This window comes from Ipomoea nil, unplaced genomic scaffold (genome assembly GCF_001879475.1).
Source record: "Ipomoea nil cultivar Tokyo-kokei standard unplaced genomic scaffold, Asagao_1.1 scaffold1447, whole genome shotgun sequence".
Lineage (NCBI taxonomy): Eukaryota > Viridiplantae > Streptophyta > Magnoliopsida > Solanales > Convolvulaceae > Ipomoea > Ipomoea nil.
In genome coordinates, this window is record NW_017617875.1 from 334,032 (window position 1) to 406,120 (window position 72,089).

General features: G+C 40.7%; 2 protein-coding genes, 1 long non-coding RNA gene and 2 other non-coding genes across 5 annotated transcripts; 3 read left to right on the forward strand and 2 right to left on the reverse strand.

Moving 5' to 3' along the window:
* Positions 1 to 13,431: 13,431 nt before the first annotated feature.
* Positions 13,432 to 17,327, reverse strand: LOC109188621 (RING-H2 finger protein ATL67-like). The gene is made up of 2 exons (XM_019339250.1): positions 16,924 to 17,327; positions 13,432 to 14,449 (listed from the first exon to the last, which is right to left on the reverse strand). Exons 1-2 carry the CDS (start codon positions 17,325 to 17,327, stop codon positions 13,732 to 13,734), a joined length of 1,122 nt encoding a protein of 373 aa, XP_019194795.1. The 3' UTR covers positions 13,432 to 13,731.
* Positions 17,328 to 25,067: 7,740 nt separating this feature from the next.
* On the forward strand, positions 25,068 to 46,845 carry LOC109188610. The gene is made up of 3 exons (XR_002055460.1): positions 25,068 to 25,080; positions 36,206 to 36,210; positions 46,734 to 46,845. It is a non-coding gene; the product is annotated as an uncharacterized LOC109188610 (long non-coding RNA).
* Positions 46,846 to 49,192: 2,347 nt separating this feature from the next.
* On the forward strand, positions 49,193 to 50,011 carry LOC109188622. Its single transcript, XM_019339251.1, has one exon. It carries the CDS (start codon positions 49,193 to 49,195, stop codon positions 50,009 to 50,011), a length of 819 nt encoding a protein of 272 aa, XP_019194796.1.
* A 20,599-nt stretch (positions 50,012 to 70,610) lies between these two features.
* On the forward strand, positions 70,611 to 70,682 carry TRNAD-GUC. The gene has a single exon. It is a non-coding gene; the product is annotated as a tRNA-Asp (tRNA).
* Positions 70,683 to 70,754: 72 nt separating this feature from the next.
* TRNAY-GUA lies at positions 70,755 to 70,844 on the reverse strand. Its single transcript is given in 2 exon segments — positions 70,755 to 70,790; positions 70,808 to 70,844. It is a non-coding gene; the product is annotated as a tRNA-Tyr (tRNA).
* Positions 70,845 to 72,089: the final 1,245 nt, after the last annotated feature.

Sequence of the window (72,089 nt, forward strand, 5' to 3'; positions counted from 1 at the left end):
GTGCATGGATGATTCTTTGTGCAAGATGGGAGTTCTCGACTTCTTTTAGAAATCCTTGAGGGTCAAAACTTCCTCCGGCCTTGATTCCAACTGCTAGCTTCGAGAGGTTGAGTTGTGTAGAGTGTTCTTCATTCGGTTGAGAGCTTGAATCTCCAATGGTAGCCATAATGTGCTTGGTATTTTTAGAGATTGAGGGATTGAAGATTTTGAAAGAGATGAAGATTGAGTGTTTCGGCTATGGAAGGTGAAAAGATTTTGAGAGTTTTGAGTGTAATGGTGGCTCTTCCAACCGGTTGGGTGGAAGGAAGGTGTCTTTACACAAATATCCTCACAACTTAAATGTTGACTTTTAATAAGTGAGGGGTATTTTTGATATTCCAATAGCTTCCAACCTTTGACCTAACTGATAGTTAGTTTAGGTTATATATTCTCCATCCAATTTGTCTGCTGATGTGGCGCCAAAAATTTAGATACTCGGACTAATTTTACCTGAAATAAAATTCATAGAGCACTAAATCTGTTCCGAAAATAATATGTGCATGTATATATATATATACACGTTTTTATGTAGTTGGAAGAAAGAAAAAGAATTGATTCTTTTTAGACAATTTATTATATACAACTACCATAAAAAGGTGTTCTCATTTAAGATAAAAACCATCATCATACTATCTTGTCACTCTTAAATGGTAAGATTGTGTAAATCTTAATAATTTTTATTTGTGTAAGAAGTAAATAGATAGATACATGGGTAGGCATGCATGCAATATATGCTTTTTCAACATTTAATGTAGACTTAAATATATAGGATGTGACAAATTTTCATGTGAGACGCATAGGCACGAAAGAGATTTAAATAAATCAGATAGTAATGAATTTTTCAGAAAAAAAAAATTGAGCTTTTAATTTAAATAGAGTTTAGAAACTTAGCTCAATTCAATCATGCCCATCTCGTGTCTTAATTTCGAAAATCTTGATTCACACAGAGGTTTTGTGAGAATATCAGCTATTTGATTCTCGGTCGGGATGTATTCAATTGATAATTCCTTCTTTTCGACATGATCTCGGATAAAATGATGTCTCACATCAATGTGTTTTGTTCTTGAATGTAACACAGGATTGTGTGTTATAGCTATGGCACTTGTATTGTCACACAATATGTTGACATTTTCACAATTCACGCCATAATCTTTCAGTTGCTGTTTCATCCAAAGAATTTGCTCGCAACAACTCCCAGCGGCAATATATTCAGCTTCGGCTGTACTCGTGGCTATGAAGTTTTGCTTTTTGCTAAACCATGATACCAATCTTCCCCCTAAGAACTGGCATGTCCCTGAGGTACATTTTCGATCGATTTTACATCCTGCAAAATCTGCATCTGAGAAACCAGTTAGTGTAAAATTACCTTCTTTGGGATACCATAATCCCACATTGACTGTTCCTTTTAGGTATCGGATGATTTTCTTGGTAGCAAGAAAATGACTTTCTTTTGGCTTTGACTGGAACCTGGCACATACTCCCACTGAATAAGATATATCTGGTCGGCTTGCAGTGAGGTATAGCAATGATCCAATCATTCCTCGATATTTTGTTTCGTCAACGTCCTTGCCTTCATCATCTTTATCCAATCTTAAAGATGTGCTCATCGGGATTTTGATTGAGGATTTTCCATCTTGACCGAATTTCTTTATAAGATCTTTCGTGTATTTGGCCTGATTGATGAATATTCCTTCATTGAGTTGCTTTACTTGTAAACCAAGAAAGTAGTTCAATTCTCCCATCATGCTCATCTCGAACTTATTCTGCATTAGCTTGGAAAATTTCTCACATAAAGTTTTATTAGTACTACCAAATATAATATCATCGACATAAATTTGTACCAATAAAATGTGATCATTTTCTTGAATTCTAAACAAGGTTTTATCAACAAGGCCTTTTGTAAAACCACAGTTAATTAGGAACGTTGATAGAGTGTTGTACCAAGCTCTCGGTGCTTGTTTTAACCCATATAACGCCTTCTTTAATCTGTAGACCTTATTAATATCACCTTTTACCTCGAAACCGGGAGGTTGCTCAACGTAGACTTCTTCTTCAAGTAAGCCGTTCAAAAATGCACTTTTCACGTCCATTTGATAGACAGTGAAATTCTTGTACGCGGCATATGCTAGAAATATTCTGATGGCTTCCAGTCTTGCAACGGGTGCAAACGTTTCATCGAAATCTATGCCTTCTTCTTGTGAATATCCTTTTGCCACTAAACGTGCTTTATTTCGTATGACAATTCCATCCTCATTTGCTTTATTCCGAAAGACCCATTTTGTTCCAATTACATTGTAATTTTCAGGTCTTGGAACTAATTCCCATACGTCACTTCTTTTACATTGATCGAGCTCTTCTTGCATTGCATTAATCCAATCTGGATCACTTAGAGCTTCTTCAATGCTTGTGGGCTCCACCTGAGAAAGAAAACAAGAAAATAAAGTATGTATATTTGAGGACCTTGTTTTTACTCCTTCTCGTGGATCTCTAATCACTAGCTCTGGAGGGTGATTTTTGAGCCATCTCAAGTCAGGTTGTAGGTTGCATGGGCTTTCCACGTTTCCTTGTTCAGTCGGTAAGTTGGAGGTAGACACATTTTGCTCATCAGATTGTTCTCCAACTTGCATTTCAACTTGAGAATTTTGACTTTCCACGTGGGGATCTTCATTGTCTTCCACGTGTCCTTCACAATCAATGTCCAATTGCTCCATACCCTGTATAATTTGATCTTTGAAAGATATGTCAGTATCATTAAATGATTTTTCAACTTGACAACTTTCCTGATCATTTTTGTTGCTCTGGGTTTTCTTCTTATGAGCTTCATCAAATGTAACATGAATTGATTCTTCTACCACCATTGATTTCTTGTTCAATACTCTGAATGCTTTGCTGGTAGATGAATATCCTAAAAATATTCCTTCATCTGCACGCTCATCAAAAGTCTTTAGATATGTTTTACCATTATTGAGAATAAAACATTTGGTGCCAAAAGTATGGAAATAATTAAGTTTAGGTTTTCTCCCTTTCCATAATTCGTACGGAGTCTTGTTGTAAGACTTGTGTATCAAGCTCCGATTTTGCGTATAGCAAGCGGTGTTGATTGCTTCAGCCCAATATCTTTTAGGTAGCTCGGCTGACGTAATCATCACTCGTGCGGCTTCTTTTAGCGTTCTATTTCTTCTTTCGGCTACACCATTTTGTTGCGGTGTACGTGCGGCAGATAATTGATGTAGAATTCCTTGAGAATTGCAGTAGGCTTTAATTACTTGATTCACGAACTCTGTTCCTCGATCAGTTCGGATTTTTGCAATTTTCAAGTCTTTCTCGTTTTGTAGCAGCTTGAGTAGTTCTGGCAGCTTTTGCTCGACTTTGTTTTTCTTTTTGAGAAATATCGTCCATGTGTACCTGGAAAAATCATCAACAACAACTAGTGTATATTTCTTACCACTTAGACTTATAGGGTCTACTGGACCGAATAGATCCATGTGTAGTAGACTCAGCGGTCTTTTTATAGATTCTTGAACTTTGGATTTGAAAGATAACTTGATTTGCTTTCCTCTTTGGCAAGCATCACATATTTGATCTTTCTTGTAGATAATATTGGGTAGACCTTCAACGAGTTTGTTTCTTGCTAGTTTGTTGATAGTCTTGAAGTTTAGATGATTCAACTTCTTGTGTCATTCCCAACTTGTTACGTGTGTGTTGTTTGCTAGTAGACACACTGATTCTTTTGTTGTCTCCCAATCCACAACATACATATTTTTCTTCCTTATTCATTCGAGCACAACTTCTCTCGAGGAATTATTCTTCACTTGGCACTTGTCTTTGAAGAACTCTACTAGATATCCTTTGTCACAAAATTGACTTGTACTCAACAAGTTGAATTTTAGACCTTCAACAAAGGATACATCTTCGATTTTCAAACCATTTCGAAAAATTGTACCAATTCCTTTTGTTATGCTGTATCGTTCATTTCCACCGAATACGACTTTTGGTCCTTCGATATTTTTAAGATTCACAAGACCAGATTTATTTCCAGTCATGTGTCTAGAACATCCACTATCGAAGTACCAAACTTCCTGCAAACAAATTAAACATTTTTAGGTACCCAACTTGATTTGGGTCATTGAGTGTTAGTCACTTTTGGTACCCAAATCCACCTTGTACTCACTGATCTAAGTTTAGGTGATTGGTAACCATTAAACATATTATAATCATATTTAATTCTTGAAAACATTTTTTGTGCCGGTTTTTGAAAATTTACTCGATTTTTTGGCACGTGGGAAGAAGATTGTTTGGGCCTAGGATAGGCATTAAATCTGGACTTAGTCCATGGTTTAATATAACCAACCCAATCTTATTTTGAGGGATAAAATTTCCCTGCCTCAATTCTTGGATTCCTTCCCATTTTCCTATGAGGGCTTTGTGCACTAGACTCATTGGTGTATTTCCATTTAGGAACAAACTTTTGCCTTTTTGTATACTGTTTAGGTGAAATAATATTTCTTTTGGGTTTTGGCCTAACAGTATTAATTTTGACATTCGTTTGATAACCAACTCCTTGTCTCACTGTGCTTTCTTGACCTTTTACAAATTTTACTACTTGGACTTTATTACTTAAAGTAGTAGTAGAATTGGCCAAGTTCTTGGAGGCTTGAGAACACGATGGATCATAACCAAGTCCGGTTTTATCTCTTGAGGGTTTTTGCATATTTACCATTTTATCCATTATTTTGGATGAATGTGTAAATGTTGCTATAACCTCTCTAAGGTTGTGTTCTCTCACTTCCCTTGATTTACACTCTTCTTGAAGACAAATAATTTTATCTTTCAAGTCTTTCACTTCAAGTAGAGCATTTTGCAATTTCTCATTTATTTGATCTTTTTCGAGAATCAAAAGACAATTGCGCTCTTTGAGTTGAGAGTGAGTGTCCATTACGGTTTGACATTCTTCCATTAAGTGAAAGAAGGACTCTCTAGAAAATGAAGAATTGACAGAATCATAAGAGTGAGATGTTACCTCATTTTCTTCATTTCCATTTGCCATAAGACACTTGTCCTCGTAGGGTGAGTTGTTGGAGATGCTCATGCAAACATTGCATTGTCATCCTTTGAGGTGTCACTTTCATCATTTGAAGATTCTTCTGACTCACTTATTTCAAGTGGGTCACTAATAAGTGCTTTTCTTCTCTCCTTTGTGAACCTTTTATCTTTGGGCTTGAATTCTTCCTGTTGAGAGTTAGAAACATTTGTATATTGATTTTTACTTACCTTGGGGTGTGGACAACTTGCTGCAAAGTGTCCAGGCTTTCTACAGTTGTAGCATAAATTCGAATCTTCTTCAACAATTTCTTTCTTCGAATTTTTTATTGCGTTCCACGATTTCCCTTGTGGATTTTTCTTGTAGTTGCTTCTCTTCATGAATTTCCTAAATTTTTTGACAAAGAGAGCAAATTGATCATTAGGCAATAATTCAACATTTTGTACTGACCTTGAGGTTGATGGTTGCTCGGCTATAAGTGCGTTGTTCTTTTCTTCATGATCTTCCTCTAATCTTGATTTCATCTCAAATTCATAAGCTTTTAGATCACTAAAGAGCTTATCGGTCGATAGGGTTTTTAGATCCCTATGATCTCTCATGGCCGTGACTTTCATGTCCCATGTAGATGGTAGACCATGTAGAATTTTGAGTGAAATTTCTTTTTGATTAATATCTTTTCCAAGATCATTAATCTCTCCTAAGATTTTGGCAAATCTTGTTTCCATGTCGGTAATATTTTCGCCGTTTAGCATTTTGAAATCCTCGAATTTCTTTAATGCTATAGTGAGCTTATTATCCTTTTCTTGCTCGTCTCCTTCACCAATTTGAATGAGCGTTTCCCAAACTTCCTTCGCGGATTGACACTTTCGAACTTTTGGAAATATCGTGTCATCGATAGATTTAAACAAAATATCCTTGGCAATATTGTCCAAGTTATTTCTTGTTCTATCTTCACGAGACCATTCCTCTTTTGGTTTTGGAATGTATTATGGAGTGTCACTTGTTTTTACGGATGAGGTGTTGACTTGCAAAATCTCAATAGGACCACTTGTAACCACTTCCCACATTTCATCATGTAATGCAGATAAATGTACATGCATGCGAATTTTCCAATCATCAAATTTCTCTAAGGAAAACAATAAGTTTTGGGCAAGAGTCATATCTCTTTTCATCATCTTGATTTTTCGAGATCTGTCTAGCAGTCAAAGTTGACTCAAATAGACAACCGCTCTGATACCAATTGTTGGTCCCGATAGGGTGGTAGAAAGTCGAGAGAGGGGGGGGGGGGTGAATAGACTTTCTAAACTTTTTCGCAATTTAAATAACTCTTTGGTAACTTCAACTCTAAGTAGCAAGTAAATAGAGTAAGTTTAAACTGCACAGCGGAAAAGGTAGTATGTAAAGAGTTAGGCCCAATTAATGAATTAAATACGCATGTAAGATAGAATAAAGTAACAGAGGTATCTTGAATATATAAAGGAGATGGTTCACTCAATATATAATAACAATATTCAAGATTGTAAATAAATATCGTATCACGTCGACCGTGTAACGAATGTTACATGCAACACGTCAAACTTGCTTAGAATAATTCAATATTTAAGCTCGAGAAGTTTGAGTCACATGCATACGTGAAAGCACACTAAACCCGAACGATTAAGATTGATTGTGAATAGTAAACGTGTTAGTCGGATAAGATAGATAGATAGAGCAAATTATGTAAGTGCGGTATGTAAATGGGAGAGGCAATTTATAGTGGTTCGGAAGTGGCGTAATCTTCCTAGTCCACTTTTCTCCTTTCGCGTCTAGGAGAAATTCACTATTTTTCCACACACAGTTACAATAGTGAATAAGCGCTACACAAGCACTTCTTCCAGATGTCTTGCACACAGCTACACCCAACTCCGAGTGTCTCGCACACAGTTACACTCAACTCCGAGTATTTCGCACACAGCTATACTCAACGCCAACTAAGTGTCTTGTACACAGCTACACTTAGCAACTACGAGTGTTTTGCACACAACTATACTCTTTTTACAATTACAAATACAAAGGTAATTGTATCTCTCTCCAACTAGATTTGAGACTATTCAGACTAAGTCTCTAAGAATGTTTGAGCACTTGCACTTTTTGAATTTTCGTGTGTATTGCTCTTCTATCTTGTGTCTATCTTGTACACCTCTGCTCCACACACATTTTGTCTTCAAGTCTTCATGGCTTTTTATAGGCAATCAAATATATCCATTGGAGTGGGATAATTTGATATTTGAAATTTGACCCTTCATAGCCTGATATTGTTGACAATAATAGGTCTTCAGTTTTGATTTGATTGTCAACTTGCCTGACAAAATAATATCCTATCTCCAATTGATTTGTTCAAAATATTGTCATATTGAATATCCAACGTATCTTTGAAATAAATTCATCTGATAGAATTTATTTCTAGGATAAGTTTTTATATTCATGTCTTCATAAATATTTTTCCGTTCTGATCAAATGTCTTTCAGGCAATTTTGGATTCTTGTGGCATGTGGGTAGACTTGGAATAAATTCCTTCGAATTGATTCAATTTCTGATCATCTTGCTTCTTTGCCACATTGTGCTCCTTTGACTTTGAGCATCGTGTTCCTTGACTTGAACATTGTGCTTTTCTGATTTGGTCACATTGTGCTCTTTTGGACACATCGTGCTTATTCACGTTGTGCTCCTGTAGAACATTGTGCTCCTTTAGATACATTGTGCTCCTTAGCACAGATTGTGCTTGTCAGCACACATCGTGCTCTTTTTAATACATTGTGCTCTTTTGATAGCATTGTGCTCCTTCGGTAGCATTGTGCTTGTCCGAAAATTTGACTTGTAAAAATAAGTTTTTGGTAGGGAATCGATCTCGGGTGTAATCATTTTGAGTAAAGACTTCTACCATTTCGCCATTAAGCTCATCCGGTTATTTTTTGCAACATCATTTCTTTATGCTTCTTTCTCAGATGAATACTCGTAGGACTAAAATTAATTTCCCAAATTAATTTTGTTCTTCATATGGTAGATTCCTTTTGATTCGTTATTCTGATTTATGATGCTTGTACTAAAAGACCTAAAGACTAAGGGGATCTAAAGTACATTTGGCTCATCAAAACTTACAAAAATATTCCTATCAGGTTGAAAGTGGGCAAAATGCCTCAGGTTGGAGCAGAGCAAGCGAGACAGCCTCGTCTCCCTCGAAGGCGCGCGGGCCATACCGCGGGTCCTAGGAGACCCACAGGCTGGCCTGCGTGCCCGGTGGCAGGGCAAGGCGGCAAGCCCTTGCGGCCTGCCACCTTCGCCCAAGCTGCATGGGTGGCGCGGTAGGTCTCATGAGACCCGCCGCCCAGCCCGCACGGCCATGGGCCCCTACGGCAATGTATACTGTCGCGAGTCCGGCCATTTGGGTTTCACGGTTTTTCATGACTCATGGGACTCGGGGGCTTGTTTTAAAATTTGTGTGTTATGTGCTACGTGAAATTGTGGTTACAACACCCCTTGGTATGAGCCTTTGCATATGTCACCGCATCGTTTTGACTAAACTTTATTCCTTAAATGCTTATCCTGTATCTCCAATTTTCCCCAACTACACTTACTATATATTCGTGGTGTGTCACTTGTGTGCTATATTGTGTGTGCTATTATGAGAGGAAAATCTTTATATCTTGGAGGTGGTGCTCGGTTTTCGGTTACTTGAAAAGTGCAAGAGGCATTAGCCAATCAAAGAGAGGAATTTCAAGCAACCATGCAAGAGATGAGGAATGAATTTAGTAGTATGAAGACTCCTATTTCTCAAGCTATACAATCAAGGCGGGAGGGTGACATATGTGCAGATGTCGAGCCACACTGTCATAGTGAAAAAGCTAGTTCTCCAGACCCTTTTTGCTGATTTACCGGTCGTAAGTTATCATTTATAGCTAATCTTATTATTATTTATTAAAAACATTTTAGATATTTTTAAATATGAATTCATGCTGTTAGGAGCACAATGCGAGTTGTATTTGGAAGATCCCGTTAGACGTAAAGTGGCAGGTGGGACAGTTTACAAGGCTGAAAGGGTTCACGAGATACAATTTAATGTAGATCAAGAGAAGGTCAGCATGGGTGAAATTATTGTTTCAAGTGCAAAGGTACCCTTCCCTACCGATGAGGTTCAGCTTATATACCCAAGCTGATGAGGTATATATTTTCTAAATTTTTGGATTTTAAAATAGTATTTAATTTACTTTTTAAAAATAGTAATTGTTACTTATATTGAACAGTGTAAAAGAAAGTCCAAAATGACTTATGAATCCGCTGTGCAACAACCTTATGTTGATTTGATGACTATAGCTGGTCCGACTTCTTTGAGTCCTCTATGTCTAAAGGCATATAAAATTGTTCGCAAACTTGATCAAAATCTTGTGATAAATATGTGTCGTGGTATTGTGGGCGATGTTGAATATAAGGTACATCTTGAACAGTTGGAGATTATGTGTTTCTTAAGAATGGAGACGTTAGGGGGCCATTTACTAACTGAAAATTTCCGAAAACTGGAAAATAGGAAACAGAAAACATGTTTACTAACACAGTTTTCCATTTTGAAAACTGAAAATAATTTCTAGAAATTTCTGGAAAATTGGAACACACTTAAAAACTGTTTTCAAAATGGAAAACATAATCATCTATCATCTATTTAGTTATATGTCACTATAACAACATTACTATGATTACATTCATTATCATCTTATTTTACTTATCACTGTCTTCTATCTTTTCTACTTACTTTACTTATTTAAACATAATTTATTTGCTTACACTTTAAAATTAGACATTATTTACATTATCAAAATTAAGAATTAAAATCTATATAATGTTTTAGATTTTGATTGAACTCAATCGATTAATAGTTCGAATATTTTTAATTATGTTACATCATAATACAAGTTCGGTCCAGATATCGGATATTGAAATCTCACATATATCTTAATTATAATAAAGTTATATAGTCTTGTGAAAATTAAATGTTGATATTAATGGTTAAATGTTGGTATTAACAACATTTAATTTTCACAAGACCATGTTGATATTAATGGTTAAATGTTGGTATTAACAACATTTAATTTTCACAAGACCATATGGCTTTAAGAAGCATGCATGCACACCACATGTGCAACCCCAAAGTCCATAAGTTTGAAATTAATATATAGCATACCTAGGCGGCCTAATATTTAAGATTGTTGATGTGCATATCGAGGACTACGGAGACAAAGATGCGTTATTCGTGGATTCATTGGATACTATCCAACAACACTCTCCAACTTAATTGACGTGAAGTAGGCTTAGTAACATTAAGGTTATATTCTCGAATTATTAGTTCTCATCTTTGATTGATTACACACTTAATTCGATAGTATTTGGAAGAAAAAATCAATGTTCGAACTAAGATTGTGATTGTTTGGTCTTTAAAGGTCAATTGTATGTTGCTACATCTAGAGTTAGAAATCTCAAAGGTCTAAAAATTTTGATCCGTGGTAACTCTAAAATTGTAATTCAATACTATTGTAGTTTACTAAGTTCTTAAAAATTTGTAATATTAAATATTATGTACTAAATTTTTAATATAGTTTAAGATTTGTAGTAATGACCCACCTTAAATATTATTTTAATTGTAAATATATTTATGTTCATAACTTTATCATAGGAATTCACACAATAATTATTAAATAACAAAAATTTTATATATGAATAAATCTCATATAGGGTATATTTTTATAACATATTTTCCGTGCATTACACGGGACAAATACTAGTTAGAATTCAAAGTAAAAGTTATATATTCATATACATGTCATTCAAATGAATATAGCCAAAAAAAATATTTTAAATATTAGCTCAAAAAATATTAATATTATCTAAACTAAATTTTAGGTGAAAACTGAAAAATTAGAAAATAGAAAACGGAAAACAATTTTTTGTTAATAAACAAGTTTTCTAAACAGAGAACGAAAAACAGAAAATAAAAACTAAAAAATTAGAAAAAAGAAAACAGAGAACAGTTTTCTGTTAGTAAACGGACCATAGATATTTCTTGTTTGCGGTTCTTTATAAGGTAATAATTAAGTTCTTTACTATTATTTGTTTATAGTATTTTTCATTTCATCTATTATATTACTAATATATATGATTGGTTGTATTTCTGAATAGGGGTCTTTATGAAAAATTTGAAATGACATCAAAGATGGCTTCTTAGATCCATATTGTATTCAACCAAAATGGAATACTATAGATGAACGGACAAGGTATATAAACGTCACCATGTAATATGGACAGAAACAATGCTATTTAGCCCCATATGTTTTAAAATATAAGTTTTAATTGTTTCAAATAAAATAACTTATATATAATATACTTCTATTATATATTATATTTACTTACAACTAATAAATTATTTATCTGTAGTGAGCATTGGATGTTGATGGCAATTTGTCCTCAAGTAAATGAAATCTATTGGTTTGATTCCATTGGAGGCGAACCACGTGATGACATTAAAGACAGTTGAAACGTATGTGAACTTATAAGTATTAATAATTATTATTAATAAAGTACGATGTCACAAAGTATTTATGTATACTTATCTCTTATAATTTTAGGTGTGTGAAATCAACAAGTTTGTTGAATGGAAAGAAATCAACTCGTCCACTAAATTGGATTAAAATTTTGGTAAGTACTTTATACATTTGTAGAACTACATATATTTTATTGTTTTTTATTAAATAAAATTTTAAATATAATTTAATTCAAATGTAGTGTGCCTAACAAGTTGGAAGTACGGAATGTGGATATTATGTGATGAAATATATGCTTGAAATTCTTTCCAAAGAAGCATGCGGGGGAATGAATAAGACAAGTAATTTAATAAAATACCTTTCTCATTCTAATTTTAAAAATGCTAGCTTACTAATTATTTATTAATTATCAACTTTGTAGATCGTTGAGAGAGTTGGTGGATCGAGCTACATTCAACAAGAGATTGATCAAGTTAGAGACGTATGGTCCGAGTTCTTAATTGATATATGGTTAAATATGTGAAGTAATATAATTGATCTTAGCTTGATAATTTTAAATTGTATTATTAATTAGTATCAAATTGTGAGATTTATTACTTTATTATTTGTGAGATTATAAATATTAGATTCTACGTGTTTTGTTGTGGTTGTGATGCCATATTTGAGGATGCGGTTGTGAGTAATTTGAGCGTGTTTTGGGTATAAATTGATAAATAAATGTCATATTAAAAAATAAACAAACAAACACATATAACGTCGGCTATTAACAAATAGCCAACGTTGTATGTATATTTAGAAAAAAATAAATACATTACAACGTTGGTTATTACGATATAACCGATGTTGTAATGTATCTAATTTTTTTTTTAATATACATACAACGTCGGCTATTTGTTAATAGCCGACGTTGTATGTTTTAATAATTAATATATATATATATATATATATATATATATATATATAGAGAGAGAGTTATTTATTTAGTCGACGTCATATCATTTCTATACAACGTCGCACAAATTAGCGGAATGAATTGGATATAAAATGTTTTAGAAAGTCACATCATTTTCCATTCACTTAGGCAGATGCGGAATGGATTGGATTGGGGTGAAATTGGCGAATTAGTTGGTGCATGCTCACCCTAATACTGTGCATATATTATCACTTTTGATTTTCAATTGACATGTCATGCTCTAATTAACTTAATATAGAATTAAATTAAAATATGTAATAAGAGTTTATCTGCACTTATTAGTTTTTATATTCAAATTCAAATGGAGAAAAAATAGGCAAGGGAAACCACAAAGTTGACCCCTAAAGGCCACGGTGATGGGTGAATCCCAAATGCCTACCTTTTGACCTTTTTTTTTTTTTTTTTTTTTTTTTTTTTTTTTTTTCTTCTTGATTGAAGTAAAAACAATTTAAGGGTCATAAAATGTAGACAAGATGAAAATGCCTCCAAATAGTTCCACACTTCCTAGTGCATAGATAAATTAGATTCAAAGAGACAAAAGTTAAAGCAAACAACAAAAGATGACTCAAAAAGACATGGGCTGTCCCAAGTTCCCACCTTTGAAGTTAGCTTTTTCTTCCTTCTCCAATTCATGACTCAAATGCAAATGTTTCATCCATAAACAAACAAGAAAGTCAGTTTATTAGTTAACACAAGTTCTGTATAGTAATAAAATCATACATGAACTCACCAACTAACCTCCTTAGCTTCATACTAAAAAGTTAGGGATAAGAAAAAATTAATGATGACCAAGATTCCAGCTTTTTGGCATTCTCAATGATAAACATAATAATTCATTCGTTTTAGAAGGAAAAATATAATATGCTAATTAACTTGATTCCAAGATTCCACTCTATGTAGATAGTTGAAAAAATTGACAAGAGATCTAAACCAACCAAAATCAAATTTTAACTGGTTGATTCAGTAAGCAGTATTTAGAAGGAGAAATCAATGTTCGAAATTCAGTTTCTCTAAACTAGACAGATCATTTGTGAGCATCTATATTTGGTTATGTCTGCTAAGCCACTGAGTTACCATGATTTACATTCTCGGTGTCAGGGGTGTCGGTTCAATTATAGCCTCCTCCGGCCATCGGAGTACTGAGAAATCGGGATGACTTCCGAGAGCGGAGTAGAAAGCGGCGTTGGCAGCGGGGAATTACGGCAGACTGGGCACGAGGCGTTGAGTTTCAGCCACGCATCAACACAACCTACGTGAAAGCAATGTTTACAATCCGGCAACATCCTTAATATCTCCGAATCCTTGTAGTCGCACAGGCATATGGAACACACCGCATCGTCTCCGGTGAAACGAGAGTTGTTCTCGGAGTACGCGAGCTTCGGGTAAGAGTTGATCACGGCCTGTTGGAGGCCAATAACGTTCTGAGCCGCCCCGGGATCGTCATCATCCTCGTCGGCCACGAAGATCATGCGGGGGAGATAGACACTGATCTCTCTGGCGGCGTGCGAGTTCCGGGCCGGAAACTGTTCCTCGCGGCGGCGGCGGCGGCGGGAGGCGATTGCCCTGCAGCAGCTACAGGAAGCGAGAAGGAGGGCGGAGAAGAGGAGAAGGAAGCCAAAGGCGATAGCAATGGCGTAGCCTAAGCCAATGGTGCCTAAGTTGTCGGGGAAAGAAGGATGGTATGGTGGAGGAGCGGCGGCGTAGACGACGGAGGAGGAGGAGTTGGTGGTGGACATTGGGAGGGAGAGGAATAGGAATAGGAATAGCCCATTTGATTGGGGAGAGCGAGCAGGAACTAACGTAGAAGTGCTTAGTTGTCTGCATTTAACACTGTAGTTTAGAAAACATAAAAAGCTCATTCAATGCCTGTGGGGATTGATGCCCAACTGCCCATATTTTTATCCTTATTTTCCTTCACTCAAATCTGCATAATTCACTCTTTTATGTCTCATTATTTAATTCTTACACTTTGCTTATCTATGCATTACTCTTATACTTTAAACTAGCATTTTGTACGCGCGATACGCGAAAACTTATGCCCAATATTAAAATATTATTAAATAATAAAATTTAAAAAATTAATTAAAATTATGTTTCACAATTCCTTAAAGTGATCCAAACAATATATATATATATATATATATATATATATATATATATATATATAATAATAATAATAATAATAATAATAATAATAATAATAATTTACAAATAATACTAAGCTAACACCCACATATATGATATATTGATATGTATACACAAATAATATATATACATATTATTTATAATTAAAATTTAATATTCATATAAATATTTAATTAAAATATAATTTATGATTAAATTAATTGTTATATGATAAACCAGGACTATGTGGTCTAATGGTATCCGGGTTGGACTTCCATTTAGAAGATTGTGATTTCGAGCCTCAGTGGAGGCGTAGGTTGAGAAAGTATATGAACAGATACTACATTGTAATAGAGCTAGTAGCATTCAAAAAAAAAAAATTGTTATTTGATAATTTTAATAAAATGATAACTAAAAATAAGAAAAAGATATGATAGATGTAGGTGTATGGTAAGATTGGTGGATATATTAAATACTAACGGTGTAAGGGTAATTTTGTCCAATACAAATCAAATGTACAACAATTAAAGCAAGGTGTATATATTTATTAGCATATAAAAAAAGGGACAAAAATCAATGACATAACTTGTATTGACACTTATTATGTTTTTAGACTAGTGTTTTCTATGCGCAAAACTATATGCCCAATATTTATATTTTTTAAAATAATTAACAAATTCATACTAATTAAAATTATAATAAATCAAATTTATTTATTACAATAATCCAATACATAATATCTACAAATATTATTATCATTCAAGAATATAAGAAAATATATGGAGGATGCATGTACATGGTAACAATAATGGAAAAGATAATGGAAATTATAACGGTAGGGGTATGTTTGTCCAAAAAATTACATAGTACAACTTTAAAAGCACAATGTATAAAATGATTAGCATTAAAAACATGGACATAAATGATGGATATACTAGGGTTCAATTTAAAAAATCAATGTTTCTACTACTAGGTTCGATTATGTGACCACCCATTTGGAATGGTAACAGATGTATCATCACATTACACAATAGTGGACATTATTATTATTATTATTATTATTATTATTATTATTATTATTATTATTATTATTATTATTATTATTATTATTATTATTATTATTATTATTATTACATAAGGTCATTTTAGTCTTTATTCACTTATTTCCTTTCACCAAACAATGTAATTTGAATTCCTTTTTAATCTCACCGTATTCTTTCTCACTGAATTATAATTCTTTTCCTCCCTATTCCCTCTTTTCAACCAAACACTATGTTATAGTAATTGATAACTTTGTTGATTTTTATGAGATACAATAACAATAATAAAATAAAAAATTAATACTATAATAATCATAATCATCATCATCATAACAATAATACATAAGTTATTAGTGAATATTAGATATTGATTTTTATAGATAAAAAATATAATATTGCCATTTTTAATGAATTTTAGTATACTTATTGTTATTTTATGAAGTATTTGATTAATATATATAGTATCATTTAATTACCAATTACCATGTAGTACCATTTTAAATGTTTGGATATTCGTTCGAAGTCATAACAGTTATTATGTAAAAAATCATAAGTATTTTTTTAAAAAATATCATTTAATTAGAATATAAAATTATAAACAGTATTTTTAAAATTTTTATCAATTCTTGACTTTTTGAGATGGGCTTGGTCAATTTATTTTTTTCTTACACGAAACGACAAAAATATTGTTTTCCACAAATATAAATATAAAAGAAAGGATACCTAATACTCAAGGATACAAATGTCAAATCTTACATTCAATTATTCAAATAATCACGAGTTCACAAAAATGTGTCCAAAACAAAATCCCAACTACACGCCACGTCTACACTGCTCAAAGCATTAAAATATCTTTCAACACTGTTCAATGTAATAAATTAACAATTAAACAAAGCCCGCAACTATTCTATCAATAGTCATATAATATTATTTAATTTACATATTTTAAATTTAGTACAGTATAAAAAATTTTAATGCGATAATAATGTTATTATTGTCATGTCAATTTATTTTGATGTGGATATATATTCAAATCAATATTTTTTTATTTGTTAACTTTATTTCTTTTAACGGTCTAAGGAATGATTTTTTTTTTTTTATTTGAATTGGAAGGGGGATCCAAATACTATTACATTTTACTAGTATTTAACAAGACACTCACGCCATCTGGGTATCCCAGAGGCATCATCTTCTAAAAGGCCTAATATTTCATCAGGTGGATCGGTATTAATATGTAGACCGGGGGGAAATCGTGTTGCTTGCTTCGCCAATGCATCCGCAACTTGGTTCTGGTCTCTAAAGATTGAAGAGACATGCCAAGTTTTCAAAGCTCTTAACTCCTTTTTGCAAGCTTCTAATATATTGTGAGCTGTGATTCTAGGCCTGTCTTCGCTGTTCATGAACCTTGTGATTTCTTCCGCGTCGCTCTCAAAAACTGCCTTTGTGATTCCCCTTGACACCGCCAGCTGAATTCCTTTGAGCAGTGCCCAGGCCTCGGCTTCAAGTGGAGAGCAATTGCCAATGCTATAAGTGAACCCATGCATCCATTCCCCGGAGTGGTTTCTGGCCACACCTCCGCAGCTTGCTCTGCCGGTAGCTGGATTAACTGATCCGTCAACATTTATCTTTACAAATTCCTGCGGTGGTTTAGTCCATGACAGCTGCCTCCAGGCTTATTGCTCCTGGGGTTGAGTCACAAATTTAGCTTTCTGGAGTGCCCTGTCAATGTCTCCCAGCTGCGAGTTTATCCAAGAGATTTTGACATTTAGGGGATTCTTCGTGTTATTAAAGACTGCTTCATTCCTCCACCTCCATAACCACCACGCCGTTACTGCAAATTGAGCGCTTGTGTCATGTGGACGTCTGTCGGTCCTCTTCCCCGTTATACCTTGATCCAACCAATTTTCAAAGGGGATCGACGCACAGTTCAACCGTGAGTTAGGCAGCAAGGCATTCCAAACCGATACTGCTTCAGGGCATGTCCTAAGAACATGCTCCACATCTTCCACTTTGTCGCCACAGTGCCAACATTTATCATCTAGTGTGATCTTCCTCTTCATTCTGACACTGTTAGTCATAATTCTGCCATGGGCAACGAGCCACATAAATGTTCTATCCCTATTTGGAACTTTAAGTTTCCAAATATTGTTCCATTTAGAGGGTTCAACCTGATCATCTTCACCCAAGGCTATTCTGTAAGCTGATCTGACCGAAAAATCTCTTGAAGCTTCCTTGCTCCAGCTAATTGCGTCTTGCGTCTCCTGATCTTCGCTTAGCATGAAAGCAGCTATCTTGTTCAGGATCTCTACTGGCAGTAAGTTATCAAACTGGTCCCACTGCCACCCTTCTTCAGAATTCCAGTAGCTAGCCACCTTTTTATTATGTTCGGCTTCCGGTACAGAGCTGGTCGCCATTTCGATTAGAGGTCTTTCATGCACCCATTTGTCGGTCCAAAAGAGTGTGTTCTTCTCATTTCCGACTTGTTTCCTCACACCCTTTTGGAGGATTGGTACAACTTTCAGTATCCCTTTCCAAGCATTGGACTGGTTTTGTTTGTGCTTCCATATTGAAGGATCAGAGTCTGTTATCTTATACTTGGTTCTCATGACTTTAACCCATAGGCTCTCTTCATCTTGTAACAGTCTCCAGCCAAGTTTAGCTAGGAATGCCAAGTTCATCTACTCTAGTTTGTGAATACCCAGCCCTCCACTTGCTTTGCTTCTGGTTAACACATCCCATTTGACAAGATGACACTTCCTTTCTCCTTCCTTGCTACCCCATATAAATCCCCTAATGAGCTTCTCAATGTGATCTGTTACTCTTACCGGCATAAGCATCGTTTGCATTGAATAATACGGGATTGCCGAAAGGACCGATTGGGCTAAGGTGATTCTTCCTGCTAGGGAGAGAGTTTTCGATTTCCAACCTGATAGTCACGCCTGTATTCTTTCCAAAACAGCAGCGAATGAATCGCTTTTGAGTCATCCATGTATAGAGGGAATCCCCAGGTAGTTGCCCAAGTCGGACACAGTTGGGAATCCTGCTATAGAGGCTACGTTTTGCTTTAGATTTCCATCCACGTTCCTGGAAAAAAAGGTGGTAGATTTCATCAAGTTGATTCTCTGTCCTGAGCATGCACAAAACTCGTCCAGGCACCTCTTCATCTCCGTAGCTTGCCGCTCCGTAGCTTCACCAAAGAGGACTAAATCATCTGCAAAGAAGAGGTGAGTAATGTCAGGACCATGTCTAGCTAATTTCATACCTTTCCAGCAGCCTCTGTTTAATGAAGCATGAATCATGTGGCTTAGTCTCTCTATACAAAGCACAAATATTAGGGGTGACATAGAATCTCCCTGGCGAATTCCCCTTCCCGGTTTGAACCATTCGGATTTGAGGCCATCCCATAGAATAGACATCCTTGTTGATGATATGCACTCCATAATACGCCTTGTCCATTTGTTGCTAAAGCCAATGTCTTGGAGGGTATCGTTGATGAAAGCCCATGAAAGTTTGTCATATGCTTTTTCCAAGTCAATTTTCATCATCATCCAACCTTTGCTCCCTTTCTTGTTCTTCATTGAGTTAAGAGCTTCTTGATAGACAAGTATATTGTCTGAAATTTGTCTTCCTGCTGGTATAAAACTGGTTTGGTGTGGGCCTATCAACTTACCTGAAACCGCTTTAAGCCTCGCAGATATGATTTTGGTAATGAGTTTATAAGACACATTGCAGAGGCTAATTGGACGGAACTGTTTAATATTGCTCGGGTTAGGGACTTTTGGTATAAGAGAAATCAGAGTGTCATTACAGTTTGGTGGCAGTATTCCATCGTCAAAGAACTTGCTCACATAATTGAACAAACTGTCTCCTACAATACCCCAGGTTTTCTGGTAAAAGCTGGCCGAAATTCCATCCGGACCGGGGGCTTTGCATGGTGCCATCTCAAATAAGTTTGCTTTGACTTCATCCTTGGAAAGGGGCAGGTCGATACCAGTCCATTCCACTTCACTTAATACCGGAAAACAGCCCAGTTGTATGGATTGAGCATTCCCCCATATTTCCTCCGAGAATAGCTCCACAAAGTAGCTGCGAACATGTTCTAGGATTTTACTCTGTTTCGTAAAGATCTGGCCATTCTCATAAGTTAAACTAGTTACCCTTGCATTATTTCTTTTGACAGACGTCGCAGTGTGATAGAATCGAGTATTTCTATCACCCGATGTTACCCATTCCTCTCTAGATCGTTGGAACCAAATCAACTCCTCTTGATAGAGTGTATTCTCCAATTCCTTCCCCAGCTTTCTATCTAGTCTAATTAAATCAGACCTTGCATTCAGCGAGATCTTCCGTTGGATACCCTCAATCCTTGCAAGCAATCTTTTTTTCCTTTGGAATACATCTCCGAATGTGTCCTTGTTCCATCTGGGCAACACCTCCGCCATTCTTCTTTTATTTTCATCTAGATCAGTAGCGCTGTTCCAGTTTGCTTTCACCACCGAGAGGAAAGAAGGGTGGGATGCCCATGCCAGGTTGAACCTAAAAGACCTTGGCTTATTGTTCACCTGACTTCCCGCAGTGTTAAGGAGAAGAGGGGAGTGATCTGAACCTACAATTGGCAGATGATGAACACTAGCATTTGGAAACCTTAGTCTCCAATAAATGTTACTTAGTGCCATATCCAATCTTGCTCCTTTGAAAAACTCCGAGTTGAAGCCTCTCATCCATGTATATCTTGGACCCGTGTAGCCTAGATCTATCAGACCCTCATTGAATATCCACTCATTAAAGTTAGAGCTTCTGGAGTGCATTGTTGAAGGTCTCCGTGCTGCTAACCTCTTCCCGACATGTAACCGCATTGAAATCCCCAATTATTGCCCAGGGCCACTGAGGATTCAGAACGCTGCCCGGGAGGTCTGAGAAGAGACGCCTTCTCAAGTACTGGTCGGGGCTTCCGTAAACTATGGAAAGGAACCAAAAATCAAAGTCTTGGTCCCTCACCTGTATTGATATGAATTGAGGGTGGGTACTAATTACCTCCACTCTTAACACCTTTTTCCATAGTAGCCATATACCACCAGAGTAGCCTACCGCTTCTACCCGGATCCAGTCATCAAACTCGAAACTTGAACAAACCTTATTAGCTTGGTTTCCCGATATCTTGGGCTCCAAAAGACAAATAACAGATGGGTTATATATACACAAGATCTGTTTCAGAGTGCGTCTAAATGAGTTAGACGCTGAACCCCGACAGTTCCAAACGAGAGCTATCATTAAGATAGTGGAGGGGCAATAGGCGCACCTTGGCGCTACCGGTTTACGGTGATGCAATCAGGCTGCTCAGAATCATCCAACATAGCGGCGTCTAGGGGGTCTCCTATTTCAAGGTTGCCCCGACCAGATACCGGGGGATTATGCACATGATCTTTTTCCACCCCAATCATGGGGTCAGGAGGATCATGTCTGTAGTCTTTTTCCAAAGGAGTCACAGGATTAGAGGAAACCTATCTTTGATGTTCATCCATTACGGTATGAGGCGAGAATCCCAGATGATCCTCGTTATGAAATACTACTTTGCTTGTAATATTCCTTCCTCCGTTTGTCCCACGAACGACGATGTTCTCTCTTTCCGCTGCGGCTCTATTGGGAGTTCCTCCCCTTCCACCTCGTCCACGGATTCCTCCACGGCCTATGTAAGGGTGATGTTGCTGCGCAGCACTCTGCTCAGCAGTCTCTTGGTTAGGCTGGGCTGTAATTGGTTCCTTCTGGGGTCGAGGTCTTCAATAGTTGGTTCGGATCTGTGGTAGTTCGACAGAGGGCTGTTGCAGTATTGGCAATTCCGATTGTGGAATCCGTCCCTGGGCGTTTGCCTCCTCCTCAAGTCCATCCAACGCACTGAACATGGTCTGCTCCACCACAATACCACCCGTATGACCTTCATTAAGAGAATTCGCTCTATGAGTTGTTCTGGGCGGAAGATTCGTCTGTTTATTTGACTATTCTGCATTGTTCCTTCTGTCTCTTCTTGTGACCAACATCCAAGCTCCATATCTCTCAGCTGGCATTAGATTGGTTTTGGCAGGTATTTTTGGTACTCCATTCTGCTTCTGCGTATTACTAGCTCCACATCCAGTACAATTCTCCTGTCGATGGCCATAAACACCGCATTTGAAGCACACCAAGTGGATGCCCTCATATTCAATAGGCCACTCGACATCATCAAGGACAAATCTCGATAAAAGAGGTTTCGTAATATCAAACTCAATGCACACCCTTGCGAACTTTCCCTTGGAGGCGGTGCTAGTCGTTGTGTTAGTCTTGATGGGGCGGCCAATTGTCTTCCCGATTTTCTTGAGGAATCGTTCATCGAAATATTCAATTGGGAGTGAAGGGAAGCGAATCCACGCGCTGATTGTGAAGGGAGTAGTTTCTCCATCTTGCTGATTCTTGTATCAAAATTGGGTCGCCATTGTTGAACGGTTAGATAGTGGTCGAACACCATCCAAGGTCCACCGAATTTAGTCGCTTCGTAGTCCCTAATCGATTCGAACTTAGCCAAATAGAAGTCGTTGTTCAGTGCTATTAACTCAAATGGAGCCTCTGTTCGCCACATGCGCTGAAGCCTTTGAAGCAGAAAGGAGTAACCTACAGTTCTGACCACTAAACGGATGATTAGAGAACGGTGCCAAGGCCGCCTCAGTCTTTCTTTTTCTTCCTTAGAGACATGGATGACCGGATAACCATTTATGGTTTCAATTTCTTCCATTTCATTGTCTTCCGAATCCTCCTCTTCTTACAGCGGTTGTTTGCCTTCGCGCCTATTCCAGGATTCACTTGGGGTTGCCGCCGGTGTTCTCCACTGGCCGAAATCCGGGGTACCAACACCCCCTGTGTTCTCAAAGGGTTCGTCAAGCCTTGGTGCCGAGGCCCCTTCTAGCATATCGCGTCCTCTTTTGGTCTTCTTGGTGCTTCTTTCAAGGAGATCTTGCTCCTCCGGCGACCTATTGGTTGCTGTCGGTGGCGGAATAAATGAGAGGGAGTCAGAAGCCATTTCACCTTTCTTATCTAACGAATGAATTTTTGTTTATAAATAAAACATTTTATAATATAAAATAAAAAAAATTACAACTTTGATCCTTCAATCACAATAAAATAGTTGGCACAATCTTTGTTTATTGCATCCTCACTTTTAGTTTTTAAGTTGTGAGAAGAGTGATGCTTTGGTCTCAACCTCTACTAATGAAGACATTAAATTCAACTAATAGGGGCCAAAATGAGTTAATTTGATCACTGTTAGTCGTTAACTATATATTGTTATATTGTTACATCTACTCATACTTTTTAAACTTTACCACAATACATCGTTAACTATATACTGTTATGATGTAGTTTGTGACAAAAGGTGTAATGACAGGTAACTTTGAGTAAAATATAATGGGGAGAACGAACTCTTGGAAATTTGACTATATATATAATTAAGAATTTTCCTAGATATATTTGCAGTATGCAATCTTGTGCTTTTCCTACACTAAAATCTCTAGATTAGAAACTGGGTAACATCAAGAACCCGGAAATGGAACTCTGAATATGGATGCAAATTAAAACGGCTACTTTTCTTAATGAAGAAGGGGTATAAACTGGGGCGTTTGGTTCACGGAATGTTAAATTACCTTAGGGAATGTTAAATTGCCGGGAATGTTAGATTACTGGGAATGTTAGATTCTTGTGTTTGGTTTAAAACTAAGATATGTAAATAAAACAACGGTAATAAGATAAATTGATTAAAACGTCCAAAGCCCAACACTAGTAATAAGACATTGGAATGTGAAATTACCTAAGAAATTGGAGGGTATCTCACATTCCCTTCCAATAGCTAAAAACTTAATGCGGAGGTTATCTGACATTCCCTGGAAAAGTTATATAACGTGAACCAAACATAAGAATCTTATATTACTAGGCAAATATAACCTTGATTATCTTACATAACCTGAAGTCCTGAACCAAACTCCCCCAAAGAATATATATATATATATATATATATATATATATATATATATATATATATAGGTGGCCACAGCCCACAGCCACAACAAATTTTATCATGGACTAGGTATATAAAAATATGGAGGAATGGTCGTTTTAATCCTTCAGTAGAATAGCTAACTAATTATAAATGCATGTCATTCCTCTCACTTGAGGCAAGTAGTGTGTATATGTAGGATACTCCCTTCTTTATAATAAAAAGATTTATACATGCATGTCATCTCATTTACTCCCAAATCATTTAATCTCTCATTTAATTTCAAATAGCTGTTAAAATTAACGGGTTATCGATACAAGATAAATATATAAATTCATCAATTTTAATTTCTTATAAAGAACATATCAAATAAGTTAAAAATATATTTTAAGTAAAAAACATATGACTCTATATTTTTGTTTTCTCAGTAAATTCATTAAAATTTTTAAAGATAGTAAATTCATTTAAATATTCATTAAAGAATAAAAATAATCATATAGCTAAAATGTTTTCAAAATAATTAAGAGAAATTAAGAAAATACTAGTAATAAAATGAAAAAAAAATACAGTACTTTTAAGTCAATCAAATTTTAATTCCCTTTAATTAATCGATAATTTTGAACCTAATTAATCGATAATATGCATTATGTAAAATCTATAATCATTAACTGATCAACTGAATTATATTGGTTAAAATTTTGTTAACCGAAGTTCTTCGATTTGGTCGGTTAATCGATTTTCTATTGAAGTTTGCACACACTTACACATTTGGTTGAAAGAAATCAAAATTTGTTTGACTTAAAAGTATTGCATTTTTTCACTTTATTACTAGTATTTTCTTAACTTACCTTAATTATTTAAAAACATTTAGCTATAAGAGTACTTTTGTTTGTTAAAAAGTATTTAAATGAAGGAAAAATCATTGTTTTGGTCATTCAAATTTTTTTTGCAGCATTCAATTTAGTCCTTAATTTTCAATTTGAACGATTTAACCCCTATAATTGTTTTCAATTTTGTCAAATATATCATTTAGGGTAACTAACGACTGAGTGACAAAATAGTGGTTAGGGGATTTAATTGACAAAATTTAAATCAATTGGAGGGTCAATTCGTTCGGATTGAAAATTATGGACTAAATTGATGGTTACAAAACAATTGAACGACTAAAAAAGTGATTTTTTCTTAAATGAATTTGCAAAGAAAACAAAGTTATTGTCTGATGCTTTTGACTTAAAATATGTTTTTCACTTTTTTTTGAATGTTACTGGCTCTATTACAATGTACTATCTGTTCATATACTTTTTTTTTTCACTTACATTGAGACTCAATGGAAGTCCAACCCGGGTACCATTAAACCACATAGTCTTGGTATGTTTTTCACTTATTTGATGTGTGGTTTAGGAGGAAACTGATGAATTTCATATTTACTCTTCCATCATTTTTAATTTTAACCGTTATATGAGATGAGGAACTAAAATGATCACTAAACAAACAATTTTGGGACTAAATATGATCACATGTATAATTAAGGGATTGAGTTGATTATTCTAGTATAAGTGAGTGACTAAAATAGTCATTTTTTTAAAAAATAATATTGTAAACTGTTCATAAAAATAATATTTTAGGTTCATACAAATGGCACAAATTTATCAAATTCACTTAAATATATTAATTTTTTTTTTATAAATAATCAAATTCCAACTAGCAGGGATTGAAAAAGGCTTGATTCAAGCCCGAGCTCGTGTGCGCTGGCACCTGGGGGCACGAATGTCCGAAAATTTGCCACTTGGTTCGGCCAGCACCTACTCTCGTGCTACAAGAGAGCACGAGAGGTTGTGGTGCACCGAGAGCACAACTCTCGTGCAACAGCCACCTACTCTCGTGTAGTGGTGCACCGAGAGCACAACTCTCGTGCAACAGAGTCCACGAGAGGTGCAAGGGCCGAAACTGGATGAGGTCGAAAGTTGAGACCGAACCCTGTACGCTAACGGTCAGGAACCCGAAAGTTCTGACTGTTGAGGGGATTGAATTCATCTGTTACGGAATTAATTGTCTATTAATTCCAATTTTGAATTCTGAATTCAATTCCCAGGTAGTGGCCTGCTGTTATAGCTGTTGGAAGGCAGCTTTAATGTCATTTTTAATTGCCATAATAAAGGCTATTGGCTTCTTCAACCCTATATAAGAGAGGGTAGAGGCAGTAGAGTTTTACACACAGAAACATAGAACACAAAAGTTCGTTTTTCAGCTTCAAAACCTCTCTGCTTCTACCCTTTCTTGGCCTACTGTGTTCATAGCCATTGTCTTGCTCGCCGGATTCCTTGTTTGAGTGCTCAAACATTGAATCATTAGCAAGTTTTATCCTAGGAACTTGATCATGATAACTAAATATTAAACTTATGATTGTTAAGCATATCAATCATTATTGTGTGGAAAATATTTTGTATACCATAAAATAATGTACATTCAGTACAAAAATAATGTATTTTTAGTATATTAAAAATGTATTTTCTTTTTTGGTTCATACAGCACTATGTGGACCATGATCCACATAATAATTTGCCTTAAGCATATCAATCGGGCCAGCTCATTCGATTTCGGCAAATTATGCTGTGGACTCAGGTCCACCTTGCAAAGAGGACTTGGATCCAAAAATACACGATTTATATACTGAATTTTCACAATGTACATACTGAATGTTCACAATTTTTATATACTGAATGTTTACAATTTACTTACTGCGTGTTCACAATTTACATGCTGAATGTTCACAATTTACTTACTAAATGTTCATAATTTACACACTGAATGTTCACAATTTGATTATTGTTCATGGCATAACTATTGTTCAGTTTCGCACTAGCCTTATCGGGTTGTCGAACGTAATAGATTTTCGGGTCGAGTTTAAAATGTTTGTCCCTAACCCTAACATCTTAGGTTGTCGAGCTTATTAAGCGGGCTCAATTAAAAGTTTTTAACATTTTTAAATTGACATTCTAATTAAACTTTTAATTTTTATAAACTAGCACATTTACACTAATAAATCTTTATCTTCTTTATATATAATAAAGCAAAATTCAAGGTCACCAAATTTTCCCTCCAAAACATTTTTATATTTTTTGTGAAGGTAAATCAAACATATTACTTTTACAATTATTATCTTTATCCTTGCTATCATATATATATATATATATATATATATATATATATATATATATATATATAACATTTAGATTAAATAAATATTTTTATTAATTACTTTATGTAACTCTTCGTTGTCCAATGTTTATTGGATTTGTAATTTTTTTTTTATAAATATTTTGGTATTTGAAAGGTTATATACATATCAGAATTTTTGTTTAATTAACCATTTAAGAGGATATATATTCTACCACTTCGTATGCTTAATCACTATTACAAATCATAAATACAAATGTGAATGCAAAGTGAACGAAAACTTCTGAAATTCTCAATATTAACATTATATTAAATATACACATACATAGCGCGATAAACCTGAACCCTATAAATAAGTCTTGTGGAGAAAAATGTTGGTGCTGCCGTGGAGCTGCATATGGCTTGTTGGGACCGCGACCGCATTCACGAGGGGGAAGAAGACAGTTGGTTGAAGATTAAGGTGCATGCGTTGTTGCACCATAAAAAATTATGTAAATCCAATTTCATATATAGTATGTGAGTTGTGAGTTCTGCAGTTGTATGTGAATGAAAAATGAAAATGTTGAAGAAATAAACCACCACGGGTATGAGAAAGAAGCCAAAGGTACCCTTAAATAATCTGGAGTATTTGTTTGTTTGTTTTTTTTTTTTTTTTTTTTTAAATGATTTTGAGCATGCTTCACATATGTGAATAACGTCAGACTCCAAAACAATGTCAATGTGAATAAAAATCTCAAAAGTGAAATACAAACAATTAAACGTTAGTATGTTCATAAACATTAAATATTAGTATTTCTTAAACATTAAATATTAGTATGTTCATAATAGACTAAGTAGTATAGAAATATTAGAGAATGTTTATTTTCCTCATTTTATAGAATGATTAATCTAATATTTAAGTTATATATTTCCCCTTAACAAATGTTTGAATTAATTATAGAAAAAATATTTTCTATAATTTTGTATTTTTTAAAAATTACTGTGCCCTTATTTTATACACACACACACACACACACACACACACACACACACACACATATATATATATATATATATATATATATATATATATATATATATATATATATATATATATATACACGGATTAATCAATATTTAAATCCAATATTTCCCTTTAACAAATGTTAGAATTAAATTTTGTAAAAAATATTCTGTAATTTTATATGAAAAAAAAATTCAACTGTGCCTTCATTATATATAGACGGACAGGACCGGGTTAATCAAATATTTTGAAAGTAATATATTCGAATATAATTTTGTATATGAAAAAAAATAAATCAACTGTGTTAATAAATCTGGAAATATATATTAAATGAGAAATTACCCTATAGCAAATTTTATATTTATATAAGTTATAATTCATGTAATTATTTCATCCATTTTTTTAGTTTTATGATTATAAATATTTAAAATTTCTTAGTTTTATATTTATACAAGTTCAAAATTTTTTAGTTTTAAGTTATAATTTCTTAAATTATTTCATTTGTTTGTTGGTCTTTTTTTTTTTTTTTTTTTTTTTAATTCTAAAAAAAAAAATCAGTATTTAAGCATGGTTAGTGATATATAATATTAATGGGTCTAGGGTTTGTTATTTAGGTTTTTTTTTTTTTTTTTTTTTTTTTTTTTTTTTTTTTTTTTTTTTTGCGCAAATTATGTCGTGCAACCGTGTGCATCATGCATGGTGCACACGGTTGCGAAAATGACGTCGTTTTGATTAAAAACACTCATCCGACTTTAAAAAAAAATTGTTTCGATTGCCATTAACGACATTATGTTGTGCATAATTTGAACTATATATCCAGAATGAGTGAACTATATATCCAGAATGAATGAACTATATATCTAGAATGAATGAAATATATATCCAGAATGAATGAACTATATATCCAGAATGAATGAACTATATAGTTTAAATTATGAACAACATAACGTCGTTAACGACAATCGAAACTAAAACTTTTTTTTTAAGGCGGACGTCAAAACGATGTCGTTTTTGCAACATGGTGCACATGGTTGCACAACATAACGCTCCGTTTTTTTTTTTTTTTTTTTTTTTTTTTTTTTTTTGGGGGGGGGGGGGGGGGTGATTTTTTGCAAGATGAATAAAGACTTTGATTTTAAGATATGTACTAACTTTTATCAATATATATATATATATATATATATATATATATATATATATATATATATACACGTACTAACTTTTTAATAATTTGTAATTTTGATTAGTATTTTAATAATTGTTTTTAATAATTTGTAAGTTGATTTGTAATTTTGATTAGTTTGATTTATTATTACTAATTTGACTTTTTTATAGTCAAAATAACGATTGATATGAAACCATAACATTTATACTTAAAATTTTCATACCGTGCATCACACGGGTAAACTACTAGTATAAAATTATACATCATTCAAAATCCAATCAATCTAAATCTCCATTTCCAAATTTCTACTAAAAGTAATTAATTAATATATTTACACTATAATATAATAATTATAATGGGTATTTTATTTTTCATTATTTATTTTCATAAACATATTTTATTTTGTAATAAATTAATTAATATATTTATTACAATTTTATTTACAAATTTAATAAAAAAAAACTAAATATTAGCTTACATATAAAATCTTTGTATATTTTGTTCCACAACACTAAAATAAAGAATATTCTTAAGTGACTAAGATTATCGGGCTAGCCCATTCAGGTCATTAGACTTATCGGTTTTGAGTTCATTGGTCTAAAATATTTTGACACTAACCCTAAATTTTTTTTGTCTTATTGGATTAATTTATCAGTTTCAGGTTAAGATTGACATTCCTAATGTTTGTCCTATAATTTAAAGACCAAAAACACAATTTTTCTTAGAGAAAATTGTTGGATAACCGTTGGTAAAAACGAATAATAATCCTACAAAATAAGGATTATTATTTTTTGTGGAAAAAAGGGGAAGGAAAGGATGAAGAGATAGACTCGTGTTTGGTGTAGGATTTTTAACACGAGTCGAGCGATCACTCTTTCAACGTACTACAGTTCAACGTTTGAGCACCCAAACAAGGCAGCCCTCTCTAGCTATCATTTGTTCACGATAGACGCCAACGCACACAAGCTTAGGCTTGAATCAAGCCCCCTTTTCAATCTCATTTTGGGATTTGATTTACACTCCCTACGCGCAAGAGAGAACCTCTATGCTATACAACTCAATAAGCCTTACACGAGCTCTTGTTTAAATAGCGGGGCAAATCCTCTTCCCAAACCAATGTGGGACAAAAACTTTTCTTTTCTTATTTTTCCAACTTAATGGGTCTACTTTGAGAATCAATATCACATTCACCTATTATCCGTTTTGAACGTACAATATATCAATCTCTTCGTCTCACTACCACAAAATAGCCACTTAACATGCTATTTTATGTCATTTTAAGCTATTTTTTCCAACAAAAATAACCCTTTTTTTGCAGGTTATAGCAAAAAAATAGAATTAAGCTCTCTATAATTAGCACCAACATTTTTAGTTCTTTACTTCTTTAGTTGTCAGCGATGCAATGTTGTTAAATTATTATTCAAAAATGAAATATTTCTATAAAGAATTATTAATGATTGGGAAAGTTGCACTTACTGAGTTACTTAGTTAGGCCTTTCATTTTCCCTTGATCCCCTCTGGGCTCATTTGCACCAGTTGGCCTGAATCATTACCCATTGCCCTAACCATACTAATTAGGCAAATTATATAATGCACCGTGTGTTTTTTTTTTTTTTAAATAAAAATAAACAGTGTTTGTTTTTCGCCGTTTCGCACCCTTTTGCAAAAAGTAACCCTGTTTTTCAGTGTCATTTTGTATACACTGCAGTGTCAGTTCAACACAATTACAGTTTCATTCGATATTTATAGATTCAAATATGTAAAAATGTTATTTAATTTTATTTTATATACACTATAGTTTAATTAAAACACAACTACATGATCATTTTGATATAATTACAGCTTCATTGTAGAATATACACTCAAATATGTGAAATGTTATTCAGTTTCATTTTATATACACTGCAGTTTCATTTCACTATAACTACAGTATCATTTTGATATAACTGCAGTGTCGGTTTAGATATACTATAGTGTCAGTTGGTGTTTAATACACCAAACAAGCGGACTCCGTTAACTATAACGGCGGGCCGTTTTTTTACTTAAAGAAACGGCACCGTTTTTTACCGCAGTGCACGTGCACCGCGGTCTATGATATAACGACTATACTAATTATAGGGAAAGTGTTTCAGTTGGGCCTTTCATTGTCCCTTGATCCCTTTTGGGCTACTTTATGGCAAATTATGCTGTGCATCATGGTGCACACATATGCAAAAATGACATCGTTTTGACTAAAAACGCGCGTCCAATTTAAAAAAAATAATTCAGTTTTGATTCCCATCAACAACATTATGTTGTGCATAATTTCTGAATGTATAGTTATGAAATTATGGATGTATAGTTATGCAATTCTAGATTTATAGTTATGAAATTATGGATGTGTAGTTATGAAGTTATGCAATTCTGGATTTATAGTTATGAAGTTATGCAATTCTGGATTTATAGTTATGAAGTTATGGATGTGTAGTTATGCAATTATGGATGTATAGTAATGAAGTTATGGATGTGTAGTTATGCAATTCTGGATGTATAGTTCTGCAATTCGGATGTATATTTATGCAAACAAAATACACATAAATTATTAACAGAATACAAATAAAATCTGAACATACAAAACGACGTCGTTTTGGATAGGGCGCACAATGCATTGTGCGCCCTGGTGCACGATATAACCGATGTAACGATTGCTATGAGTTGTTATACCATGGGCCAATGTTTACCTTGCAAGATGGACCCTGGTCTTAAACGACCTATAAATTGTGTATTTATAGTATGAAAACGTGAACTTCTAAAATATAAATTGTGTTTCTAAGTAAAAAAACTTAACAACTATAGAAGGAATTTTTTTAATACAATACAAAATTATCAAATCGTGATATGTTTAATATTGTGTGTTCGTAGTATGCAAATTGTAAATTTTTAAAAGATAATTGTGAATATTTAGTATGTAAATTGTGTAGCTAAGTCAGAACAACATCAACATTCAAAATTGTTTAAAAAAATAAAAGTAATTTTTTTTAAAAGTAAGATGGCAATCGTTTGGTAGGAAAACGACGCCGTTTTGGACCCAAGTCCACATTGTAAGGTGGACTCAGGTTCATAGAATAATTTGCATGAACTATGATCCATACATGGTGATAGAATAATTATAGAGCAGACCTGGAGCGAAGAAATATGGAGCGGATCACCCCCGGCACCGAGTGGACTACGCACGCGGCCGAACAGACCATGGAGGGGTCTGCCTCCCCGGGGTCCTCAACTACTACCACGGGGTCCTCGGCTACTATCACGGGGTCCCCGGCTACTATCATGGGGTCCCCGGCTACTGTGCACACGGAGTGACGAACCACCCCGGGGTCGGCCAACATGGGCTCGGCACCCCGGGGTCGGCCTACGTAGGCCTGGCCACCACGGGGTCGACCGACGCACCCCAGGTCGGCCACCCTTTGGGGTCGGCTCAGCCGGGACGGGGTCCCCGCGTTGTCCGAGTCGTGCGGTGGCAGTTGCGACTCCTCCCGCGTACCCCGGGCCACACTTTGGACCTGGTCCTGAGCTAGGACGCGGTCAAAGCGTCAGATCCAACCATCCCCCGTTTTAGGGGGTGCGGTTAGAGGGTTGTAGCATATAAAAACCCCTCCCCTTGTCCTAACAAGGGACACTTGATTCCTATCTCATACTTTTCCTACAACATTTGTCTTGTTATTACACGTCCCGAACCTCTGTAATATCATTTTGTGTTCGATTAATACAATATTTACCGTTTTATTATTCGTTCGTCATCTTCAACATATATTCAGGTTGTATAATCTGGACCCCAGGTTCATATAATCCATCATTTTGGGGTTGGTACGCGAGGTCGGTCCTCGTACTGTCGCTAGGGTATCTAGATTACGTTACGCCCATTCGGCGATAGGCGAGGTCGGACCTCGTACCGCCCCTAGAACGTCTTAGCGATTCTTGGGTTGGAGCCTTTTGACTCGCATCTCGAATCCTTCCGTTCGGTGATAGGCGAGGTCGGACCTCGTACCTCCCCTAGGGTATTTAGATTGCGTTACGCTTGTTCGGCGATAGGCGAGGTCGGACCTCGTACCGCCCCTAGAACGTCTTAGCGATTCCGGGGTTGGAGTCATTTGACTCGCGCCCCGAACCCTTCCATTCAGCGATAGGCGAGGTCGGACCTCGTACCGCCCCTAGGGTGTTAAGATTGCGTTACGCCCGTTCGGCGGTAGGCGAAGCCGGACCTCGTACCGCCCCTAGGACGTTTTAGCGATTCTGGGATGGAGTCCTTTGACTCGAGCCCCCAACCTTTCCGTTCGGCGATAGGCGAGGCCGGACCTTGTACCACCCCTAGGGCATGTGCTACGTCTATGTTGGCCGTTGCGGTCCCCGTGTACGTAGCCGCCACGTCCGGCCGACCCGGTATGGCCGTCCTCAGGTCGGCCGACCTCGCGCCGGCCGACCTAGCGTTGGCCGACCCTGGGGAGGCCGACCCCGCGGTGCCCAAGTACCTGATCTCGCATGTGCCTGTGCTCTTCCACTATTCGGGATAGAATAATTGCTCAACGAAATTATTCCATTACGAACGAAAACAAAACATTATTGTGGGGAGTCGGCCTGTTATTGGGGAGGGGGTAGGCCCTACAAATGTGTTTCTACTGGTAAAATTTCAGCAAGTGTTCCGAGTTGCACACCCGGTCCACCGTCTTGCCCGATGGAATCCTCAACTTGTAGCTGCCCGGGCGTACTATGGCTTCGACCACATATGGTCCTTCCCATTTCTTGGCAAACTTGCCTCCGTCCTGGGGTCGGCTTGCTTCCCTCATCCGGAGGACGTAATCGCCGACTTGAAAGTAGCGAGGCCGGACCCTGTTGTCGTGGTATGCCTTTGTCTGGCGCTGGCAATTTTCCGCGCGAACCATGGCATCCTCCCTTCTGTCATCGATAAGGTGGAGGTCGGCGGCGTGGTGCTCCTCATTGAGGTCGGGGTCGTAAACTGCGACCCGATAGGATGGTATCGCGGCCTCGGTGGGGGCCCGCGCTTCGAACCCGTATGCTAACGCAAACGGAGTTTCCCTGGTGGCTCTTCTTGGGGTGGTGCGGTACGCCCGTAGGACAGTGTTCAACTCCTCCACCCATGTACCTCTGGCTGCGTCCAGGTTCTTCTTGATGCCTTCCACTATAGTTCTGTTGGCGTTCTCCACCTGTCCATTTGCCTGCGGGTACGCCACCGCCACACGGGTGTGTTTTATGTACCATTGGTCGCAGAACTCCTTGAACTCTTTGCTCTCAAACTGGCGCCCGTTGTCGGAGATGATTTGCATGGGGACCCCAAAGCGGTATAGAATGTTCCTCCATACGAACTCCGTGCACGGGGTGCTTGTGATGGTGGCGAGGGGCTCGGCTTTGACCCACTTTGTAAAATAGTCTATGGCGACTATTATGTACTTCCTCTTTGCGGACCCCATAGGTAAGGCCCCGACTATGTCGATTCCCCACCTTGAGAATGTGATCACCGTGCTGATAGGCGTGCAGCTGGTTACTGGCCGACCCAGCTCCGCGTGAAAGTGCTGGCAGGTCGGGCACTCCCAGGCGTACTCTGCGCGCCCCTTGGCCATATTTGGCCAAAATTACCCTTGCGATAGGGCCCTCCTCGCCATGACGAAGGCTCCTTGGTGTGCCGCGCAGGTGCCCTCATGTATCTCTTTCTTGACGGACTTGGCTTCGTCTAGGTACAAACACCGGAGGAGGGCGGCGTTATAGGACCTTTTGTAAAGGGTGTCGCCAAGGAGGACATATGGTGGTGACCTCCTCTTGACTGCCTTAGCGGCCACCTCGTCTGCTGGCTGGGTGCCCGTTCTCTTGTACTCCACCAGGTGGTCTAACCAGCATGGGGCCGAGTTTGTATGGGGAGGGCTGGGTAGGCCTCCAGGGTGGACCTCTGGAGGTCTTCAATCCGTGCTATCTTAAAGACATGCTCCGGGGTGCCGAGGCCGAGCTTGGAGAGCAAGTCCGCGCCCCCGTTTTGACTTCGGGGTACCTCGATCAAGACGGCTATGTGGAGGTCTCCGTACTTTTCACGATTATGTCGTCAACGTAAGCTTGCAGGTTCTGGCCGTGGACCTTCTTGAATACCTTGGCCACCATTCTTGTATACGTGGCTCCCGAGTTCTTGAGCCCGTAGGCCATGACCCGGTTGCAAAGGACCCCTTCGGGGGTGGTGAACGCTGTCTTTTCTTCGTCATCCTCGTGCATGAAGATTTGGTGGTACCCCTGGAAGGCGTCTAGGAAGCTCATGAGCGCACATCTCGTCGTCTCGTCCACCAGCTGGTCTCTGTTGGGTAGCGAGACGGGGTCCATGGGGCATGCCTTGTTGAGGTTCGTGTAGTCCACACACATCCTCCACGTAGGTGGTTTAGGTGCGAGGACTACGTTCTCGAGGAGGGTGTTGACATCCTTCTTCACAAATTCTTGTCTGTCCGCGGCGAGGTAGCGCTTCCGCTGTTGGACCGGCTTGGCTTTGGGGTCCACCGCCAGTTTGTGCGTGATGACCTCCCGACTGAGGGTCGGCATGTCCTCGGGACCCCAGGCGAACACGTCTTTGTATCGGCCGAGGATGATGTTATGGGCGCAGCTGATTTTTACCACCACGAACTCGACCTCCCACCTTTTAACGTGCGGCAGGGTGCCGATCTGCACCTCGAGGGTGATGGAGCCCTCTGTTTCAATGGATTCCCCGGTGACACCGGATAACGCGGTCCATACCTGGGAAAGCTGCTTCCGGGACAGTCCGAGTTGCGTGAAGGTGTCATAATACATGACGTTCACGGAGATCACCGTATCCACCAGTACACCGTGGACAATGATGTCTTTGATCTCCAGCCTGATTACCAACGCATCTCGGTGGGGCAGGGGGCCATCCGGGAGGTCGTCGTCGGTGAACGTTATGGGCTCCCGGTGTGTCCTCTTTTCGTGGGGTACCCGGCCGACCTCCCCCACCTATAGACTCCGCGCCCACCTCCTCCTCTCGGCGGGCATGTCTCCACCCTCAGGGCCGCCGAAGATGATGTGGATGACTTTCTTCTTTGGTGGGCTGTCCGGGTCGGTCTCCTTGTCCTCGGTGAGTTGGCCGAGTTCCCTCTTGCGCGGGGCAGATGCGGATGGTCCGGCACCGCCCTTCTTCTTCCGGGTGTTGGCGGGGCCTTTGGCGGGGTCCTGCCCTGTCCTCTTCACGTATTGGCCTAGGTACCCCACTGGATGGGCTCCTCAATCTGTCTCTTGTGGACCATACACTTGTCCGTGTTTTGCCCGCGCTGCCGATGGAAACGGCAGTACTTCTTCGGGTTGGCCTTGGGGGAGACCTTCAAGCACTCCTCGGGGAACGACACGATGCCCATGTCCTCCGCGTGGTCCAGGATGACGATCACGGGCTGTGCAAGCGGGGTCAGGTGTCGCAGAGGGGCTAGACGAGGACCCCCATGACGGCGTGACCGTGATGGGCGACGATCCTCTTGAGGTTGAGGTGCCTTGTCACTCCGGCCCCGCCCCTTCTCCTCCTCTTTCTTCCTCTACTTGTCTCTCGGATGGTCGCGGTGAGTTGAATTCCCCATCAGCCGGCATCGCGGGCGCGTGAGTGCTGGGACCACCGTGCTCCTCGGAGGGGGCGGAGGTGGTGGTGCCAGGGCACCCCGTCGCAGCCTCGCCGCGACGCGGTCGCCGCCTGCTCGAGCGCGGCGGCCTATTCCTGGGGAGTCGGAATCGGGGATGAGACAGGCGGCGCCGACCCATTGAGCGGGCGATTGTGGGTGAGCCGACCCCGGAGGTCCTTCGCTGTCCCCCGCCGGTTCTCGTTGATCTGATCTCTGAGGTCCCCTCCCGTGGTCCCGTTGGGGTGGTTGGCGAGGGAGAGGTCGCGGGTATTGCGTGATCCCTGCGAGTTGTGGATATTCGACCCGGATCTTGTCATCGCTATGGATGAATGATAGTAGGGAGAGCGCTTAAGCTTGTACAGCCGCTCTCAACAAGAGCACCAATGATGGATTATATGAACCCGGGGGTCCGGATTATACAACCCGAATATATGTTGAATATGACGAACGAATAATAAAACGGTAAATATTGTATTAATCAGAAACAAAATGATATTACAGAGGTTCGGGACGTGTAATAACAGGACAAATGTTGTAGGAAAAGTATGAGATAGGAATCGAGTGTCCCTTGTTAGGACAAGCGGAGGGGTTTTTATATGCTACAACCCTCTAACCGCTCCCCCTAAACCGGGGGATGGTTGGATCTGGCGCTATGACCACGTCCTAGCTCAAGACCGGGTCCAAAGCGTGGCCCGGGGTACGCGGGAGGAGTCGCAACTGCCACCACACGACTCGGACAACGCGAGGACCCCGTCCCGACCGAGCCGACCCCCCAAAGGTCTCCACCGCATGCTCGGCGAGGTGGGCCTTCATATCCTTGATGAACACCTCGGAGTCCTTGTAGCTTGACAGGGCTGCCTTCAGAGCCCACCTCGGAGTCCTTGTAGCTCGACACGGCTGCCTTCGAAGCCTTCTCATGCGCCCGGCGCTCCCGCACATGGCTGGCAATCAACTCGGCATACTTGCCCTCCAACACCGCAGGCTTGCTCCCCATGGCCTTGTGCGCCGCCTCCAACTCTCTGCGACCCCCCATCTCGGCCCCCAGCTGAGCTTGAAGGGTCTCCAACACGTTCTTCCGTGGACGCCGCTCGGGCGACAACTTGCACAACAGCAAGCATGGACGAAGGATGAAGCGTTAAAACACGAGGGGGGTCCGTAATTATCAAGTGGCTTTGGTACTCTCTCGGGCTGACGACTTCTCGCAGCCCCGAGAGTGGGGGACTAATGATAGAATAATTACGGGGTGGACCTGGAGCGAAGAAATATGGAGCGGATCACACCCGGCACCGAGTGGACTACGCACGCGGCCGGACAGACCATGAAGGGGTTTGCCTCCCCGTGGTCCTCAACTACTACCACGGGGTCCTCGACTACTATCACGGGGTCCCCGGCTACTATCACGGGATCCCCGGCTACTATCATGGGGTCCCCGGCTACTGTGCACACGGAGTGACAAACCACCCCGGGGTCGGCCAACATGGGCTCGGCACCCCAGGGTCGGCCTACGTAGGGCCGGCTACCACGGGGTCGGCCGGCGCACCCCGGGTCGGCCACCCTTTGGGGTCGGCTCGGCCGGGACGGGGTCCCCGCGTTATCCGAGTCGTGCGATGGCAGTTGCGACTCCTCCCGCGTACCCCGGGCCACGCTTTGGACCCGGTCCTGAGCTAGGACGCGGTCAAAGCGCCAGATCCAACCATCCCCCGGTTTAGGGGGAGCGGTTAGAGGGTTGTAGCATATAAAAACCCCTCCCCTTGTCCTAACAAGGGACACTTGATTCCTATCTCATACTTTTCCTACAACATTTGTCTTGTTATTACACGTCCCGAACCTCTGTAATATCATTTTGTGTCCGATTAATACAATATTTACCATTTTATTATTCGTTCGTCATATTCAACATATATTCGGGTTGTATAATCCGGACCCCCGGGTTCATATAATCCATCACATGGCAATTTATATCCTGCACCAGGGCGCGCATTGCATTGTGCGCCCTAAAGCAAAACGACGTCGTTTCAGAATTTTTTTTTTTTTTTTTTTTTGAAATTTCACTACCCTGTGTTGGTGGTTAATTTTCTTTAAAAAAAATCTCATGTTAAAAAATGTACATAATTTTATACTAGAATATACATAATTGTATACATGAATGTAAATAATTGTATAACAAAATACACATACTTTTTTCTTTTTAAAGATAATACATATAATCTAACATACTCCGTAATACAAAATATACATAAACTTTTAATATAATAAACATCAACTCTTAACATAATACACATAAATTTCCTGTTTCGGATGTACATAATTGTATAAAAAAAAGATGTACATGATTGTATAAAAAATGTACATAATTGTATAAATAAATACACATAATTGTATAAAAAATACACATAATTGTATAAACAAATACACATAATTGTATAAAAAATACACATAATTATATAAACAAATACACAATAATCACGTCAACTCCCTACATAACTTACCAAAACGACGTCGTTTTGGGAGACGCGGGATGCACAGTGCTGTGCGCGCCGTGGTGCAGGGTATAATGATCCTCCATATAGTTGTGTGGATCACAAATAAAAGAGTTAATTCCAGCATTAGTCCTCCGACTATCATGATTTTCCATAAGAGAAAACTTCAATTTTGGTCATATGACTATAGGGGCTTTGTTAATTTCAGCACCAGACTTTCAAAATTGTCAATTTAGTAGCTTGACTATGCAACTTTTATCAATTTTGGTCACTCCGGTCAAATTGCCGGCCAAATTTCACCAGAAGATGTTAACAGTTAAAATAATGAGGGTATTTTAGTCATTTCACATCTCTTCCTTCTTCTCCGGCGAATTCATTTTTTCTCGCGAATCCGTCGCAGCAGCACACCTTCCAAAGCATACTTAAACTCATTCGTTCAAACCGTCGCCAGCGATTTATTAGTGTTCAGATGGCCAAAATTCCGGTTGAAAACATTTGACTGTTTGTGTAAGGGGAGCTTGAGATATCGGCGGCCCTAGAAATCTTCGAACTACACTTCTCTTTGTGCTTGTCCAGCGCATTTCCTGCCAAAATTCCGGTTGAAAGCTTTTCTGGCCAAAAAAAGGCTTGCTCGGAGAAGAAAGCGAAATGCTAAAACTGATGCTGGTACCTATATATTCTAAAATTTCTCTATATCAACATTATGCTAAAATTGATGTTGAATAAATACTTCTCTTTTTGGATAATGTTGAAAGCATCGCAGCTCACCTCATCCTCGGATTCACCGGAAAAGATGAATTCGTCAGAGAAGAATGAAAGAGATGTGAAATGACTAAAATATCCTCATTATTTTAACTATTAAAATTTTCCGACGAAATTTGGCCGACAATTTGACCGAAGTGACCAAAATTGATAAAAATTGCATAGTCAAGGCACTAATTGGGAGAAAACTCTCTGTATCCTTCGCGCATGCAGTCCGATCACGATCTCTGACGGTGATCGTCTCCGATCGTGCTTCTTGAACGTGGCCCTCTCTCCTAGTTGTGCCTAGGGGAGTTTCTCCCTAATGTATCTAGCGCTCGTGTATAAATGGCGTTGGTTTATGTACATCATCAAGGTGAGCGATCTGTGTGTGACTTTTACACTGTGCGATTTGCGCTTTCTCTCGTGATCTGTTTTTGGATAGCGTGTTTCGACTCCGGTAATATGGCAGTGCGACCGACCCCGACTCTTAGCCTTATTGAGGATAAGTGGGCTGATCTGTCCCTGGCTGATGAAGAATGCGGCGGCTTAACGGCGCCGGATACCCAGGTTGTCGACGAGGGTACATCACAATGGGAATTGGTGGGGCGCTTCCTCACCGATCGGGCGATTAAATTCGAACATATGCAGCAGGTGATGGCATCGGTCTGGAGGCCAGTCATGGGTATGCATGTCGACCTGCTAGATGAGAATCTGTTTCTATTCCATTTCCCTCACCCTAAGGACATGCAACGTGTTCTCGACGACGGTCCGTGGTCGTACGAGAACAACCTATTGGTCTGTGCGCAGATCAAGCCAGGGATGCGGCTGGACGAGGTGGATCTTAACCATATCCCTTTTTGGGTCCAAGCTCATGGTCTGCCAGCGGTTTATGCATCGCAGGATTTCATCACCATGATCGGGGATCATGTGGGCACTTTCATGTTGATGGATCATAATAACTTTGGGGGCTCATGGAGAAGCTACTTCAGGATCCATGTAATGTTAGACGTGAATCTTCCGCTCAAAAGGAGGATGAAGTTGCTCCACAGGGACGGTACATCCCAATGGATCACGCTCAGGTATGAGAGGCCCAATCTCTTTTGTTTCTGCTGTGGAATTCTGGGGCATACAGAAAAGTTCTGTTAAAAAATGTATAAGGAGGGGATAGAGCTGGAGGCATTTCCGTTTGGGGCTTGGATGAAGGCAGGACCTAGGTGTCAGGTTAAGCCGGTCGGAGCGAGATGGCTCTTACCGTCAAAATCCAAGGCGGTGGTCGTGGCAGCTGGGGCTGTGTCACCGGCAGCGGCTTTGGCAATGGTGGAGGAGGGCAGTGGGATACACGGCAATTTGAAGAGACGCAGAGAGGGTGATGCGGCGTCTGGGGAAGATTCGGGGAAGGATGTGGTGATGGAGGAACACACAAAAACCTTTGATAAGGCGGGGTTTGGAACTCAGTCCTGCCCACCACAATGAGCATTTTGAGTTGGAACTGTCGAGATTTGGGTGACACCCGGACAGTTCGTGAGCTAATGGGCTTGGTAGCCCATGCGCGACCCAGTATCGTTTTCTTGATGGAAACATTATCAGTTACAAGCAAGATTGAGAGTTTGAGGGTGCGGTTGGGCTTCGAGGGGATGTTGAGCGTTGATCGTGTAAGCAGAGGTGGGGGCTTGGCATTGTTATGGCGTGATTCTGACATGGTGAACCTTTTGAGCCTGTCCAATCATCATATGGATGTGGAGGTTAGCATACCGGATAAACCACTGTGGCGACTTACGTGTTTCTATGGGAATCCTGATCAATCTAAAAGGCACGAAACTTGGGATTTACTGAGGCAATTGCAGGATCATTCGAATCTCCCTTGGGTTGTTCTCGGGGATTTCAACGATATCTCTTGCCAATCCGAGAAGCGTGGTACACATCTGCAGTCGGAAGCCCTTATAGATGGTTTTAATTTAACTTTAAGTGATTGTTCTTTGGTAGACTTAGGGATGACGGGTTCCCGCTTCACATGGGAACGAGGACGGGGAACTGAAAGTTGGGTGGAGAAGAGACTTGATAGAGCGGTTGCATCGATGAACAGGATGGATTTGCATGAGGGAGCAGAAGTTCACAATCTCTTAACATTCGAGTCAGACCATAATGCCATTTTTCTGGACTTAGAACCGCGGCCGATACGGCAATCTGCAAAGACATTCCGTTTCGAATCGGCATGGCTTCTGAAGGAGGGATGCGGTAAGGTGGTGTATACAGCCTGGAGACAGTCTTCTGGTTTAGATTTTCAACAGCGGCTTACTCTATGTGCGCAACAGTTGGGCCGGTAGGGAGGGGAGTACAGGCGGAAGTTTGGCCGGCCCATTACGGTGCTCCGCCGTATGCTGGATCAGTTACGGGATAATAGGGTTCAAGCCGCGGTGCAACAGTATAGGGAGGCCGAAGAAGAGATAACTTCGCTTCTCGATCAAGAAGAACTATTTTGGAAGCAGCGTTCTAAACAATTATGGCTTAAACATGGGGATTCGAACACTAAGTATTTTCACAAGGTGGCTTCTTTAAGAAAACGGTGCAATACTTTGTCCCGACTGAAGAATTCCCAGGGAGTTTGGAAGGAAGGAGCGAACTTGAACATTGAGGTCCTCAGGTACTATAACTTTATTTTTCAGTCCGAGTATAACACGACTAATATGCTTGATCGGGTCCATCCACGGATCACCGAGGATATGAATGCGAATTTGCAACAGCCTTTTACGGTGGCCGATGTTAAGGCTGCATTTTTTTCCATGGCCCCGGAGAAAGCCCCGGGACCAGATGGAATGACGCCTGCCTTTTTCCAGCATTTCTGGCCAGTGTTGGGCCATGATCTGGCCATGTTCGTCCTGCAGTGTATCTCAACGGCCTCTTTCCCTGCGGGGCTCAATGAGTGAAACATTGTTTTGATTCCTAAAAAGAAGATACCAGAGAAGGTCACTGATTTACGGCCAATTGCACTTTGCAATGTGGCCTCTAAAGTCATTGCAAAAGTTTTGGCAAACAGGCTGAAAGGAGTGTTGGACACAGTGGTTTCACAATCACAAAGTGCCTTTGTTCCCAACAGGTTGCTCACGGATAATATCATTGTTGCCGGGGAGGTGGGCCATTTTTTGCGGAGGAAGACGAATGGAGCGATGGGGTGGGCAGCTCTGAAACTTGACATGGCCAAAGCTTACGACAGGATGGAATGGGGCTACCTGAAAGGAATGTTAGAAGTGTTTGGTTTTGAGCGGAAGTGGATTGATCTCCTACTCCATTGTGTTACCACGGTTAGGTATAACATTCAAGTTAATGGGTCGGGGTGGGATCAGTGTGTCCAACCCGTGGCATTCGCCAAGGGGATCCTTTATCCCCGTACCTTTTCATCATTTGTGCCGAAGGATTGTCTGTCCTTCTGTAGCAGGCTGAGGGGCGGGGTGACATTCATGGGGTTCGAATTGCGCATGGGGCTCCGGCCGTGACGCACTTATTCTTTGCGTACGACAGTCTGCTTTTTTTTCAGGGCTACTAATGGGGAGGCTCAGTCAGTTAAGGGGTGTCTGGATAGCTACAGTGCACCATCGGGGCAACTCTTCAACTATGAAAAATCTAGCATCATGTTTAGTTCAAACACGGGTACTGGGACGAGAGAGATGGTCATGGCATGCATGGGGGTTCGAGAGACGGCAGATTTTGGCCGCTACCTAGGATTACCTTCAGTCCTGGGGCGTAATAAATCGGCCACCTTTCGGTACATAGAGAAGAAGGTTCGGGAGCGGTTAGGGTCGTGGCAACATCGTTTCTTATCGAAAGCAGGTAAAGAAGTCATGTTAAAAAGTGTTGCGTAGGCCCTCCCAAATTTTACTATGTCTGTCTTCTTGATACCAGGTCGGTTGTGCGATAAGATAGAAAAATTATTCAATCGCTACTGGTGGGGCGGAGGAGTGTCGAATGGTAGAGGTGTGCACTTGATGAGTTGGTCTTGTTTAAGTGTGCCAAAATGTCGGGGTGGGCTGGGTTTTCGACGCTTGCACGAGTTCAATATTGCATTGCTTGCCAAACAGGGGTGGCGTGTATTGACTACTCCGCATTCGCTGGTTAGTCGGCCCTTGAAAGCAAAGTACTTTCCGAAATGTGAGTTCATGGAGGCTAATATTGGTCACAACCCAAGTTACATATGGCGGAGCATCATGGTAGGTTAGGGTGTTTTGCGAGAGGGCTTAGCACGCCATATCGGGGATGGTAAGGACACAAAAATCTGGAGTTGGCCTTGGCTAGCTGATCCATCTACTGCCAGTCTTATTACAGCTCCGGTGGACGCTCTACGGGAGGCTACTATCAGTGGTCTTATGAATGAACGTGGACAGTGGGACGAGGAGATCCTCAACGACCTCTTTGAAGAATCAGACGTGCGCAGGATTATTGCTACCCCCATAGCAGCTCATGTGCCGGACTCTTGGCGGGTGGGTGGGTGACATTCGAGGAGCTTATTCGGTCAAGCATGAGTATAAGCTTCTAACAGCCGATTGTGTTCTGCATACCCCTGGGGAGTTCGCTGTGTGAGAGAAGATTTGGAGTTTGCCAATTCCACCCAAGGTACGTAATTTAATTTGGCGCTACGCTCGTGGCATCCTTCCGGTTCGTGAAAACATAAAGACTAAACATGTGTGGATTGGGGGCTGGTGTCCGCTTTGTGGACAGTATGCAGAAACAACCGAACATTTGCTAGGCGAGTGTTGGACAGCACGGCAGATTTGGAAGAGAGACGACGTGCTACAAGGGGCTTCTATTCAAGCTTTTATTGAAACTATTTTATCCAGTTCAAGTGGGGAGAGGGCGATGCATATGGCTGCAGTTTTTTGGATGTTGTGGATCGTGAGGAATGATCGGGTATGGAGGAACAAGTTGTGGGACATAGCGGTGGTGCATAGTCACGTTCTATGGCTGATCTCCACTTGGAAGGACGCATACAAGCTGGCAGCTCCCAGAGCAGGTATCGATGATGTTTGTGTCATCTGGGAACCTCATCCACGACACTGGCTCAAATGCAACGTGGACGCCGCAATTCTGGTCGATACCGTGGGCTTCGGGGCGGTAATACGAGACCACGGGGGTAGCTTTGTGGCAGCGAAGAATGGCCGGTTGGTCTGCATTCGGGATCCTTTGATGGCAGAGGCATGTGCAGTTAAAGAAGCTCTCTCTTGGCTTCGTGGGCTTGGCCACGATCGCTTAATCATAGAAACTGATTGTTTACTTTTTTGCAATGCTTTTCATTCTAATCATTTGGATTTTTCTTATGTAGATTCTATTGTGAAGAAAATGTTTGTTGATTGCTAGAGACATTGGGAACGTTGTTGTTCGCCATGTTAAGAGATCAGCGAATCGAGTGGCTCATGTCCTTGCACGAGCAACGGATTCTTCGGCTGACTCGGGTGTGTGATCGATTGTACCTCCAGATTGTATCTCCAGTTTACTGATTTAGTAATACTAATGCCTTTGGTTTTCAGAAAAAAAAAAAAAGGCACTACATTGACACTCTTGAAAGTCAGGTGCTGAAATTAACAAAGCCCCTATAGTCATATGACTGAAATTGAAATTTTCTCTTTCCATAATTGGTCCTCGACTTTCAATTTGGACAATTTAGACACTTGACTATCAAAATGTTTCCAATGTTGATCCTTCCGTCCCAAGCTAGTTAAGTAGACATTAAAATGAGGGCTAAAACAGTCTTTTAACATGCTCCTCATATAATACGTCCTTCTCCACCATATACGCCCTTCTTCTCCATATACACCATTAAAATCAAAATAACTCCTTTTTCTGTTAACCCGTAGGCCGTAGCCATGGCTGACATCTTCCTTCTTATCCATCCACGAAAATCTGTACATATACTCATGTAGTTCAATAGTTGACTCAAAGGAAGACCGTGATGATGCTGAGAAGAGGTTTGCGGACATTGACATCGCTGAGAGGGAGCTTGAGCTTCGTTTCCACGCCGCCGATTTACCGTAGCTTCTCCACGAAGTATATTTAGAGTACAAGTGCAGCCCAACATAGACACTAAGGTGAAGCAATTTAGTCTAAATCAAGAGACAGAACATGAGCAAAGTATGATGGAACCATATCCAATAAGAGTAAGAAGAAACTAAAAAACGAAGCAAACAAGTTATTTATCTTTAGAGCATAATAAATACTCTATAAGACAGGGGAAAGAACAAATAAGGTGGAAAGTCTAAACATAGTAACTGCATAATAAGGTGCTTAGATAGTTAGATATGAACCTGCTATTGACTGTAAAAAAAACTCATCCAAATCCTTTCCCTGGTCTGCACAACCACAAAATGTGACAGACATTAGTGCGAGTGCTGATCTGTTCTCATATTAAAGAATTCTACAAATCATTACATAATCAAATACATCATGTTTCAAGTGTTATCTGAAGAAATATTTATTATTCCAATCAAATCAAATTCTGTTATTATCTCAAGCTAGTACAAGAAAACAAACAAGCACTACAACAATATACTTAGATGACAGACAAGTTCTCAAGACTTCCAAGTTCCAAAACAATACCTCCACAATATGCTCAACAGTAAAATTAGATGTCATTTCTTCATACCTTTGAGTAAAATGGGGAGAACTCTTGGAAATTTGACTATATAATTAAGAATTTTCCTAAATATATTTGCAGTATTAAGAATTTTCCTAGATATATTTTGTATGTATATGTGTCATGGTTTAGCTTTTAAAGGTTAACCAGCGAAAATATGCAAATGGGGGACAATGATATATAGTGTATTTTTCAAAAGATATTCATGGTACATACTATATATTTTGCAGTAATTAGAGGTGGCCACAGCCACATCAAATTTTATCATGGCTCAGGTTTATAAAAATATGGAAGAATGGTCATTTTAATCATTCAGTAGAATAGCTAACTAATTATACATGTCATCTCATTTACTCCCTAATCATTTAATCTCTCATTTCAAATAGCAGTTAAAATTAAGGGGTAATACAATGATAAATATATAAATTCATCAATTTTCTTATAGAGCACATATCAAAAATATATTTTAAGTAAAAAACATATGACTCTATTTTTGTTTTCTCGGTAAATTTATTTAAATATTCATTAAAGAATAAAAATAATCATATAGCTAAATGTTTTCAAAATAATTAATTAAGAGAAGTTAAGAAAATACTAGTAATAAAATGAAAAAAAAATGATGTACTTTTAAGTCAATAAAATTTTGATTCCCTTCAATTAAATGATAATTTCGAACCAAATTAATCGATAGTATGCATTATGTAAAATCTCTAACCATTAACTGAACTAAATTATATTGGTTAAAAAATTGTTAACCAAAGTTCTTCGATTTGGTCGGTTAATTGATTTTCTATTGAAGTTTGCACACCCCTACACATTTGGTTAAAGGAAATCAAAATTTATTTGACTTAAAAGTATTGCATTTTTTACTTTATTACTAGTATTTTCTTAACTAACCTTAATTATTTTAAAAACATTTAGCTATAGGAGTACTTTTGTTTGTTAAAAAGTATTTAAATGAAGGAAAAATCATTGTTTTAGTCATTCAATTGTTTTGCAACTGTCAATTTAGTCCTTAATTTTCAATTTGAACGATTTAATCCCTACAATTGTTTTAAATTTTGTCAAACATATCCTTTAGGGTAACTAACGACTGACTGACAAAATCGTGGTTAGGGGATTTAATTGACGAAATTTAAATCAATTGGAGGGTCAATTCGTTCAGATTGAAAATTAGGGACTAAATTGATGGTTACAATACAATTGAGCGACTAAAAAAGTGATTTTTTTCTTAAATGAATTTACAAAGAAAACAAAGTTATTGTCTGATGAGGCAGTCTAGGAATTTATTCTCTTTTAGAACTTTAAGCCCACTTGCATAAATAGACCTCCATACAGAAAGGTAAAAATCACTAGCCTTTGTAATTAGAGTACATGCTCCGCAATTCTCGTAATACCGGATCGTGATCGTCGATCGTGTATTCCGATCGAGTTCGCCGTTAGTGGCTCTCTCTCTTGATCGTGTCCAAGACAGTATCTCCCTAGAATTCTAGGGTTTTTATTATGTTTTATTCTCCAATGAATACACCATTGATAATTTGTTTTCTAGCTCTCATATCCTATCTCACCATGGATATTCGACAAATTGAGGAGCACTGCGCTTACCTGACGATCGCCGAGGAAGAGGTGAGCGGCCTAGAGGCCCCTGATCTACCGAGCCCAAATGTTGCGGCAAATCTCCACTGTTTGATTGGGCATTTTCTCACCAATCGCCCGATTAAATTTGACTACATGCAATAAGTCATGGCGTCGGTATGGCGGTCGGTGATGGGCATGCAGGCGGAAGCATTAACGGAAGAGCTGTTCCTTTTTCGGTTCCCTCATTCGAAAGATCTGTAGAGGATTCTCGACGACGGCCCTTGGTCGTTTGAGAATCACATGTTTATGTGCGAGCGAGTACCTTCGGAGATGCGGCCGTTGGATATCCAATTGGACTCCATTGCTTTCTGGGTTCAAATCCACGGGTTACCAGCGATGTATGCTTCCTCGGAATTCCTTACCCGAATCGGCAATTACGTAGGATCCTTTGTCGCGATTGATCCCGTCAATTTCGGGGGATCGTGGAAGAGTTTCTACCAGATCAGGGTGAAGATGTTGGTTAAAATGCCATTGAAGAGACGTATGAAACTAATGTGCAAAGATGGATCCTCACAATGGATCTATTTTCGTTACGAAAGACTAAATGCCTTCTGCTTCTACTGTGGAATCCTGGGCCACATCAATAAATTCTATAAGAAAGTCTACGAAGATGGTATTCAACCTGATTCGTTTCCATTCGGAAGTTGGATGCGAGTCGGATTGAGACGGCAAGCCAAACCAGTGGGGTCAAAATGGCTACTGCCGTCTGACACCCCGTTAACAACGACGTCTACTATAACAGGACCCTCACCGTTGGCATTGGTGACGGTCCAGGAGAGCATTGGGTTGCAGGGGGAACTGAAAAGACGTACGGAGGATGATGAGTCGCATGGTGCAGCGACTGTGAAGGACGTGGTGATACCTGAGAATTCAAAAAATCTTATGACGGCGGGTCTGGAGGGCCAAACTCGCCTGGCCAAATGAGTATCCTCAGCTGGAACTGCCGGGGTTTGGGTGGCACCCGGACAGTTCGTGAACTCTTGGGCATAGTGTCCAAGGAGCGACCCTTTTTTGTCTTCTTAATGGAGACGAAAGCGAATGTAGATAAAGTGGAACAGGTGAGGGTGAAGATGGGATTTGAAGGGGCGGTGAATGTGGATCGTGTGGGTTTGGGAGGTGGTCTAGCGCTATTGTGGAGGGATGCGAAGTCGGCTTCACTGCTGAGTTTCTCTAACAATCATATAGACATGGAAGTCACGCTACCAGGCAGGCCAAAGTGGAGGTTAACCGATTTTTATAGTAATCCGGAGAGATCAAAGAGACACATTACGTGGGATCTTCTGCGAAAGCTCAAGCACAGATCATCACTCCCTTGGGTTGTCGTGGGATACTTTAACGACATTGCATTTCTCTCTGAAAAACGGGGTGACCATTCACATCCTGACGCCATCATTGAATGCTTCAATGACGCGCTAAGCGACTACCAGCTTAATGATCTGGGAATGTTGGGGGATCGGTTTACGTGGGAAAAAAGCCATGGAACAGAGGCATGGGTGGAGGAAAGGCTAGACAGGGCGGTGGCATCGATTAATTGGGTGGGGTTGCACGAGGAAGCAGCGGTACGTAAAATCTTTACAGTAGCTTCGGATCATAGTGCCATCTTCCACAACTTAGAGACGCGTCTAATACGTGCAGCCAGGAGTTCGTTTAAATTCGAATCTGCCTGGCTACTTAACGCAAGATGTGCAAAAGAGGTCGAGGCGGCATGTAGTCAGACGATCGAAATGGGCTTCCGGTAGTGAATTGATATTTGCAACCGTCAATTGAAGGGGTGGAACGGGGAACATGCCAGGCAATTTGGGAACTGTATAAAAAAAATTGCGATGTCATTTGGCAGTGTTAAAGGAGGACAGAACGTCGCAGGCAGTTAAGGAATTATTGGAGGCTGAATGTGAGCTCGAGACATTGTTGAGGCAGGAAGAGTTGTTTTGGTTACAACGATGTAAAATCTTTGTACTAAAAGTAATTAATTAATATATTTACACTATAATATAATAATTATAATGGGTATTTTATTTTTCATTATTTATTTTCATAAACATATTTTATTTTGTAACAAATTTATTAATATATTTATTACAATTTTATTTACAAATTTAATAAAAAAAAAACTAAATATTAGCTTACATATAAAATCTTTGTATATTTTGTTCCACAACACTAAAATAAAGAATAGTCTTAAGTGACTAAGATTATCGGGCTAGCCCATTCAGGTCATTACACTTATCGGTTTTGAGTTCATTGGTCTAAAATATTTTGACACTAACCCTAAATTTTTTTTGTCTTATTGGATTAATTTATCAGTTTCAGGTTAAGATTGACATTCCTAATGTTTGTCCTATAATTTAAAGACCAAAAACACAATTTTTCTTAGAGAAAATTGTTGAATAACCGTTGGTAAAAACGAATAATAATCCTACAAAATAAGGATTATTATTTTTTTGTGGAAAAAAGGGGAAGGAAATGATGAAGAGATAGACTCGTGTTTGGTGTAGGATTTTTAACACGAGTCGAGCGATCACTCTTTCCTTAAAACCTTATTTGCTACCTCCCACAAGTGCTAAGAGGGCTAGGTTTCCCAGGATAAAACGTACTACGGTTCAACGTTTGAGCACCCAAACAAGTGAACTCGGCGAACTAAAGCAAAGCTCTGAACACAGTACGCCAAGAAAGGAGTAGAAGCAGAGAGTTTACCCTCTCTAGCTATCATTTGTTCACGATAGACGCCAACGCACACAAGCTTAGGCTTGAATCAAGCCCCCTTTTCAATCTCATTTTGGGATTTGATTTACACTCCCTACGCGCAAAAGAGAACCTCTATGCTATACAACTCAATAAGCCTTACACGAGCTCTTGTTTAAATAGCGGGGCAAATCCTCTTCCCAAACCAATGTGGGACAAAAACTTCACCTTTCTTATTTTTCCAACTTAATGGGTCTACTTTGAGAATCAATATCACATTCACCTATTATCCGTTTTGAACGTACAATATATCAATCTCTTCGTCTCACTACCACAAAATAGCCACTTAACATGCTATTTTATGTCATTTTAAGCTATTTTTTCCAACAAAAATAACCCTTTTTTTGCAGGTTATAGCAAAAAAATAGAATTAAGCTCTCTATAATTAGCACCAACATTTTTAGTTCTTTACTTCTTTAGTTGTCAGCGATGCAATGTTGTTAAATTATTATTCAAAAATGAAATATTTCTATAAAGAATTATTAATGATTGGGAAAGTTGCACTTACTGAGTTACTTAGTTAGGCCTTTCATTTTCCCTTGATCCCCTCTGGGCTCATTTGCACCAGTTGGCCTGAATCATTACCCATTGCCCTAACCATACTAATTAGGCAAATTATATAATGCACCGTGCGTTTTTTTTTTTTTAAATAAAAATAAACAGTGTTTGTTTTTCGCCGTTTCGCACCCTTTTGCAAAAAGTAACCCTGTTTTTCAGTGTCATTTTGTATACACTGCAGTGTCAGTTCAACACAATTACAGTTTCATTCGATATTTATAGATTCAAATATGTGAAAATGTTATTTAATTTTATTTTATATACACTATAGTTTAATTAAAACACAACTACATGATCATTTTGATATAATTACAGCTTCATTGTAGAATATACACTCAAATATGTGAAATGTTGTTCAGTTTCATTTTATATACACTGCAGTTTCATTTCACTATAACTGCAGTATCATTTTGATATAACTGCAGTGTTGGTTTAGATATACTATAGTGTCAGTTGGTGTTTAATACACCAAACAAGCGGACTCCGTTAACTATAACGGCGGGCCGTTTTTTTACTTAAAGAAACGGCGCCGTTTTTTACCGCAGTGCACGTGCACCGCGGTCTACGATATAACGACTGTACTAATTATAGGGAAAGTGTTTCAGTTGGGCCTTTCATTGTCCCTTGATCCCTTTTGGGCTATTTTATGGCAAATTATGATGTGCATCATGGTGCACACAGATGCAAAAATGACATCATTTTGACTAAAAACGCGCGTCCAATTTAAAAAAAATAATTCAGTTTTGATTCCCATCAACAACATTATGTTGTGCATAATTTCTGAATGTATAGTTATGAAATTATGGATGTATAGTTATGCAATTCTAGATTTATAGTTATGAAATTATGGATGTGTAGTTATGAAGTTATGCAATTCTGGATTTATAGTTATGAAGTTATGGATGTGTAGTTATGCAATTATGGATGTATAGTAATGAAGTTATGGATGTGTAGTTATGCAATTCTGGATGTATAGTTCTGCAATTCGGATGTATATTTATGCAATTCTGGATGTATAGTTATGAAATTATGAATGTGTAGTTATGCAATTCTGAATTATTTTTTTTTTAAGTCGACGTCAAAACGACGTCGTTTTTGCATCTGTGTGCACCGTGCATGGTGCACATAGATGCACAGCATAACGACTCAGTTGGGCAAATTATATGGTGCACAAGGACGCACAATGCATTGTGCGTCCTGGCCAAAACGACGTCGTTTTGGTTATGTTTTTTTTTTTTTTTTTTTTAGAAATTTCGTTTTCCGTTTCTACCGTTAACACTAAAAAAAATAAAATTCTTGTTTCGAATGTACATAAACTCATAATATAATACACATAAACTCATAACAGAATATACATAATCTAACATAATACATATTACACATAAACTCTTAACATAATACATATAAACTCATAACATAATGCACATAAACTCTTAACAGAATATACATAAACTATTAACATAATACATATAAACTCTTAACATAATACACAAACAAAATACACATAAATTATTAACAGAATACACATAAAATCTGAACATACAAAACAACGTCGTTTTGGATAGGGCGCACAATGCATTGTGCGCGCTGGTGCACGATATAACCGATGTAACGATTGCTATGAGTTGTTATACCATGGGCCAATGTTTACCTTGCAAGATGGACCCTGGTCTTAAACGACCTATAAATTGTGTATTTATAGTATGAAAACGTGAACTTCTAAAATATAAATTGTGTTTCTAAGTAAAAAAACTTAACAACTGTAGAAGGAATTTTTTTAATACAATACAAAATTATCAAATCGTGATATGTTTAATATTGTGTGTTCGTAGTATGCAAATTGTAAATTTTTAAAAGATAATTGTGAATATTTAGTATGTAAATTGTGTAGCTAAGTCAGAACAACATCAACATTCAAAATTGTTTAAAAAAATAAAAGTGATTTTTTTAAAAAGTAAGATGGCAATCGTTTGGTAGGAAAACGACGCCGTTTTGGACCCAAGTCCACATTGTAAGGTGGACTCAGGTCCATAGAATAATTTGCATGAACTATGATCCATACATGGTGATAGAATAATTACAGAGCAGACCTGGAGCAAAGAAATATGGAGCAGATCACCCCCGGCGCCGAGTGGACTACGCACGCGGCCGGACAGACCATGGAGGGGTCTGCCTCCCCGGGGTCCTTAACTACTACCACGGGGTCGTCGGCTACTATCACGGGGTCCCCGGCTACTATCATGGGGTCCCCGGCTACTGTGCACACGGAGTGACGAACCACCCCGGGGTCGGCCAACATGGGCTCGGCACCCCGGGGTCGGCCTACGTAGGCCCGGCCACCACGGGGTCGACCGGCGCACCCCAGGTCGGCCACCCTTTGGGGTCGGCTCAGCCGGGACGGGGTCCCCGCGTTGTCCGAGTCGTGCGGTGGCAGTTGCGACTCCTCCCGCGAACCCCGGGCCACGCTTTGGACCTGGTCCTGAGCTAGGACGCGGTCAAAGCGCCAGATCCAACCATCCCCCGGTTTAGGGGGAGCGGTTAGAGGGTTGTAGCATATAAAAACCCCTCCCCTTATCCTAACAAGGGACACTTGATTCCTATCTCATACTTTTCCTACAACATTTGTCTTGTTATTACACGTCCCGAACCTCTGTAATATCATTTTGTGTTCGATTAATACAATATTTACCGTTTTATTATTCGTTCGTCATTTTCAACATATATTCAGGTTCATCATTTTCAACATATAATCTGGACCCCGGGTTCATATAATCCATCATTTTGGGGTTGGTACGTGAGGTCAGGCCTCGTACCGTCGCTAGGGTATCTAGATTACGTTACGCCCATTCGGCGATAGGCGAGGTCGGACCTCGTACCGCCCCTAGAACGTCTTAGCGATTCCGAGGTTGGAGTCATTTGACTCGCGCCCCGAACCCTTCCATTCGGCGATAGGCGAGGTCGGACCTCATACCGCCCCTAGGGTGTTAAGATTGCGTTACGCCCGTTCGGCGGTAGGCGAAGCCGGACCTCGTACCGCCCCTAGGACGTTTTAGCGATTCTGGGATGGAGTCCTTTGACTCGAGCCCTCAACCCTTCCGTTCGGCGATAGGCGAGGCCGGACCTCGTACCACCCCTAGGGCATGTGCTACGTCTAAGTTGGCCGTTGCGGTCCCCGTGTACGTAGCCGCCACGTCCGGCCGACCCGGCATGGCCGACCTCGCGTCGGCCGACCTAGCGTTGGCCGACCCTGGGGAGGCCGACCCCACGGTGCCCAAGTACCTGATCTCGCATGTGCCCGTGCTCTTCCACCATTCGGGATAGAATAATTGCTCAACGAAATTATTCCATTACGAACGAAAACAAAACATTATTGTGGGGAGTCGGCCTGTTATTGGGAAGGGGGTAGGCCCTACAAATGTGCTTCTACTGGTAAAATTTCAGCAAGTGTTCCGAGTTGCACACCCGGTCCACCGTCTTGCCCGATGGAATCCTCAACTTGTAGCTGCCCGGGCGTACTATGGCTTCGACCACATATGGTCCTTCCCATTTCTTGGCAAACTTGCCTCCGTCCTGGGGTCGGCTTGCTTCCCTCATCCGGAGGACGTAATCGCCGACTTGAAAGTAGCGAGGCCGGACCCTGTTGTCGTGGTATGCCTTTGTCTGGCGCTGGCAATTTTCCGCGCGAACCATGGCGTCCTCCCTTCTGTCATCGATAAGGTGGAGGTCGGCGGCGTGGTGCTCCTCATTGAGTTCGGGGTCGTAAACTGCGACCCGATAGGATGGTATCGCGGCCTCGGTGGGGGCCCGCGCTTCGAACCCGTATGCTAACGCAAACGGAGTTTCCCTGGTGGCTCTTCTTGGGGTGGTGCGGTACGCCCGTAGGACAGTGTTCAACTCCTCCACCCATGTACCTCTGGCTGCGTCCAGGTTCTTCTTGATGCCTTCCACTATAGTTCTGTTGGCGTTCTCCACCTGTCCATTTGCCTGCGGGTACGCCACCGCCACACGGGTGTGTTTTATGTACCATTGGTCGCAGAACTCCTTGAACTCTTTGCTCTCAAACTGGCGCCCGTTGTCGGAGATGATTTGCATGGGGACCCCAAAGCGGTATAGAATGTTCCTCCATACGAACTCCGTGCACGGGGTGCTTGTGATGGTGGCGAGGGGCTCGGCTTTGACCCACTTTGTAAAATAGTCTATGGCGACTATTATGTACTTCCTCTTTGCGGACCCCATAGGTAAGGCCCCGACTATGTCGATTCCCCACCTTGAGAATGTGATCACCGTGCTGATAGGCGTGCAGCTGGTTACTGGCCGACCCGGCTCCGCGTGAAAGTGCTGGCAGGTCGGGCACTCCCAGGCGTACTCTGCGTACCCCTTGGCCATATTTGGCCAAAATTATCCTTGCGATAGGGCCCTCCTCGCCATGACGAAGGTTCCTTGGTGTGCCGCGCAGGTGCCCTCATGTATCTCTTTCTTGACGGACTTGGCTTCGTCTAGGTACAAACACCGGAGGAGGGCGGCGTTATAGGACCTTTTGTAAAGGGTGTCGCCAAGGAGGACATATGGTGGTGACCTCCTCTTGACTGCCTTAGCGGCCACCTCGTCTGCTGGCTGGGTGCCCGTTCTCTTGTACTCCACCAGGTGGTCTAACCAGCATGGGGCCGAGTTTGTATGGGGAGGGCTGGGTAGGCCTCCAGGGTGGACCTCTGGAGGTCTTCAATCCGTGCTATCTTAGAGACATGCTCTGGGGTGCCGAGGCCGAGCTTGGAGAGCAAGTCCGCGCCCCCGTTTTGACTTCGGGGTACCTCGATCAAGACGGCTATGTGGAGGTCTCCGTACTTTTCACGATCATGTCGTCAACGTAAGCTTGCAGGTTCCGGCCGTGGACCTTCTTGAATACCTTGGCCACCATTCTTGTATACGTGGCTCCCGAGTTCTTGAGCCCGTAAGCCATGACCCGGTTGCAAAGGACCCCTTCAGGGGTGGTGAACGCTGTCTTTTCTTCGTCATCCTCGTGCATGAAGATTTGGTGGTACCCCTGGAAGGCGTCTAGGAAGCTCATGAGCGCACATCCCGTTGTCTCGTCCACCAGCTGGTCTATGTTGGGTAGCGAGACGGGGTCCATGGGGCATGCCTTGTTGAGGTTCGTGTAGTCCACACACATCCTCCACGTAGGTGGTTTAGGTGCGAGGACTACGTTCTCGAGGAGGGTGTTGACCTCCTTCTTCACAAATTCTTGTCTGTCCGCGGCGAGGTAGCGCTTCCGCTGTTGGACCGGCTTGGCTTTGGGGTCCACCGCCAGTTTGTGCGTGATGACCTCCCGACTGAGGCTCGGCATGTCCTCGGGACCCCAGGCGAACACGTCTTTGTATCGGCCGAGGATGATGTTATGGGCGCAGCTGATTTTTACCACCACGAACTCGACCTCCCACCTTTTAACGTGCGGCGGGGTGCCGATCTGCACCTCGAGGGTGATGGAGCCCTCTGTTTCAATGGATTCCCCGGTGACACCGTATAACGGGGTCCGTACCTGGGAGAGCTGCTTCGTGGGGTACCCGGCCGACCTCCCCCACGTATAGACTCCGCGCCCACCTCCTCCTCTCGGCGGGCATGTCTCCACCCTCAGGGCCGCCGAAGATGATGTGGATGACTTTCTTCTTTGGCGGGCTGTCCGGGTCGGTCTCCTTGTCCTCGGTGAGTTGGCCGAGTTCCCTCTTGCGCGGGGCAGATGCGGATGGTCCGGCACCGCCCTTCTTCTTCCGGGTGTTGGCGGGGCCTTTGGCGGGGTCCTGCCCTGTCCTCTTCACGTATTGGCCTAGGTAACCCACTGGATGGGCTCCTCAATCTGTCTCTTGAGAACCATACACTCGTCCGTGTCTTGCCCGCGCTGCCGATGGAAACGGCAGTACTTCTTCGGGTTGGCCTTGGGGGAGACCTTCAAGCACTCCTCGGGGAACGACACGATGCCCATGTCCTCCGCGTGGTCCAGGATGACGATCACGGGCTGTGCAAGCGGGGTCAGGTGTCGCAGAGGGGCTAGACGAGGACCCCCATGACGGCGTGACCGTGATGGGCGACGATCCTCTTGAGGTTGAGGTGCCTTGTCACTCCGGCCCCGCCCCTTCTCCTCCTCTTTCTTCCTCTTCTCGTCTCTCGGATGGTCGCGGTGAGTTGAATTCCCCATCAGCCGGCATCGCGGGCGCGTGAGTGCTGGGACCACCGTGCTCCTCGGAGGGGGCGGAGGTGGTGGTGCCAGGGCACCCCGTCGCAGCCTCGCCGTGACGCGGTCGCCGCCTGCTCGAGCGCGGCGGCCTATTCCTGGGGAGTCGGAATCGGGGATGAGACGGGCGGCGCCGACCCACTGAGCGGGCGATTGTGGGTGAGCCGACCCCGGAGGTCCTTCGCTGTCTCCCGCCGGTTCTCGTTGATCTGATCTCTGAGGTCCCCTCCCGTGGTCCCGTTGGGGTGGTTGGCGAGGGAGAGGTCGCGGGTATTGCGTGATCCCTGCGAGTTGTGGATATTTGACCCGGATCTTGTCATCGCTATGGATGAATGATAGTAGGGAGAGCGCTTAAGCTTGTACAGCCACTCTCCTCGGAGGAGTCGCAACGTGTTGGGGAGAACGTGTTGTCGCCCGAGCGACTGTTGTGCAAGTTGTCGCCCGAGCGGCGTCCATGGAGAACGTGTTGGGGACCCTTCAAGCTCAGCCGGGGGCCGAGATGGGGGGTCGCAGAGAGTTGGAGGCGGCGCACAAGGCCATGGGGAGCAAGCCTGCGGCGTTGGAGGGCAAGTATGCCGAGTTGATTGCCAGCCATGTGCGGGAGCGCCGAGCGCATGAGAAGACTTCGAAGGCAGCCGTGTCGAGCTACAAGGACTCCGAGGTGGGCTCTGAAGGCAGCCTGTCAAGCTACAAGGACTCCGAGGTGTTCATCAAGGATATGAAGGCCCACCTCGCCGAGCATGCGGTGGAGACCTTTTGGGGTCGGCTCGGCCGGGACGGGGTCCCCGCGTTATCCGAGTCGTGCGGTGGCAATTGCGAGTCCTCCCGCGTACCCCGGGCCACGCTTTGGACCCGGTCCTGAGCTAGGACGCGGTCAAAGCGCCAGATCCAACCATCCCCCGGTTTAGGGGGAGCAGTTAGAGAGTTGTAGCATATAAAAACCCCTCCCCTTGTCCTAACAAGGGACACTTGATTCCTATCTCATACTTTTCCTACAACATTTGTCTTGTTATTACACGTCCCGAACCTCTGTAATATCATTTTGTGTTCGATTAATACAATATTTACCATTTTATTATTCGTTCGTCATATTCAACATATATTCGGGTTGTATAATCCGGACCCCCGGGTTCATATAATCCATCACATGGCAATTTATATCCTGCACCAGGGCGCGCATTGCATTGTGCGCCCTAAAGCAAAACGACGTCGTTTCAGAATTTTTTTTTTTTTTTTTGAAATTTCGCTACCCTGTGTTGGTGGTTAATTTTCTTTAAAAAAAATCTCATGTTAAAAAATGTACATAATTTTATACTAGAATACACATAATTGTATACATGAATGTAAATAATTGTATAACAAAATACACATACTTTTTTCTTTTTAAAGATAATACATATAATCTAACATACTCCGTAATACATAATATACATAAACTTTTAATATAATAAACATCAACTCTTAACATAATACACATAAATTTCCTGTTTCGGATGTACATAATTGTATAAAAAAAAGATGTACATGATTGTATAAAAAATGTACATAATTGTATAAATAAATACACATAATTGTATAAAAAATACACATAATTGTATAAACAAATACACATAATTGTATAAAAAATACACATAATTATATAAACAAATACACAATAATCACGTCAACTCCCTACATAACTTACCAAAACGACGTCGTTTTGGGAGACGCGGGACGCACAGTGCTGTGCGCGCCGTGGTGCAGGGTATAATGATCCTCCATACAGTTGTGTGGATCACAAATAAAAGAGTTAATTCCAGCATTAGTCCTCCGACTATCATGATTTTCCATAAGAGAAAACTTCAATTTTGGTCATATGACTATAGGGGCTTTGTTAATTTCAGCACCAGACTTTCAAAATTGTCAATTTAGTAGCTTGACTATGCAATTTTTATCAATTTTGGTCACTCCGGTCAAATTGCCGGCCAAATTTCACCAGAAAATGTTAACAGTTAAAATAATGAGGGTATTTTAGTCATTTCACATCTCTTCCTTCTTCTCCGGCGAATTCATTTTTTCTCACGAATCCGTCGCAGCAGCACACCTTCCAAAGCATACTTAAACTCATTCGTTCAAACCGTCGCCAGCGATTTATTAGTGTTCAGATGGCCAAAATTCTGGTTGAAAACATTTGACTGTTTGTGTAAGGGGAGCTTGAGATATCGGCGGCCCTAGAAATCTTCGAACTACACTTCTCTTTGTGCTTGTCCAGCGCATTTCCTGCCAAAATTCCGGTTGAAAGCTTTTCTGGCCAAAAAAAGGCTTGCTCGGAGAAGAAAGCGAAATGCTAAAACTGATGCTGGTACCTATTTATTCTAAAACTTCTCTATATCAACACTATGCTAAAATTGATGTTGAATAAATACTTCTCTTTTTGGATAATGTTGAAAGCATCGCAGCTCACCTCATCCTCGGATTCACCGGAAAAGATGAATTCGTCAGAGAAGAATGAAAGAGATGTGAAATGACTAAAATATCCTCATTATTTTAACTATTAAAATTTTTCGACGAAATTTGGCCGACAATTTGACCGAAGTGACCAAAATTGATAAAAATTGCATAGTCAAGGCACTAATTGGGAGAAAACTCTCTGTATCCTTCGCGCATGCAGTCCGATCACGATCTCTGACGGTGATCGTCTCCGATCGTGCTTGTTGAACGTGGCCCTCTCTCCTAGTTGTGCCTAGGGGAGTTTCTCCCTAGTGTATCTAGCGCTCGTGTATAAATGGCGTTGGTTTATGTACATCATCAAGGTGAGCGATCTGTGTGTGACTTTTACACTGTGCGATTTGCGCTTTCTCTCGTGATCTGTTTGTGGATAGCGTGTTTCGACTCCGGTAATATGGCAGTGCGACTGACCCCGACTCTTAGCCTTATTGAGGATAAGTGGGCTGATCTGTCCCTGGCTGATGAAGAATGCGGCGGCTTAACGGCGCCGGATACCCAGGTTGTCGATGAGGGTACATCACAATGGGAATTGGTGGGGCGCTTCCTCACCGATCGGGCGATTAAATTCGAACATATGCAGCAGGTGGTGGCATCGGTTTGGAGGCCAGTCATGGGTATGCATGTCGACCTGCTAGATGAGAATCTGTTTCTATTCCATTTCCCTCACCCTAAGGACATGCAACGTGTTCTCGACGACGGTCCGTGGTCGTACGAGAACAACCTATTGGTCTGTGCACAGATCAAGCCGGGGATGCGGCCGGACGAGGTGGATCTTAACCATATCCCTTTTTGGGTCCAAGCTCGTGGTCTGCCAGCGGTTTATGCATCGCAGGATTTCATCACCAGGATCGGGGATCATGTGGGCACTTTCATGTCGATGGATCATAATAACTTTGGGGGCTCATGGAGAAGCTACTTCAGGATCCATGTAATGCTGGACGTGAATCTTCTGCTCAAAAGGAGGATGAAGTTGCTCCACAGGGACGGTACATCCCAATGGATCACGCTCAGGTATGAGAGGCTCAATCTCTTTTGTTTCTGCTGTGGAATTCTGGGGCATACAGAAAAGTTCTGTAAAAAAGTGTACAAGGAGGGGATAGAGCTGGAGGCATTTCCGTTTGGGGCCTGGATGAAGGCAAGACCTAGGTGTCAGGTTAAGCCGGTCGGAGCGAGATGGCTCTTACCGTCAAAATCCAAGGCGGTGGTCGTGGCAGCTGGGGCTGTCACCGGCAGCGGCTTTGGCAATGGTGGAGGAGGGCAGTGGGATACACGGCAATTTGAAGAGACGCAGAGAGGGTGATGCGTCGTCTGGGGAAGATTCGGGGAAGGATGTGGTGATGGAGGAACACACAAAAACCTTTGATAAGGCGGGGTTGGGAACTCAGTCCTGCCCACCACAATGAGCATTTTGAGTTGGAACTGCCGGGGTTTGGGTGACACCCGGACAGTTCGTGAGCTAATGGGCTTGGTAGCCCATGCGCGACCCAGTATCGTTTTCTTGATGGAAACATTATCAATTACAAGCAAGATTGAGAGTTTGAGGGTGCGGTTGGGCTTCAAGGGGATGTTGAGCGTTGATCGTGTAGGCAGAGGTGGGGGCTTGGCATTGTTATGGCGTGATTCTGACATGGTGAACCTTTTGAGCCTGTCCAATCATCATATGGATGTGGAGGTTAGCATACCGGATAAACCACTGTGGCGACTTACGTGTTTCTATGGGAATCCTGATCAATCTAAAAGGCACGAAACTTGGGATTTACTGAGGCAATTGCAGGATCATTCAAATCTCCCTTGGGTTGTTCTCGGGGATTTCAACGATATCTCTTGCCAATCCAAGAAGCGTGGTACACATCTGCAGTCGGAAGCCCTTATAGATGGTTTTAATTTAACTTTAAGTGATTGTTCTTTAGTAGACTTAGGGATGACGGGTTCCCGCTTCTCATGGGAACGAGGATGGGGAACTGAAAGTTGGGTGGAGAAGAGACTTGATAGAGCGGTTGCATCGATGAACAGGATGGATTTGCATGAGGGAGCAGAAGTTCACAATCTCTTAACATTCGAGTCAGACCATAATGCCATTTTTCTGGACTTAGAACCACGGCCGATACGGCAATCTGCAAAGACATTCCGTTTCGAATCGGCATGGCTTCTGAAGGAGGGATGCGGTAAGGTGGTGGATACAGCCTGGAGACAGTCTTCTTGTTTAGATTTTCAACATCGGCTTACTCTATGTGCGCAACAGTTGGGCCGGTAGGGAGGGGAGTACAGGCGGAAGTTTGACCGGCTCATTACGGTGCTCCGCCGTGTGCTGGATCAGCTACGGGATAATAGGGTTCAAGCCGCGGTGCAACAGTATAGGGAGGCCGAAGAAGAGATAACTTCGCTTCTCGATCAAGAAGAACTATTTTGGAAGCAGCGTTCTAAGCAATTATGGCTTAAACATGGGGATTCGAACACTAAGTATTTTCACAAGGTGGCTTCTTTAAGAAAATGGTGCAATACTTTGTCCCGACTGAAGAATTCCCAGGGAGTTTGGAAGGAAGGAGCGAACTTGAACATTGAGGTCCTCAGGTACTATAACTTTATTTTTCAGTCCGAGTATAACACGACTAATATGCTTGATCGGGTCCATCCACGGATCACCGAGGATATTAATGCGAATTTGCAACAGCCTTTTACGGTGGCCGATGTTAAGGTTGCATTTTTTTCCATGGCCCCGGAGAAAGCCCCGGGACCAGATGGAATGACGCCTGCCTTTTTCCAGCATTTCTGGCCAGTGTTGGGCCATGATCTGGCCATGTTCGTCCTGCAGTGTATCTCAACGGCCTCTTTCCCTGCGGGGCTCAATGAGTCAAACATTGTTTTGATTCCTAAAAAGAAGATACCAGAGAAGGTCACTGATTTACGGCCAATTGCACTTTGCAATGTGGCCTCTAAAGTCATTGCAAAAGTTTTGGCAAACAGGCTGAAAGGAGTGTTGGACACAGTGGTTTCACAATCACAAAGTGCCTTTGTTCCCAACAGGTTGCTCACGGATAATATCATTGTTGCCGGGGAGGTGGGCCATTTTTTGCGGAGGAAGACGAATGGAGCGATGGGGTGGGCAGCTCTGAAACTTGACATGGCCAAAGCTTACGACAGGATGGAATGGGGCTACCTGAAAGGAATGTTAGAAGTGTTTGGTTTTGAGCAGAAGTGGATTGATCTCCTACTCCATTGTGTTACCACGGTTAGGTATAACATTCAAGTTAATGGGGTCGGGGTGGGATCAGTGTGTCCAACCCGTGGCATTCGCCAAGGGGATCCTTTATCCCCGTACCTTTTCATCATTTGTGCCGAAGGATTGTCTGTCCTTCTGTAGCAGGCTGAGGGGCGGGGTGACATTCATGGGGTTCGAATTGCGCATGGGGCTCCGGCCGTGACGCACTTATTCTTTGCGTACGACAGTCTGCTTTTTTTTCAGGGCTACTAATGGGGAGGCTCAGTCAGTTAAGGGGTGTCTGGATAGCTACAGTGCACCATCGGGGCAACTCTTCAACTATGAAAAATCTAGCATCATGTTTAGTTCAAACACGGGTACTGGGACGAGAGAGATGGTCACGGCATGCATGGGGGTTCGAGAGACGGCAGATTTTGGCCGCTACCTAGGATTACCTTCAGTCCTGGGGCGTAATAAATCGGCCACCTTTCGGTACATAGAGAAGAAGGTTCGGGAGCGGTTAGGGTCGTGGCAACATCGTTTCTTATCGAAAGCAGGTAAAGAAGTCATGTTAAAAAGTGTTGCGTAGGCCCTCCCAAATTTTACTATGTCTGTCTTCTTGATACCAGGTCGGTTGTGCGATAAGATAGAAAAATTATTCAATCGCTACTGGTGGGGCGGAGGAGTGTCGAATGGTAGAGGTGTGCACTTGATGAGTTGGTCTTGTTTAAGTGTGCCAAAATGTCGGGGTGGGCTGGGTTTTCGACGCTTGCACGAGTTCAATATTGCATTGCTTGCCAAACAGGGGTGGCGTGTATTGACTACTCCGCATTCGTTGGTTAGTCGGCCCTTGAAAGCAAAGTACTTTCCGAAATGTGAGTTCATGGAGGCTAATATTGGTCACAACCCAAGTTACATATGGCGGAGCATCATGGTAGGTTAGGGTGTTTTGCGAGAGGGCTTAGCACGCCATATCGGGGATGGTAAGGACACAAAAATCTGGAGTTGGCCTTGGCTAGCTGATCCATCTACTGCCAGTCTTATTACAGCTCCGGTGGACGCTCTACGGGAGGCTACTATCAGTGGTCTTATGAATGAACGTGGACAGTGGGACGAGGAGATCCTCAACGACCTCTTTGAAGAATCAGACGTGCGCAGGATTATTGCCACCCCCATAGCAGCTCATGTGCTATGGGGTGGGTGGGTGGGTGGGTGACATTCGAGGAACTTATTCTGTCAAGCATGAGTATAAGCTTCTAACAGCCGATTGTGTTCTGCATACACCTGGGGAGTTCGCTATGTGAGAGAAGATTTGGAGCCAATTCCACCCAAGGTACGTAATTTAATTTGGCGCTACGCTCGTGGCATCCTTTTTTGTCTTCTTAATGGAGACGAAAGCGAATGTAGATAAAGTGGAACAGGTGAGGGTGAAGATGGGATTTGAAGGGGCGGTGAATGTGGATCGTGTGGGTTTGGGAGGTGGTCTAGCGCTATTGTGGAGGGATGCGAAGTCAGCTTCACTGCTGAGTTTCTCTAACAATCATATAGACATGGAAGTCACGCTACCAGGCAGGCCAAAGTGGAGGTTAACCGATTTTTATAGTAATCCGGAGAGAACAAAGAGACACATTACGTGGGATCTTCTGCAAAAACTCAAGCACAGATCATCACTCCCTTGGGTTGTCGTGGGATACTTTAACGACATTGCATTTCTCTCTGAAAAACGGGGTGACCATTCACATCCTGACGCCATCATTGAATGCTTCAATGACGCGCTAAGCGACTACCAGCTTAATGATCTGGGAATGTAGGGGGATCGGTTTACGTGGGAAAAAAACCATGGAACAGAGGCATGGGTGGAGGAAAGGCTAGACAGGGCGGTGGCATCGATTAATTGGGTGGGGTTGCACGAGGAAGCAGCGGTACGTAAAATCTTTACAGTAGCTTCGGATCATAGTGCCATCTTCCTCAACTTAGAGACGCGTCTAATACGTGCAGCCAGGAGTTCGTTTAAATTCGAATCTGCCTGGCTACTTAACGCAAGATGTGCAAAAGAGGTCGAGGCGGCATGTAGTCAGACGATCGGAATGGGCTTCCGGTAGTGAATTGATATTTGCGACCGTCAATTGAAGGGGTGGAACGGGGAACATGCCAGGCAATTTGGGAACTGTATAAAAAAATTTGCGATGTCATTTGGCAGTGTTAAAGGAGGATAGAACGTCGCAGGCAGTTAAGGAATTATTGGAGGCTGAATGTGAGCTCGAGACATTGTTGAGGCAGGAAGAGTTGTTTTGGTTACAACGATCTAAACAACTCTGGTTAAAGCACGGGGACTCCAATACGAAATACTTCCACAAGGCGGCTTCTGCGCGCAAAAAAACGAAACCTGCTACTACGGGTCAAGGATCAAGACGGGGAGTGGAAGGAAGGAATGACAATGCATGCTGAAGTATTAAGGTACTACAATCTTATTTTCTGCTCTAGGAATAACAACTCTAACCTCTTTCGGCGTGTGTGGCGGTGTGTGTCGGACGAGATGAATGTCTCTCTGTTGCAACCGTTCACGATCGCGGACGTGAAAACTGCTTTATTCTCTATAGCCTCGAAGAAAGCTCTAGGCCCGGATGACATGTCACCGGCCTTTTATCAACATTTCTGGCCCGTATTAGGCCATGATTTGTCTATGTTCAACTTAAGCTGTATTGAAACCTGCAGTTTCCCTTAGGGCCTGAATGTGTCTAATATTGTATTATTTCCTAAGAAAAAAATTTCGAAGAAGGTGTCTGATTTGCGCCAGATCACGCTTTGTAATGCTGTTTACAAAGTTTTGGCCAAGATGTTGGCCAACAGGCTTAAGGACAGGTTAAGTCATGTCGTGTCGCAGACTCAAAGTGCTTTTGTCCCCGAGAGACTGCTCACCGATAATATTATAGTGGCCGGGGAAGTTGGACATTTTCTTCGTAGGAAGTATGTAGGGCTATGGGTTGGGTGGCGCTGAAGCTTAATATGGTTAAAGCGTACGATAGAATGGAGTGGGACTTTCTGGAGGGGATTATGTTGGCGCTGGGTTTTAACCATCAATGGGTGAGATTACTGATTTTATGCCTCTCCTCTGTTAACTACTCAATATAGGTTAACGGGGAGGCAGTGGGCACTGTTTGTCCCACTCAGGGTATTCACCAAGGGGACCCTTTATCCCCTTATTTATTCATTCTTTGTGCCGAGGCTTTGTCAATTTTATTTCAACAGGCGGAGGCTAGTGCTGATATTCATGGGGTGAAGGTAGCCACGGGGTGCCCCATTTATCACCCACCTATTTTTTGCTGACGACAGTTTACTGTTCTTAGGGCAACAGAATAGGAAGCCTCAAAACTCAAAGAATGTTTGGACATATATTGTATGGCATTGGGTCAGTTAATAAACTTTGACAAGTCTAGTGCTATTTTCAGCGCAAATACTACTCTACAATGAGGAGTATGGTGTTGGATTGTTTTGGGGTCTGGGAATCGCAGGACTTAGGACGTTACTTGGGCCTCCCTTCGGTACTATGGAGGAATAAAATCGCTACATTTTGATACATTGAGGAGAGAATTCGAGAACGGATCAGGTCGTGGCAACATAAACTTCTATCAAGGGCAGGTAAAGAGGTTTTGCTTAAAAGCATAGCTCAAGCTCTCCCTATTTTCACTATGTCAACCTTTTTATTGTCGGCTCGGATCTGTGATACTTTAGCAAAAATGTTTAACCGTTATTGGTGGGATGGTGGTGGTACAGGTAGGGGAATTCATTGGCTGAGTTGGAGTCGATTATGTGAGCCAAAGCTTAGGGGAGGGCTGGGTTTTAAACGACTTCATGAGTTCAATTTGGCATTACTTGCAAAACAGGGCTGGCGGCTTTTGATTCACCCGGATTCGTTGGTTAATAGATTGCTGAAGGCCAAATATTTTCCCAATTGCGATTTTATGGAAGCGAATTTGGGCGGGAATCCTAGTTATTTTTGGCGCAGTATTTTGGCGAGGCATGAGGTGTTAAAGCGGGGTTTAGCGCGGAAAATAGGTGATGGTCTGGATACTAAAATTTGTGGTTGGGGTTGGCTCTCTAGTCCAACTAACGCAGCACTAACTATGCCATGCATTGATGATCTTAGGGAGGCTAGAGTAAGTGGACTGATGAACGAGCAAGGAAATTGGGACGAGGACGTGGTACGGGACTTATTTTGGGAAGATGATATACGCAAAATCCTATCGACTCCTGTAAACAAAACTATAAAGGACTCGTGGAGATGGGTAGGCGATATTCGAGGGTGCTACACAGTGAAACATAGGTACCGGTTGCTTACTGATGTCCTAACAAGGTTGCCTCAAAATGATAATTTTCAGTCGTGGAATCGTTTGTGATCTCTACCAGTGCCTCCCAAAGTGAAGAATCTCCTTTGGAGGTGCGCACGTGGAGTGTTGCCGGTTCGAGAAAACTTAAAAGCGAAGAGGGTCTGGATCGGGGGTGGCTGTCCATTCTGTGGGTTCACGTCTGAAACGGCCGAACACATTTTCTGTGAGTGTACTTGGGCTATAAGTTTGTGGGGTGTGGAGGATGTTCTGCAGGGGCACTGTTTGTCGACCTTAATTGAATCGATACTGGGAAGTTCGGACATGGGGAGAGCTGTTACATTGGCCTCCATCATCTTGACCATGTGGAGTGTGCGGAACGAAATCGTATGGCGACAAGTTCCGATGTTGATTGAGGGATTACAACTGCAGCTTGTGAGATTGCAATTAACATGGAAGGACACCCTCACCGTCACTAGTAGCCTGGCGAGCAGTCGGAATAGCGTAAATCACTGGGTACCACCAGCAGAAAACGTCCTCAAATGCAACGTGGACGCGGCTATCTTCGTTGATGGAGCAGGTTACGTTGCGGTTGTTCGTGATCACTCCGGTCACTTTGTTGCTGCACGAAGCGGTCAGATACATGCACTCAGGATCCGCTCATGGCTGAAGCCCTTGCAGCGTACGAATCACTAAAATGGTTGACAAGGCTGCATCATAGTAGTATTATATTAGAGTCTGATTGTTTAATTTTCTGTAATGCTTTCAATTCTCGTGTGGTAGACTACTCTTATGTAGGTTTGATCGTAAAGCAATGTTTGTCGATTGCTAGCGACATAGGAGACGTTAAGGTCCACCATGTCAAGAGAACAGCGAATCACGTGGCTTACGAACTAGCTCGGGCAACTGGTTCTTCGTCTGTCTCCAAGTCGTGGGCGGTTATCCCACCTACTTGTATTGCTGGATTTTTTATTCCTTAATGAAGTTCAGTTCGTTTGTTTCAAAAAAAAAAAAAAAAGTTATTGTCTGATGCTTTTGACTTAAAATATGTTTTACACTTATTTGATGTGTGGTTTAGGAGAAAATTGATGAATTTCATATTCACTCTTCCATCATTTTAAATTTTAATAGTTATATGAGATGAGGGATTATAATGATCACCAAACAAACAATTTAGGGACTAAATAGGATCACATGTATAATTAAGGGATTGAGTTGATTATTCTAGTATAATTGAGTGACTAAAATAATCATTTTTCCTAAAAATAATAATGTAAACTGTTTTCGGGCCGGGGTGTGGGGGGCCCTTAGGGTTGGGGTTCAGCCTTGGAATAATAATGTAAACTGTTCACAGAAATAATATTTTAGGTTAATATACAAATGGCACAAATTTATCAAATTCACTTAAAGGTATTAATTTTTTTAATATATAAATAAGATCAATATATAAAAATATATATGGTAAACATATCAAGTTAAGATCTTTAAAATGACACTTATATATTGAGTTAATTCCACCAGAGATCCCTTGTCTTTGATGACAATTTCAAATTTAGTCCCAGACTATCATTTTTGTCATTTAACATCCCAGACTATTATTTTTTGGACACTTTTAGTCCTTCTCATGACTTTTCCTATTTTTAGTAAGGGCATTTTTGTCGCTTAATATTTTTGTTTTATTATTTTTTTCCAGTTTCAACCACTTTAATTGGTTTAAGACTTTTTATTAAAAGCCGGTTGAAAAATATGGTTACTAAAAATCATAGGTTACCTAAAGTTTTAAACCAATTAAACTGGTTGAAATCAGAAAAAAAAATAAAAAAAGAAAAGATAAAAATACCCTTACTAAATATAGAAAAAGTCATAAGAAGAACTAAAAGTGTCCAAAAACAGTAGTCTAGGATGTTAAATGGCAAAAATGATAGTCTAGAACTAAATGTAGAATTTCCATCAAAGACAAGGGACCTCTGGTTGAATTAACTCCTTATATATTTATATATTTTTTTTAATATAATATTTTTGCAATTATATGATAAACTTAAAAGAATTTATAAACATACAAGAACTTATAATAGTAATTTTTTATGATAGTAATTTTATGAATATTTAATGGTGAGTTTGTAATGGTGACTTTGTGAATGTGACACAAAATATATTAATATGATGAGTGTCTAAGAAAAAGATAAATAAATTTAAGTTAAAAAAAATAGGGATGACTCAAGTAGTCAGGTTTATAATGTTATATGCATTATTATGGTCCATTATATCATCATCGGAATATAATTTTAGATTAGAATTTACGATACAAAGTGAACCTGATCCATTGTATATAACTAGTGCATTATGAGGTAAATTATACAATGGATCAGGTTCACTTTGTATCGTAAATTCTAATCTAAAATTATATTCCGATGATGTGTTTGCAGTTAACATTGAAGGTAGATAATATGATAACTACATATAAATAATAGATTAATTATATATACATAATATGTTAACATAGAAAGATAAAATGTTAATTGCATGCACATATATGTCGTTAACATATTATGTGTTTTTAATTTATTTATAGACACATAATTTATTAAATGAAGATACATAATATGTTAATTATAGCTATATAAATTTTGGATCAAGATTCAGGCGGTATATATATATATTGGAATAAGATTCAGGCGGTATATAATTGATGTATTTGACGCTATTTTGCTTGCTATCCCCACCATCATTGTCTAGTACATCCCAGTTTGATGGATGGCCTTTTTTTATTCATATATTATTGTGTAAAACGCCAAACAACTGAAGTCGTTGTAGTATAGTGGTAAGTATTCCCGCCTGTCACGCGGGTGACCCGGGTTCGATCCCCGGCAACGGCGCTTTATTTGTTTTCAACAATTTTTGGTTTTCTTGTGTTTTAGAATAAACGGAAATATTAACCGACAAAAACATCCGACCTGCCGGATTCGAACCAGCGACCTAAGGATTTCAGTCTACACTCAAACTACAGTCCTCCGCTCTACCAACTGAGCTAAGGTCGGATGTATTGCTGAAGCCAAAATAATATTTATTTATCCATTTTAAACAGGACTAAGATAACTACTCTTATTATGGTTAGAAAATAGAAATATCTAGTTAAGAATATGCATGGACATCGAACATCACTCCAATATTATATCTCCATTGGAACTTGTAAAGCTGTGGTTCCTTCATTTTTCCCGTTTCCTATTCTTCAATGTTTGTTTTCAAATTCGAGAAATATAAGGGTAATCCTAGGGAACGGTATGCTGTGAGCACGTGTATCCATAATTTTTATACTATACATTCATAATTTTTATATTATAGATCCATAATTTCTATACTGTAGATTCATAAAATTTATACTTTAGATTCGTAATTTCTAAACTGTAGATTCATAATTTCTATATAGTAAATTCATAATTTTTATACTGCAGATTCATAATATGGGTACTGTAAATTTATAATTTCTAAACTATATAGTTATCAATTATGAACATATACTCCTCTGATTTATGAAAACAGAGTTCAACAATTGGAATCTAAAGTATAAATTTTATAAATCTACAGTATAGAAATTATAGATCTACAGTATAGAAATTATGAATCTACGTATAGAAATTATGGATATAGAACCGTGCCTACCTTGCAAAGTGGGCACATACTCACAGCATAATTTGCCTAATCCTAATCAAGTTAGTCAAACTATTGGTTTACAAGTGAAACATTAATTACAAGTGGCTATTTTAATTTTTAAATGACAAAAATAGCTACTTTGTGAATAATCAAAGACAAAATTTGCAACTTGATCATGATAACTAAATATTAAACTTATGCTTGTTAAGCATATCAATCATTATTGTGTGGAAAATATTTTGTATACCATAAAATAATGTACATTCAGTACAAAAATAATGTATTTTTAGTATATTAAAAATGTATTTTCTTTTTTGGTTCATACAGCACTATGTGGACCATGATCCACATAATAATTTGCCTTAAGTATATCAATCGGGCCAGCTCATTCGATTTCGACAAATTATGCTGTGGACTCAGGTCCACCTTGCAAAGAGGACTTGGATCCAAAAATACACGATTTATATACTGAATTTTCACAATGTACATACTGAATGTTCACAATTTTTATATACTGAATGTTTACAATTTACCTACTGCATGTTCACAATTTACATACTGATGTTCACAATTTACATACTGAATGTTCATAATTTACACACTGAATGTTCACAATTTGATTATGAATATCC

Bases quoted from the DNA above. Each gene is read 5' to 3' on its own strand.
- LOC109188621 (XM_019339250.1), bottom strand. From the start codon at position 17,327: ATGCATGGGTTCACTTATAGCATTGGCAATTGCTCTCCACTTGAAGCC. The intron at 14,450-16,923 runs GTAAAATGTAAT...TCTAAACTACAG, and splicing joins GAGTGTCTTGTTAAATACTA to TGTTAAATGCAGACAACTAA.
- LOC109188622 (XM_019339251.1), top strand. From the start codon at position 49,193: ATGAGTATCCTCAGCTGGAACTGCCGGGGTTTGGGTGGCACCCGGACA.